Here is a 72,089-nt window from a genome sequence, read left to right as displayed (position 1 = left end):
ACGATAAAGAGGGGACACAGACACATATCATTATGGATGCTGATGTCACTGTAGTCATAAAGGGCATTACAGAAACCCAGCCCCAGATAGAGCAAGCTGTATGCTAGACCAGACCAAGCTGTACCATCTGGTGTTCTGATCTGGAGACACTCTTCTCTGCCTCGTCAGCATCAGGATGTTGTTGAGGCTCCCCAGAGGATCCACAATAGTTATGTCTCTCTCCTGTGTGAATGAGAACATCAAACAGACAGTGAACTTATGACCGTCTATTAAAATCACATAGGGTCTTACAAGAAGCATTAATATCTCTAAACAGGGCCTAAAATGCAAATGTTAAAGGGTTGTTCGAACAAAATGGTTGCCAAATTTAAAAGTCCCCTAAATATATGTACCAATGGCAGATTGACCCTTTAACAATTCCTACAGTACTGAACAACATATTCAAGTGTAGAACTTCAGTAGAATGCTCCTTTAAAACCACACATTAGTTCAACAACTGCAGAGTTTGTGTCCCTGTTTTTAAGACAGTACTCACTGGTGTTAATCGGATATTCTGACTCCTCCTCCTCCCTTTTCACTCCTAAAACGTCTTCCTCTTCTTTAATTGAGATAGCCTCCTCTTCCTCTTTTACTCCAAACAGTTCTTCCACTTCTTTCAATGTTACGGCATCTTCCTCCTTTTTGATTCTGAAAGCTTCTACCTCCTCTTTCACGCTGACAACCTCTTTCCCATCTTCCTCTTTCACTGTAATATCATCCTCTTTCAACGTGATAGCCTCCTCTTCCTCCTTTTTCATTCTGAAAGCTTCTTCTGTCTCCTCTTTCACTCCTAAAACGTCTTCCTCTTCTTTAATTGAGATAGCCTCCTCTTCCTCTTTAACTCCAAACAGTTCTTCCAATGTAATGGCATCTTCCTCCTTTTTCATTCTGAAAGCTTCTTCTGTCTCCTCCTCTTTCACTCCCAAAACGTCTTCCTCCTTCACCTTTATTGAGATAGCATCCTCTTCCTCTCTAAACGGCTCTTTCTCTTCTTCCTCCTTTTTCATTCTGAAAGGTTCTTCCTCTTCTTTCACTGTAATACCCTCCTCTTCTTCTTCCACAACATTGTTCAGCGCCAGAGCTTCTTTCTCCAAACAGCAAACCTCATCTTCTTTAGCAGGGGAGGAGTAGTTTAGCGAGCTCATGGTCAGGGATGTTAGCTAGCTAGTTAGCATTAGCCTAGTACTAGGCTCAGTATCAATATTTAACAAGTTTGCAAATTGAACAAGAAAATTAGGTTAAAGTTAACCAGTTGATACGTCAACTGAACTGTGTTTAAACCACTGAGATTAGCTAATGTACATTAACATGGTCTAAAGCGTCAATCTTCCAGTTTTATGTCGGCTAGCAAGCTACCGAGGTGGTTGAAAGAGTAGCCGTGTTGTTGTTCCTGAAGAAGCTCCCCGTCCAGTAAATTATACGTCACGCAAGAAGCATCACATGAAAGACGCACTCCGCCATCTGCTGACTGGAGTGAGTAACCCAGTTTGGAAATAGTCACTACACTTTTTGTATTGGAAAGAACGTCATAATAATTTAACAATAAGCTGATATATTTTCTCTTACGTCTTCCAAATAATACGTTCCTGTACACAGACGTAGAAGCTCAATATGAATATGTAGATGATGAATAAATACGTCTATGAATAGGTAGTGTGTTAATACACATTTTCTCTGTTTATTTTTCACATTCGTTTTAATCTAGATGTGACCATACTATTCCCTTAAAGCCACGCTCTATAAGATACAAATCATCCTGTAAACAACAGAGCAAATGCATCACATGCAAATAGCACTTGATTATCTGTAGAGCTATACACTGGGTAGACAAAACATTAAGAACACCTGCTCCTTCCATGACTTAGACTGACCAGGTGAATCCAGGCTAAAGCTATGATCCCTTACTGATGTCACTAGTTAAATCCACTTCAATCAGTGTAGATGAAGGGGGGGAGACAGGTTAAATTAGGATTTTTAAACCTTGAGACAATTGAGGCATGGATTGTGTGTGTGCACTATTCAGAGGGTTAATGTGGAAGACAAAATATTTAAGTGTCTTTGAACTGGGTATGGTAGTAGGTGCCAGGCGCACCGGTTTGTGTCAAGAACTGCAACGCTGCTGGGTTTTTCAGCTCAACAGTTTCCCATGTGTACCAAGAATGGTCCACCACCCAAACAGTGGCGGTCAATGCTGTTTAAGATGAGGCAGGACCATTTATTTTAGCATAGCATCCCTCTGTTTGAGCCAGGTGTTTGAGTAGGCTAAACTTGCTAGCTGCATTTGCTAGCTAAGTAAGTGAAAGTGAAAGTTGAAAATAAATGACAAAAACTCTCTTTCTCTCTCAACTACTACCACATGTTATGCACTGCAGTGCTAGCTAGCTGTAGCTTGTGCTTTCAGTACTAGATTCATTCTCTGATCCTTTCATTGGGTGGACAACATGTCAGTTCCTGCTGCAAGAGCTCTGATAGGTTGGAGGACGTCCTCCGGAAGTTGTCATAATTACTGTGTAAATCTATGGAAGGGCTTGAGAACCATGAGCCTCCTAGGTTTTGTATTGAAGTCAATGCACCCAGAGTAGGACGCAAAATAGTATGTTTTAATCAATTATTTGGTGACGTGATTACATTTAGTATAGTTTTATCTAAAAAGGATAACTTTCTAAATGTTTTACCATTTTTATTTTTTCTGAAAATCACTCAGGAGGATGGGGCTCCCCTTCCTCCTCTGAGGAGCCTCCACTGCACCCAAAGGACATCCATCCAACTTGACACAATTGTGGAAAGCACTGAAGTCAACATGGGCCAGCGTCCCTGTGGATAGCTTTCAATACCTTGTAGAGTCCATTCCCCGACGAATTGAGGCTGTTCTGAGGGGAAAAGGGGAAGGTCCAACTCCATATTAGGAAGGTGTTCCAAATGTTGGTATAACCAGTGGATATATCTGCCATTTAGCAGAGACTTTTATCCAAAGGGTTTTGCAGTCCTGTGTGAAAATGAGATGGAAACCCATTTAACTTGTATTTTTCATTCGGTACATGGGAATGCACTACGTCATCACACAAAGCCTTTTATCCGCAATAAGTCTGTTTGATGGAAACATTTCTGGTGGGAAAAGGCATATATTGTTTAATGCAGATTTGAGAATATTCACATGAAAATATGTCGCAAATTAATCCAAATCAGATCCTTCAATAACCTGAGGTCAGTTTTCAAACATTTCATCATTTAAAACAATCTTGGTGTGATTTTAACACAAATGTTGTAGAGCTTCCTGGTAATATGTTAACATTAACTCTTCATTCTGTTTCATAAGTCAGAACACAAAACACTAGACAGTTCTAGGACACTCAAGACACAGACATCGCTGGATTCCTATCAGCAGGTGGTTGTAAATATATAACCTTCATAGCTGTATGATACAGAATGTGACCTACACACTTCCTTAAACATAAAATAAGTAAAGAAGTAATTTAGTGTGGAAGTTTCTTTTTTACATTGGAGACAGACACAAAGCACTTCAATAACATCTCCCCGTTGTCTCAAGGGTTCAACAGAATGTTAATGTAGTGGTTAAAGTAAAAAAAAAAAAAAGTTTTTAAAAAAGTGACATTTTGGGGCAGACTTTTTAAAAATGATTATTATATTTATATTTTTCACCCCCCCTTTTCTCCCCAATTTTTGTCAATTGGTAGTTAGTCTTGTCTCACTGCGTTTGGAACCAAAAATCTCAAATTTGGATTCATCAGACCAAAGGACAGATTTCCACCGGTCTAATGTCCATTGTTCGTGTTTCTTGGCCCAAGCAAGTCTCTTCTTCTTATTGGTGTCCTTTTAGTAGTGGTGTCCTTTTAGTAGTGGTTTCTTTGCAGCAATTCGACCATGAAGGCCCGATGAAGGCCTGATAAGAGATACTCTTAATGATCGGCAATGAAAAGCCAACTGACATTTACTCCTGAGGTGCTGACTTGCTGCACCCTCGACAACTACTGTGATTATTATTATTTGACCATGCTGGTCATTTATGAATATTTGAACATCTTGGCCATGTTCTGTTATAATCTCCACCCGGCACAGCCAGAAGAGGACTGGCCACCCCTCATAGCCTAGGGAGTTTTTCCTAGCCACCGTGCTTCTACACCTGCATTGCTTGCTGTTTGGGGTTTTAGGCTGAGTTTCTGTACAGCACTTTGAGATATCAGCTGATGTAAGAAGGGCTATATAAATACATTTGATTTGATTTGATTCACGCAGTCTCCTCTGAACAGATGATCTTGAGATGTGTCTGTTAATTGAACTCTGTGAAGCATTAATTTAGGTTGCAATTTCTGAGGCTGGTAACTCTAATGAACTTATCCTCTGCAGCAGAGGTAACTCTGGGTCTTCCTGTCCTGTGCAGGTCCTCATGAGAGCCAGTTTCATCATAGCGCTTGAGGGTTTTTGCGACTGCACTTGAAGAAACTTTCAAAGTTCTTGAAATTTTCCGGATTGACTGACCTTCGTGTCTTAAAGTAATGATGGACAATTGTTACTCTTTGCTTATTTAAGCTGTTCTGGCCATAATATGGACTTGGTCTTTTACCAAATAGGGCTATCTTCTGTATACCCCCCCCTACCTTGTCACAACACAGCTGCTTGGCTCAAACGCATTAAAGAAAGAAATTCCACAAATTAACTTTAATAAGGCACACCTGTTAATTGAAATGGATTCCAGGAGACAGCCTCATGAAGCTGGTTGAGAGAATGCCAAGAGTCTGCAAAGCTGTCATCAGGGCAAAGGGTGGCTACTTTGAAGAATCTAAAATATTTTGATTTAACACTTTTTTGGTTACTACATGATTCCATATGTGTTATTTCATAGTTTATGTCTTCACTATTATTCTACAATGTAGAACATAGTAAAAACTAAGAAAAACCCTCGAATGAGTATGTGTATCCAAACTTTTGACTGGTACTGTAAATTCCTCTACACAACGTCGTTTTAGAGAATTTGGCAGTACGTCGAACCGACCTCACAAATGCAGACCATGCGTAACCACACCCACCCAGGACCTCCACATCCGGCTTCTTCGCCAGCGGGAGACTGAGACCAGCCACCTGGACAGCTGATGGAACCGAGTAGAACGTCTCTATGTAATAAAGCCATTTTGTGGGGGAAAACTCATTCTGATTGGCTGGACCTGGCTCGTCAGTGGGTGGGCCTATGCCCTCCTAGACCCACCCATGGCTGTACCCCTGCCCAGTCATGTGATCAGGGCCTAATGAAGTCCATAGATCAGAGCCTAATGAATTTGACATTGACTGATTTCCATATATGTACTGTGAATCGTTGAAATTGTTGCATTTATATTTTTGTTCAGTACATATATAGCCATATTATAAAGTATATAAAGTAAATATGAATTCTCTATGACATATTTGTATACGTTTTATTAGACTTTTATGACGTAATAGATCACATGGGTTGAATAGTGTTATATTATGTAATAGATCATATGGGTTGAAAAGTGTTTTATGATGTAATAGATCACATGGGTTGAGTAGTGTTTTATGATGTAATAGATCATATGGGTTGAGTAGTGTTTTATGATGTAATAGATCACATGGGTTGAGTAGTGTTTTATGATGTAATAGATCATATGGGTTGAGTAGTGTTTTATGATGTAATAGATCATATGGGTTGAGTAGTGTTTTATGATGTAATAGATCATATGGGTTGAGTAGTGTTTTATGATGTAATAGATCATATGGGTTGAGTAGTGTTTTATGATGTAATAGATCACATGGGTTGAGTAGTGTTTTATGATGTAATAGATCACATGGGTTGAGTAGTGTTTTATGATGTAATAGATCACATGGGTTGAGTAGTGTTTTATGATGTAATAGATCATATAGGTTGAAAAGTGTTTTATGATGTAATAGATCATATGGGTTGAGTAGTGTTTTATGATGTAATAGATCATATGGGTTGAGTAGTGTTTTATGATGTAATAGATCATATGGGTTGAGTAGTGTTTTATGATGTAATAGATCATATGGGTTGAGTAGTGTTTTATGATGTAATAGATCATATGGGTTGAGTAGTGTTTTATGATCTTATAGATCATATGGGTTGAGTAGTGTTTTATGATGTAATAGATGATGTGAAGAACGGCTCTGAAGGAGATGGCTGACGATCCCGTAACCAACTAAGGTGGATATTGATCCAACACCTGCCACTTATTCAAACCAGCCCACTGGGCACAGACGTCAGTTCAACATCTAGTTTCTATTTACATTTCTTTGAGTCGTCAACTAAAGTGATTTCAACATGAAATCAACACAAAATGTCACCTGTCATTGGATTTAGGTTGCAAGTTAGATGAAACACAAAATGTCAACTGTCATTGGATTTAGGTTGCCAGTTGGGTGAAGTCCAAGTCAAACCAAGATTCTTTATTTCTGAGCTCAGAGAGAATAACAGAGTTACACAGCGCAGTGTAGACAGTCTGAATTCTGAAGCATTGGGTGATGAGTACATATCTTTATAGTTTCCTGTTCCTGGGAGGGACTTTATTCATACAAGGGCACAGGTGCAGCTGGTTTGCAACACAGGATGATACTCCCAAGAACAGGAGATTATAATAGGACAGTTTCACAAGGTTAATCACATACTCAGTTATGTGGACACATACAATTAACATTTTCCATTACAGAGTCTGAACATTTTAATTTCATTAAATCATCAGTGGGCCAACAATGCAACTGTAAACAATGGAGCAAATGCATCACATCCAAATATCACTTGATTATCTGTAGTGCTGGAGGAATGACACACCCAGATAAACACATAGTCAGAGTTTAAAAAAGGACCATTTAAACACATGGAATCTGATCTAGTCTATGTTCAAACTGATAGACTCCATATTAAATTCAGGTTTTCTAATAAAAACATACACATATATGTTTGAGTATACTTTGTACCATTTAATTTCATTTGGTATAAACAAGTAAACACATTCTCAGTCAACAATATAAGACAATGGGAGCACTGTGTATGTTCTCTGATTAATTTTAAGTCAATGTGATGTGAAACATGAGTTTACACACTAGGAGAAGTCATTAATCTCTCCTGTGTGGATTCTCACATGACGTTTAAGTGACTGTGATGAGTAATATGTCTTCCCACAGTCTGAACATTTTTAAGGCTTCTCCTCAGTGTGCTGTCTCATGTGTTCCTTCAGGCTTCCTAAATGGGTAAAACACTTTGAACACTGGGAGCATTGGTATGGCTTCTCCCCTGTGTGTATTCTCTCATGAACTTTCAGGCTTCCTGACTGGCAAAAACTATTTCCACACTGGGTGCAATGGTATGGTGTCTCCCCTGTGTGTATTCGCTCATGAGCTTTCAGGTATCCTAACTGGCTAAAACTCTTTGCACACTGGGAGCAGTCGTAAGGCTTCTCCCCTGTGTGGGTTCTTACATGAACTTTAAGTGACCATGAAGAGTAATATGTCTTCCCACAGTCTGAGCATTTGTAAGGCTTCTCCCCTGTGTGTATTCGCTCATGAGCTTTCAGGCTTCTTAACTGGTTAAAACTATGTCCACACTGGGCGCAATGGTGTGGCTTATCTCCAGTGTGTGTCCCCTCATGTCTTTTCAGGCTTCCTAACTTGGTAAAACGCTTTCCAATCTGGGAGCAGAGGTGCCGGCTTGCTGGTTTGGATGTCTCTGGTTCCTCCGAATTTTGTTTTTCTCCTGCCAAAAACAGTGTTTATTTAAAGCAAGACCAGAATGAAATCTCCCCATGATAAAACTGCCTTGCTATGAGGTTTAATCCAAATCAGAGCCCTCAACCTGAGGCCAGTTTTCAAATATTTAATCACTTAAAACAAATTATGTTGTAGAGCTTCCTGGTAATTACTGATATGTTTACTTACTTATTTTATTCATTCTGTTTTAGAAGTCAGAATACAAACAACTAGACAGTTCTAGGACACTCAAGACACAGACGTCGATGGATTCCTATCCAGCAGGTGGTTCTAAATATATAACCTTCATATTTGTAAGATACATAATTGGACTTTTTCCATACGCACAAATTTTGTGCACAAATTTGTTAACAGCCTTTTGCCAAGATAATCCATCCACCTGACAGGTGTGGCATATCATGAAGCTGATTAAAAAGCATGATCATTACACAGGTCCACCTTGTGCTGGGGACAATAAACGGCCACTCTAAAATGTGCAGTTTTGTCACACGACACAATGCCACAGATTTCTCAAGTTTTGAGGGAGCGTGACATTGGCATGCTGACTGCAGGAATATCCACTAAAGCTGTTACCTGAGAATGTAATGTTAATTTCTCTACCATAAGCCACCTCAAACGTTGCTTTAGAGAATTTGGCAGTACATCCAACTGGCCTCACAACCGCAGATCACATTTAACAAAGCCAGCCCAGGACCTCCACATTGTCTTAGACCAGCCACCCGGCCAGCTTCATTGGCTGGGCCTGGCTCCCCAGTGGGTGGATGGCTGCGCTCCTGCCCAGTCATGTGAAGTCCATAGATTAGGGCCTATTGAATTTATTTACATTGACTGATTTCCTTATATGAACTGTAAATCATTGAACTTGTTGCAGGATGCTCTCGATGGTGCAGCTGTAGAACTTTTTGATGATCTGGGGACCCATGACAAATCTTTTCAGTCTCCTGAGGGGGAATAGGTTTTGTTGTGCCCTCTTCACGACTGTCTTGGTGTGCTTGGACCATGTTAGTTTGTTGGTGATGTGGACGCCAAGGAACTTGCAGCTCTCAACCTGCTGCACTACAGCCCCGTCAATGAGAATGGGGGAGCGCTCGGTCCTCCTTTTCCTGTAGTCCACAAACATCTCCTTTGTTTTGATCACGTTGAGGGAGAGGTTGTTGTCCTGGCACCACACGGCCAGGTCTCCGACCTCCTCCCTATAGGCGGTGTCATGACGTTGGCCTGTGGGTAAGGTTTATGACCCCCCATAAATACCTTTCTCCCTTTCCTCTCTTTACTCTACTGAAGAACTCTTGAAAAGCCTTTGTTAAACAAAGAGAGTCGGGTTATCAGATTCACATGGAATTGTTGTGCAATTTAAATGTTTAAATATGAAACTATTTGTGAAAAGATTCAATGGAATTTTAGCTTCCAAATGAGAGAATTGGGTTTTCATAAGGTTAGAGCTCTGCTCACTCAGTGTCCCGCCCCTGTGAAGAGACATTGGTTATAAACTATGAAACACACCCTTCTCTCCCTCCACTATATAAGCCCTTTACGAAAATATAACTTTCTGTTCCGAGTACGAGAGGCCTGCAGCCTTTGCGTTAAAAGGGCGAATAACTTGCTGTTCCGGGTACATTAGGGTGACGGTCCGATGTCAGAAGGATTCAGATAATAAGCTGTTCCGGGTACATTAGGGCGACGGTCCGATGTCAGAAGGATTCAGATAATAACCTAACGAAATTAGCATCGTGATTCAATGTGAAGGTGATGATCGACACGCCGAACAGATGAATTTCAACCATACCAGCCAGAATATAGCATGAGCTTAAAGTATGGCAACTTGGTATGAACTTTGAACTCTTATTCACTAAAGAAGTGATACCTACTAGCCGTTGCGTTAGCAACCGCAGCTGTAAACGTGGGCTAGGAAAGGACGGACAAAGGATCTCTTCTAATAAACAACACTGCCAGGTATCCAGTTTACGACCAGAGACATTCTTCCGAGGACAGGAAGATCTCTGTTGGGCAACACGGCCTTCCATCTACAACCAACCTATTGAGGCGCAGCTCAGAGTAAATATTTATTGCATTTTCTTTTTCCAAATGGGCGGTTATTTAGAATGCATAAGATTCCGTATTTATGATAGCATAGCTTCTCCCTTTGTTCTTCAGTTCTCCCGCGCTTTCATTCAAACCCAACCCCCTCTCTATGTGTAACCAGCCGTCATACAGGTTCCGTCCCCAGGGACGTTTTCTTGTAGGACATAATTAGTAATCATTGTATGATCCATTCTGTGTATATGTGATAAGGGAATTATGTGCTTAATGGCAATGATTAAAATATTCCACCCTGAAACCATATAAATGTATGAAATTTATAAGAATCATAAATCTATAATCTGATGGTGTGTGTAGTTTTAGTGAGAATTAGAACAAGGACCTTTTGTTCCTTTTTAGTATGTAAGCAGGGTGCAAGTGGGAAACAAATGATAAGAGGAGCTATCGACAGACAAGTTGTACTACTGTGTTCCTTACAGGACATTCTGTCTCCACCCAGGGAGGGGAGAAACTGTTAGGCTGGCAGAAGATTATGAAACATGTTGCAGATTAAACAATGTATCTGTGTAGTGGAAAAACCCCGACTGTCTGAGCAAGGCGGAGCTTAAGATTTGAACTTGTTTGTGTGTGTGTTATAAAGACTGTGTTTGCATTTTTGATTTCAGAGCGCTCTCGTGAATGAACTGTACTAACCTTTTGCATAAGCTGAGTCTTTGCCTCATTATTATTAAACCCAGGGTCTTACGAACCTCGGGGATTGGTCAAAGTTTATTGATTGTGATTGAAAATTCTCGTGACAATATGTAATTCTGTGTGATTAGTTAGATATTTAGTAAATAAATAATTAAACCAAAGTTTGTATTGCTGATTCAACTTGTTAGCCAGGGTTCGTGAAGATAACAAAGATTTCAATGATGTTCAGATGAGACTGAAATAAGGTGACGATTAATGATTGACTGCTATTGAGGTAAAAGATAACCAGGTCTTTAACTTCTTATGGCTGCAAGGGGCAGTATTGAGTAGCCAGTTAAATCGTGCCCGTTTCAAACGGCCTCGTACTCAATTCTTGCTCGTACAATATGCATATTATTATTACTATTGGATAGAAAACACTCTCTAGTTTCTAAAACCGTTTGAATTATTTCTCTGAGTGAAACAGAACTCCTTCTGCAGCACATTTCCTGACCAGGAAGTGGAATGTCAGAAATCGATGCTCTATTCAACTTCATGCCTATACATGGGCAATGAACGTAAGAGTCTACGTACACTTCATACACCTTCCCCTGGTTGTCAAGAGGCGGTGAGAGAAGAAATTTCGTGTCTATCTTGGTCTGAGGTGGAATTAGAGCTCTTTGTATGACGTGACCGTCCATTTCCTGTTTCTGGAGCGCGCGAAAAAGGACATGGATTTGCCTTCTGTTTAGCTGTCGTTATGGACGACTAACATCTCCGGTTTAGATTTTATTTGATACATGTGACCATATCATCGTAAAGTATGTTTTTTCAATATAGTTTAATCAGATTATTGAAATTTTTTCGGGAGTTTTGCCGTGTTCCGTTCTCTGACTTTGTTGACGTTGGAGAGATCCGTGCCACTTGGCAAGTGCCCATGCTAAATCAAGAGGGAAATTTGCCGTTCCAGATCCAAACAACGACTGTTCTGGACAAAGGACACCTTGTCCAACATTCTGACGGAAGATCACCAAAAGTAAGAAACATTTTATGATGCTATTTCTAATATCTGTAGTGCATGTGAACTGGTCGTCGGCGCCCAAGTGTTTCTGGCTATTGTGGCTACGCTAATATAACGCTATATTGTGTTTTCGCTGTAAAACACTTGATAAATCGGAAATATTGTCTGGAATCACAAGATGCCTGTCTTTCAATTGCTGTACACTATGTATTTTTCAGAAATGTTTTATGATGAGTATTTAGTTATTTGGCGTTGGTGTCTGTAATTTTTCTGTCTGCTTTCGGTGCAATTTCTGACTGTAGCTGCAATGTAAACTATGATTTATACCTGAAATATGCACATTTTTCGAAAAAAACATATGCTATACAATAAATATGTTATCAGACTGTCATCTGATGAGGTTGTTTCTTGGTTAGTGGCTATTTATATCTTTATTTGGCCGAATTTGTGATAGCTACTGATGGAGTCAAAAACTGATGGAGTAATAAAAGTGGAGTCTTTTGCTAACGTGGTTAGCTAATAGATTTACATATTTTGTCTTCCCTGTAAAACATTTTAAAAATCGGACATGTTGGCTGGATTCACGAGATGTGTACCTTTCATATGCTGTATTGGACTTGTTAATGTGTGAAAGTTAAATATTTAAAAAAAATATCTTTTGAATTTCTCGCCCTGCACTTGAAGTGGCTGTTGTCATAAATGTACCGACGTCGGGCTTGCACGCCAAACAGGTTAAGAGTTTATTCGGAAGATAACAGCTCTATTAACACTCTTTCGTGGTGCCCCGACTTTCCAGTTAATTACATATACATGATTAGCTTAATCAGGTAATATTAATTACAGACAAAGGATTTTATAGAATAGCATGTCATATCACTTAATCCGGCATAGCCAAAGACACGACAGCGGTCTCGTCGTTGTCAGTGATCAGGCCTACCACTGTTGTGTCATCGGCAAACTTAATGATGGTGTTGGAGTCATGCCTGGTCGTGCAATCATGAGTGAACAGTGAGTACAGGAGGGGACTGAGTACGCAGCTCTGAGGGGCTTCTGTGTTGAGGATCAGCGAAGTGGTGTTGTTTCCTACCTTCACTACCTGGGGGCGGCCCATCAGGAAGCCCAGGACCCAGTTGCACAGGGCGGGGTTCAGACCCAGGGCCTTGAGCTTAATAATGAGTTGAGGGTACTAAGGTGGTAAATGCTGAGCTATAGTCAAAGAACAGCATTCTTACATAGGTATAGGTATTCCTCTTGTCCAGATTCTTTATGCGTTTGAGCCAATAAGTTGTGTTGTGACAAGTTATGGGGGAAGATAGCCCTATTTGGTAAAAGACCACGTCCATATTATGTCAAGAACAGCTCAAATAAGCAAAGAGAAAAAACAGTCCATCATTACTTTAAGATATGAAGGTCAGTCAATACCGAAAATTTCAAGAACTTTTAAAGTTTCTTCAAGTGCAGTCACACAAAACTTCAAGCGCTATGATGAAACTGGCTCTCATGAGGACCGCCACAGGAATGGAAGACCCAGAGTTACCTCTGCTGCAGAGGATAGGTTCATTAGAGTTAACTGCACCTCAGATTGCAGCCCAAATAAATTATTCAGAGTTCAAGTAACAGACACATCTCAACATCAACTGTTCAGAGGAGACTGTGTGAATCAGGCCTTCATGGTCAAATTTCTGCAAAAGAAACAACGACTAAAGGACACCAATAAGAACAAGGGGCCAAGAAACACGAACAATGGACATTAGACCGGCGGAAATCTGTCCTTTGGTCTGATGAGTCCAAATGTGAGATTTTTGGTTCCAACCGTCGTGTCTTTGTGAGACGCAGAGTAGGTGAACGGATGATCTCTGCATGTGTGGATCCCACCGTGAAGCATGGAGGAGGAGGTGTGATGGTGCTTTGCTGGTGAAACTGTCTGTGATTTATTTAGAACTCAAGGCACACTTAACCAGCATGGCTACCACAGCATTCTGCAGCGATACACGATCCCATCTGGTTTGCGCTTAGTGGAGCTGTCATCTGTTTTTCAATGGACAATGACCAAACACACCTCCAGGCTGTGTAAGGGCTATTTGACCAAGGAGAGTTATGGAGTGCTGCATCCTATGACCTGCCCTCCACAATCCCCAGACCTCAACCCAATTGAGATGGTTTGGGATGAGGTGGACCGCAGAGTGAAGGAAAAGCAGCCAACAAGTGCTCAGCATATGTGGGACCTCCTTCAAGACTGTGGGAAAAGCATTCCAGGTGAAGCTGGTTGAGAAAATGCCAAGAGTGTGCAAAGCTGTATTTGTATTAGTCAGGGACAACCCTATTGGAAACAGATACCAGTGGACAGATATATTTCATTTGTTCAAACTAAATTACAGCACTTACTTTGATGTGTCAAATCTGATCCTTTCTTCTCTTCTCCTCCTCTCACAGTTCCACTCAGCCCCGTTATTTTCCTGCAGTCCACCAGCAGCACAGACAACCTCTTCATACCCAGCAGTAAAGTGCTACCGGGACAGGCACGACACGGGGACTCCAGGAGGGCGGAAGGGGGCGGGCTAGCGTTGTCCTGGTAACCATAAAGAGGGGACACAGACACATCATTATGGATGCTGATGACACTGTAGTCATAAAGGGCATTACAGAAACCCAGCCCCAGATAGAGCAAGCTGTAAGCTAGACCAGACCAAGTTGTACCATCTGGTGTTCTGATCTGGAGAGACTCTTCTCTCTCTCGTCAGCATCAGGATGTTGTTGAGGCTCCCCAGAGGATCCACAATAGTTATGGCTCTCTCCTGTGTGAACGAGAACATCAAACAGATGGTAAACTTATGACCGTCTATTAAAATCACATAGGGTCTTACAAGAAGCATTAATATCTCTAAACAGGGCCTAAAATGCAAATGTTAAAGGGTTGTTCGAACAAAATGGTTGCCAAATTTAAAAGTCCCCTAAATATATGTACCAATGGCAGATTGACCCTTTAACAATTCCTACAGTACTGAACAACATTTTCAAGTGTATAACTTCAGTAGAATGCTCCTTTAAAACCACACATTAGTTCAACAACTGCAGAGTTTGTGTCCCTGTTTTTAAGACAGTACTCACTGGTGTTAATCGGATATTCTGGCTCCTCCTCCTCCTTTTTCACTCCTAAAACGTCTTCCTCTTCTTTAATCGAGATAGCCTCCTCTTCCTCTTTTACTCCAAACAGTTCTTCCACTTCTTTCAATGTTATGGCATCTTCCTCCTTTTTAATTCTGAAAGCTTCTACCTCCTCTTTCACGCTGACAACCTCTTTCCCATCTTCCTCTTTCACTGTAATATCATCCTCTTTCAACGTGATAGCCTCCTCTTCCTCCTTTTTCATTCTGAAAGCTTCTTCTGTCTCCTCCTCTTTCACTCCTAAAACGTCTTCCTCTTCTTTAATTGAGATAGCCTCCTCTTCCTCTTTAACTCCAAACAGTTCTTCCAATGTAATGGCATCTTCCTCCTTTTTCATTCTGAAAGCTTCTTCTGTCTCCTCCTCTTTCACTCCCAAAACGTCTTCCTCCTTCACCTTTATTGAGATAGCCTCTTCTTCCTCTCTAAAAGGCTCTTTCTCTTCTTTTCCTATAACAGCCTCTTCTTCCTCCTTTTTCATTCTGAAAGGTTCTTCCTCTTCTTTCACTGTAATACCCTCCTCTTCTTCTTCCACAACATTGTTCAGCGCCAGAGCTTATTTCTCCAAACAGCAAACCTCATCTTCTTTAGCAGGGGAGGAGTAGTTTAGTGAACTCATGGTCAGGGATGTTAGCTAGCTAGTTAGCATTAGCGTAGTACTAGGCTCAGTATCAATATTTAACAAGTTTGCAAATTGAACAAGCAAATTAGGTTAAAGTTAACCAGTTGATACGTCAACTGAACTGCGTTTACAACACTGAGATTAGCTAATGTACATTAACATGGTCTAAAGAGTCAATCTTTCAGTTTTATGTTGGCTTGCAAGCTACCGAGGTGGTTGAAAGAGTAGCCGTGTTGTTGTTCCTGAAGAAGCGACCCGTCCAGTAAATTATACGTCACGCAAGAAGCATCACATGAAAGACGCACTCCGCCATCTGCTGACTGGAGTGGGTAACGCAGTTTGGAAACAGTCACTACACTTTTTGTATTGGAAAGAACGTCATAATAATTTAACAATAAGCTGATATATTTTCTCTTACGTCTTACAAATAATACGTTCCTGTACACAGACGTAGAAGCTTAATATGAATATGTAGATGATGAATAAATACTTATATGAACAGGTAGGTATAGGTAGTGTGTTAATACACATTTTCTCTGTTTATTTTTCACATTCGTTTTAATCTAGATGTGACCATACTATTCCCTTAAAGCCACGCTCTATAAGATACAAATCATCCTGTAAACAACAGAGCAAATGCATCACATGCAAATAGCACTTGATTATCTGTAGTGCTATACATTGAGTCTACAAAACATTAAGAACACCTGCTCCTTCCATGACTTAGACTGACCAGGTGAATCCAGGCTAAAGCTATGATCCCTTACTGATGTCACTAGTTAAATCTACTTCAATCAGTGTAGATGAAGGGGGGGGGGACAGGTTAAATTAGGACTTTTAAACCTTGAGACAATTGAGGCATGGATTGTGTGTGTGCACTATTCAGAGGGTTAATGGGGAAGACAAAATATTTAAGTGTCTTTGAACTGGGTATGGTAGTAGGTGCCAGGCGCACCTGTTTGTGTCAAGAACTGCAACGCTGCTGGGTTTTCCAGCTCAACAGTTTCCCATGTGTACCAAGAATGGTCCACCACCCAAACAGTGGCGGTCAATGCCGTTTAAGACGAGGGAGGACCATTTATTTTAGCATAGCATCCCTCTGTTTGAGCCAGGTGTTTGAGTAGGCTAAACCTGCTAGCTGCATTTGTTAGCTAAGTAAGTGAAACTGAAAGTGGAAAATAAATGACAAAAACTCTCTTTCTCTCTCAACTACTACCACATGTTATGCACTGCAGTGCTAGCTAGCTGTAGCTTGTGCTTTCAGTACTAGATTCATTCTCTGATCCTTTCATTGGGTGGACAACATGTCAGTTCCTGCTGCAAGAGCTCTGATAGGTTGGAGGACGTCCTCCAGAAGTTGTCATAATTACTGTGTAAATCTATGGAAGGGCTTGAGAACCATGAGCCTCCTAGGTTTTGTATTGAAGTCAATGCACCCAGAGGAGGATGCAAAATAGTATGTTTTAATCAATTATTTGGTGACGTGATTACATTTAGTATAGTTTTATCTAAAAAGGAGAACTTTCTAAATGTTTTACCATTTTTATTTTTTCTGAAAATCACTCAGGAGGATGGGGCTCCCCTTCCTCCTCTGAGGAGCCTCCACTGCACCCAAAGGACATCCATCCAACTTGACACAATTGTGGAAAGCACTGGAGTCAACATGGGCCAGCGTCCCTGTGGAAAGCTTTCAATACCTTGTAGAGTCCATGCCCCAACAAATTGAGGCTGTTCTGAGGGGAAAAGGGGAGGGTTCAACTCCATATTAGGAAGGTGTTCCAAATGTTTGGTATAACCAGTGGATATATCTGCCATTTAGCAGAGACTTTTATCCAAAGGGTTTTGCAGTCCTGTGTGAAAATGAGATGGAAACCCATTTAACTTGTATTTTTCATTCGGTACATGGGAATGCACTACGTCATCACACAAAGCCTTTTATCCGCAATAAGTCTGTTTGATGGAAACATTTCTGGTGGGAAAAGGCATATATTGTTTTATGCAGATTTGAGAATATTCACATGAAAATATGTCGCAAATGAATCCAAATCAGATCCTTCAATAACCTGAGGTCAGTTTTCAAACATTTCATCATTTAAAACAATCTTGGTGTGATTTTAACACAAATGTTGTAGAGCTTCCTGGTAATATGTTAACATTAACTCTTCATTCTGTTTCATAAGTCAGAGCACAAAACACTAGACAGTTCTAGTACACTCAAGACACAGACATCGCTGGATTCCTATCAGCAGGTGGTTGTAAATATATAACCTTCATAGCTGTATGATACAGAATGTGACCTACACACTTCCTTAAACATAAAATAAGTAAAGAAGTAATTTAGTGTGGAAGTTTCTTTTTTACATTGGAGACAGACACAAAGCACTTCAATAACATCTCCCCGTTGTCTCAAGGGTTCAACAGAATGTTAATGTAGTGGTTAAAGTTTAAAAAAAAAAAAAGTTTTTAAAAAAGTGACATTTTGGGGCAGACTTTTTAAAAATGATTATTATTATATTTTTCACCCCCCTTTTCTCCCCAATTTTTGTCAATTGGTAGTTAGTCTTGTCTCACTGCGTTTGGAACCAAAAATCTCAAATTTGGATTCATTAGACCAAAGGACAGATTTCCACCGGTCTAATGTCCATTGTTCGTGTTTCTTGGCCCAAGCAAGTCTCTTCTTCTTATTGGTGTCCTTTTAGTGTGGTGTCCTTTTAGTAGTGGTTTCTTTGCAGCAATTCGACCATGAAGGCCCGATGAAGGCCTGATAAGAGATACTCTTAATGATCGGCAATGAAAAGCCAACTGACATTTACTCCTGAGGTGCTGACTTGCTGCACCCTCGACAACTACTGTGATTATTATTATTTGACCATGCTGGTCATTTATGAACATTTGAACATCTTGGCCATGTTCTGTTATAATCTCCACCCGGCACAGCCAGAAGAGGACTGGCCACCCCTCATAGCCCAGGGAGTTTTTCCTAGCCACCGTGCTTCTACACCTGCATTGCTTGCTGTTTGGAGTTTTAGGCTGAGTTTCTGTACAGCACTTTGAGATATCAGCTGATGTAAGAAGGGCTATATAAATACATTTGATTTGATTTGATTCACGCAGTCTCCTCTGAACAGATGATCTTGAGATGTGTCTGTTAATTGAACTCTGTGAAGCATTAATTTGGGTTGCAATTTCTGAGGCTGGTAACTCTAATGAACTTATCCTCTGCAGCAGAGGTAACTACACTTTTTTGGTTACTACATGATTCCATATGTGTTATTTCATAGTTTATGTCTTCACTATTATTCTACAATGTAGAACATAGTAAAAACTAAGAAAAACCCTCGAATGAGTAGGTGTATCCAAACTTTTGACTGGTACTGTAAATTCCTCTACACAACGTCGTTTTAGAGAATTTGGCAGTACGTCTAACCGACCTCACAAATGCAGACCATGCGTAACCACACCCACCCAGGACCTCCACATCCGGCTTCTTCACCTGCGGGAGACTGAGACCAGCCACCTGGACAGCTGATGGAACCGAGTAGAACGTCTCTCTGTAATAAAGCCATTTTGTGGGGAAAAACTAATTCTGATTGGCTGGATCTGGGCCTGGCTCGTCAGTGGGTGGGCCTATGCCCTCCTAGACCCACCCATGGCTGCACCCCTGCCCAGTCATGTGAAGTCCATAGATCAGGGCCTAATGAATTTGACTTTGACTGATTTCCATATATGTACTGTGAATCGTTGAAATTGTTGCATGTTGGGTTTATATTTTCGTTCAGTACATATATAGCCATATTATAAAGTATATAAAGTAAATATGAATTATCTATGATGTAATAGATCATGTGGGTTTATGATGTAATAGATGATGTGAAGAACGGCGCTGAAGGAGATGGCTGACGATCCCGTAACCAACTAAGGTGGATATTGATCCAACACCTGCTACTTATTCAAACCAGCCCACTGGGCACAGACGTCAGTTCAACATCTAGTTTCTATTTACATTTCTTTGAGTCGTCAACTAAAGTGAATTCAACATAAAATCAACACAAAATGTCACCTGTCATTGGATTTAGGTTGCCAGTTGGATGAAGTCCAAGTCAAACCAAGATTCTTTATTTCTGAGCTCAGAGAGAATAACAGAGTTACACAGCGCAGTGTAGACAGTCTGAATTCCTGAAGCATTGGGTGATGAGTACATATCTTTACAGTTTCCTGTTCCTGGGACTTCATAAAAGGACTTTATTCATACAAGGACACAGATGCAAACAGCTGGTCTGCAACACAGGATGATACTCCCAAGAACAGGAGATTATAATAGGACAGTTTCACAAGGTTAGTCACATACTCAGTTATGTGGACACATACAATTAACATTTTCCGTTACAGTCTGAATATTTGAATTTCATTAAATCATCAGTGGGCCAACAATGCAAATGTAAACAATGGAACAAATGCATCACATCCAAATATCACTGTATTATCTGTAGTGCTGGAGGAATGACACACCCAGATAAACACACACAAAGAGTTTAAAAAAGGACCATTTAAACACATGGAAACTGATCTACTCTATATGCAAACTGACAGACTCCATATTCAAATCATGTTTTCTAATAAAAACATACAAATATATGTTTGAGTATACTTGGTACAATTCAATTTCATATGGACAAAACAGGTAAACACATTATCAGTCAACAATATAAGACAATGGGAGCACTGTGTATTACATTTAACATTTACATTTAAGTCATTTAGCAGACGCTCTTATCCAGAGAGACTTACAAATTGGATGTGTTCTCTGATGAATTTTAAGTCAATGTGATGTGAAACATGAGTTTACACACTAGGAGAAGTCATTAATCTCTCCTGTGTGGATTCTCACATGACGTTTAAGTGACTGTGATGAGTAATATGTCTTCCCACAGTCTGAACATTTTTAAGGCTTCTCCTCTGTGTGCTGTCTCATGTGTTCCTTCAGGCTTCCTAAATGGGTAAAACACTTTGAAAACTGGGAGCATTGGTATGGCTTCTCCCCTGTGTGTATTCTCTCATGAACTTTCAGGCTTCCTGACTGGCAAAAACTATTTCCACACTGGGTGCAATGGTATGGTGTCTCCCCTGTGTGTATTCGTTCATGAGCTTTGAGGGTGTCTAACCGCATAAAACTTTTGCCACACTGGGAGCAAGGGTGTGGCTTCGCTCCTGTGTGTATCCTCTCATGTCTTTTCATGCTAACTAAATGGTTAAAACGCTTTCCACAATGTGAGCAGTAGTAAGGCTTCTCCCCTGTGTGCAGTCTCATGTGTTCCTTCAGGCTTCCTGACTGGATAAAACTCTTTCCACACTGGGCGCAAAGGTATGACTTCTCCCCTGTATGTATTCGCTCATGAACTTTCAGGCTTCCTGACTGGCTAAAACTCTTTCCACACTGGACGCAATGGTATGGCTTCTCCCCTGTGTGTATTTGCTCGTGAGTTTTAAGGGTGTCTAACCGCTTAAAACTCTTTCCACACTGGGAGCAATGGAAAGGCCTCTCCCGTGTGTGTGTTCGCTCATGAGCTTTCAGATTTCCTAAGTGGCTAAAACTCTTTCCACACTGGCCGCAATTTTGTGGCTTCGGTTCTGTGTGTGTCCTCTCATGTCTTTTCAGGCTTCCTAACTTGGTAAAACTTTTTCCAATCTGGGAGCAAAGGTGTCGTCTTGCTGGTTTGGATGTCTCTGGTTCCTCCATGTTTGGTTTTCCTCCTGCCAAAGACAGTGCTTATTTTAAGAGAGACCAGCATGAAATCTCCACATGATAAAACTGCCTTGCTATGAGGTTTAATCCAAATCAGATCCCTCAATAGCCCGAGGCCAGTTTTCAATTATTTCCTAATTTTAAACAAATGATGTTGTAGAGCTTCCTGGTAATTACTGATAATATGTTTACATTACTTATTTTTATTTCTGTTTAACAAGTCAGAACACAAAACACTAGACAGTTCTATGACACTCAAGACACAGACGTTGCTGGATTCCAATCGAGCAGGTGGTTCTAAATATATAACTTTCATAGCTGTATGATACAGAATGTGACCTACACACTTCCTTAAACATAAAATAAGTAAAGAAGTAATTTTGTGTGGAAATCCAAAACTTGGAGACAGACACAAAGCACATCAGTAACATCTCCCCGTTGGGTTCCACACAACGGCTTTTTGATGTATTTAGATGTTCACACATTTACATTTTTTGGACTATCATTAACGTCATGATATTTTGTGTAAAGTAAAAAAATTGCGTGACATATTTTGGATAGATGTTCCTAAAAATATAAACACAACATGTAAAGTGTTGGTCCCATGTTTCATGAGCTGAAATAACATATATCTTCCATACACACAAAAGCTTATTTCTCTCAAATTCTGTGCGCAAATTTGTTTACATCCCTGTTACATTTCTCCTTTGCCAAAACAATCCATCCAATTGACAGTTGTGGCATATCAAGAAGCTGATTAAACAGCACGGTCATTACACAGGTGCACCTTGTGCGGGGGACAATAAAATGCCACTCTAAAATGTGCAGTTTTGCAACACAACACAATGCCACAGATGTCTCAAGTTTTGAGGGAGCGTGCAATTGGCATGCTGACTGCAGGAATATCCACTGGAGCAGTTATCAGATAATTGAATGTTAATTTCTCTACTAGACGCTGCCTCCAACGTCATTTTAGAAAATTTGGCAGTACATCGAACTGGCCTCACAACCGCAGACCACGTTTAACAACGCCAGCCCAGGACCTCCACATCGTCTGAGACCAGCCACCCGGACAGATGATGAAACTGAAGAGTACTTCTCTCTGCAATAAAGCCCTTTTGTGGGGAAAAACTAATTGTGATTGGCGGTTCTGGGTTATGCTCTCCCAGGGCCACCAATGGCTGCCCCCCCTAGCCAGTCATGTGAAGTCCAAGGGCCTCATTCATTTATTTACATTGACTGATTTTCTAATTTGAACTTGAAATCGTTGAAATTGTTGCATTTATATTTGTGTTCAGTATTTATACAGTGCCTTCGAAAAGTATTCAGACTCCTTGACTTTTTACACATTTTGCTGAGGTACAGCCTTATTCTAAAATGTATTCAATAATTATTTTCCCCCTCACCAATCGACACACAATATCCCATAATGACAAAGTAAAAACGTTTTTCGAAATTTTTCCTAATTTATAAAAAATAACAAACTTAAATATCACATATAAGTAAGTATTCAGACCCTTTACGCAGTACTTTGCTGAAGCACCTTTAGCAGCGATTACAGCCTCGAGTCTTCTTGGGTATGATGCTATAAGCATGACACACCTGTATTTTGGGAGTTTCTCCCATTCTTCTCTGCAGATCCCCTCAAGCTCTGTCAGGTTGGATGGGGAGCGTCGCTACACAGGATAATCAATGGAAACATGATGAACAGCTCAGTTTCGAGGCTCATAGCAAAGGGTCTGAATACTTATGTAATAAGGTATTTCTGTTTTTTAATAGATTTGCAAAAATTTCTAAAATCCTGTTTTTGGGTATTGTGTAAATATTGATGAGGAATATATAAAAATATATATATTTTAGAATCAGACTGTAATGTAAAAAAACACGGAAAAAGTCAAGGGTTCTGACTTTCCGAAGGCACCATATATAGTGTATATAATAATGTAGGCACTGTATATATAGTGTATATAATAATGTAGACACTGTATATAGTGTATATAATAATGTAGGCACTCTATATAGTGTATATAATAATGTAGGCACTGTATATAGTGTATATAATAATGTAGGCACTGTATACAGTGTATATAATAATGTAGGCACTCTATATAGTGTATATAATAATGTAGGCACTCTATATAGTGTATATAATAATATAAAGTGTATATAGTGTATATAATAATGTAGGCACCGTTTATAGTGTATATAATAATGTAGACACTGTATATAGTGTATATAATAATGTAGGCACTCTATATAGTGTATATAATAATATAAAGTGTATATAGTGTATATAATAATGTAGACACCGTTTATAGTGTAGATAATAATGTAGGCACTGTATATAGTGTATATAATAATGTAGGCACTGTATATAGTGTATATAATAATGTAGATACCGTATAGTGTATATAATAATGTAGACACTGTATATAGTGTATATAATAATGTAGGCACTCTATATAGTGTATATAATAATATAAAGTGTATATAGTGTATATAATAATGTAGGCACCGTTTATAGTGTATATAATAATGTAGGCACTGTATATAGTGTATATAATAATGTAGGCACTGTATATAGTGTATATAATAATGTAGATACCGTATATAGTGTATATAATAATGTAGGCACCGTATATAGTGTATATAATAATGTAGGCACTGTATATAGTGTATATAATAATGTATATAGTGTATATAATAATGTAGGCACTGTATATAGTGTATATAATAATGTAGGCACTGTATATAGTGTATATAATAATGTAGGCACTGTATATAGTGTATATAATAATGTAGATACCGTATAGTGTATATAATAATGTAGACACTGTATATAGTGTATATAATAATGTAGGCACTCTATATAGTGTATATAATAATATAAAGTGTATATAGTGTATATAATAATGTAGGCACCGTTTATAGTGTATATAATAATGTAGGCACTGTATATAGTGTATATAATAATGTAGGCACTGTATATAGTGTATATAATAATGTAGATACCGTATATAGTGTATATAATAATGTAGGCACCGTATATAGTGTATATAATAATGTAGGCACTGTATATAGTGTATATAATAATGTATATAGTGTATATAATAATGTAGGCACTGTATATAGTGTATATAATAATGTAGACACTGTATATAGTGTATATAATAATGTAGGCACCGTGTATAGTGTATATAATAATGTAGGCACCGTGTATAGTGTATATAATAATGTAGGCACTGTATATAGTGTATATAATAATGTAGGCACCGTGTATAGTGTATATAATAATGTAGGCACCGTATATAGTGTATATAATAATGTAGGCACTGTATAAAGCCATGTTATGAAGTATGAAAAGGCTTGTTCATTCACGTGTCATGAATTCATTATGACATCATCATATTTGTATATGTTTTACGTTAATTGTTTATGGTTCATTGAACAAACATGGGAAACGGTGTTTAAACCCTTTACAATGAAGATCTGTGAAGTTATTTGGATTTTTACGAATTATCTTTGAAAGACAGGGTCCTGAAAAAAATATGTTCATTTTTTTGCTGAGTTTATTTGTATATGTTTTACGGGTTGAAAAGTGTTTTTTTCTCAGACATACATTTAAAAAGCTGAAAGACAAAGGTCATAACTTTAATAAAATAACAAATTAACTGGCAAAGTATCAGAGCGAGGTCCGCATCCAGCAACGTCACGAGTCACGTTCCTGCAGCTGTTTCAGTACAACACTACAGGGAGAGAGGGGGAGGGTGGGAAATCTGAGGTTTATAGTTTTTCAAGTCATTGCCTTTCGAATATACAGTGTAAATGGGGTCATATTGCACTTCCTAAGGTTTCCACTAGATGTCAACAGTCTTTAGAACCTTGTTTGAGGCTTCTACTGTGAAGGGGGAGCGAATAAGAGCTGTTTGACTAAGGGGTCTGGCAGAATGCCTTGAGCTAAGTCACGCGAGCTGCGTTCTCTTTCATTTCTAAAGACAAAGGAATTGTCCGGTTGGAACATTATGGAAGATTTATGATAAAAACATCCTAAAGATTCATTCTATACATCGTTTGACATGTTTCTACGAAATGTAATAGAACTTTTTTGACTTTTCGTCTGGACTTTCGTCTGGACTTGCCCACGCCTTGTGAATTTCGATTGGTGAACTAAACGCGCTAACAAAAAGGAGGTATTTGGACATAAAGATGAACTTCATCGAACAAAACAAACATTTATTGTGGAACTGGGATTCCTGGGAGTGCATTCTGATGAAGATCATCAAAGGTAAGTGAATATTTATAACGCTATTTCTGACTTTTACTGACTCCGGGTATCTGTATGGCTTGTTTTTGTGGCTTAGAGCTGTACTTAGATTATTGCATGGTGTGCTTTTTCCATAAAGCTTTTTTGAATTCTGACACAGCGGTTGCATTAAGGAGAAGTATATCTATAATTCTGTGCATAATACTTGTATCTTTTATCAACTTTTACATGTTTATTATGAGTATTTCTGTAAATTGATGTGGCTCTCTGCAAATTCGCCGGATGTTTTCGAGGCACAACATTACTGAACATAACTCGCCAATGTAAACTGAGATATTTGGATATAAATATTAACTTTATCGAACAAAATATACATGTATTGTGTAACATGAGTGCTGTATTGTGTAACATTGTGTAACTATGAGTGCCATCTGATGAAGATCAGAAATAGAGATAATAGTAATCCCTAACCTTTGATGCTTTTTGTGACTGCTCTCTTTGGCTGGAAAATGGCTGTATGTTTTTCTGTGACTAGGCGCTGACCTAACATAATCATATGGTGTGCTTTCGCTGTATAGCCTTTTTGAAAACGGACACGGTGGCTAGATTAACAAGAAGTTGAGCTTTAATTTGGTGTATTGCACTTGTGAATGTATGACAGTTAAATATTTCCCCAAAATATATTTTTATTTTGCGCTCTGCCATTTCAGCGGATGTTGTCGATTGGTTCCGCTAGCCTTAAGAAGTTTTAAACACTTCACAACTAAGCACGCTGAGTTCTGCAGAGTTGCACACACTGTCAAACTTCCGCGCCAACCGAGAGCTCTCCACCGAGAGCCGGAAGAGCCGTCTTTATTTCCTCCTTCCTGACTGCTGATGCGCTCTTAAAGTGACAGCGCACGGTGAAGGCTCCATAAAGGATTTCCTCCTTCCTGACTGCTGATGCGCTCTTAAAGTGACAGCGCACGGTGAAGGCTCCATAAAAGATTTCCTCCTTCCTGACTGCTGATGCGCTCTTAAAGTGACAGCGCACGGTGAAGGCTCCATAAAAGGATTTCGCCACAATTTCTCTATATAAAATGGCCCATAACTTTAACACTAGCAGAGATCATATCCTGGAACTGATATACCCTTACAGTATATTATGTTCAACAATATATATATAAATATCTAAATATGTTTATATTTTTCAATATTCATGTAAGAAATGTTTGAATGAAATCCGAATATTACTCAAATTACAGAGCAAGTGGTAAAGATTCATATGACACCCATTGTTGATTTGTAGTAGAGGTCGACCGATTAATCGGAATGGCCGATTAATTAGGGCCGATTTCAAGTTTTCATAACAATCGGAAATCGGTAATTTTGGACGCCGATTCTGCAGATTTAAAAAATGTTTTACACCTTTATTTAACCCTTTATTTAACTAGGCAAGTCAGTTAAGAACACATTCTTATATTACAATGACTGTGGGTTAACCACCTGCCTCACGAGGAGCCCGCCTGTTACGCGAATGCAGTAAGCAAAGGTAAGTTGCTAGCTAGCATTAAACTTATCTTATAAAAAACAATCAATCAATCATAATCACTAGTTATAACTACACATGGTTGGTGATATTGCTAGTTTATCTAGCGTGTCCTGCGTTGCATATAATCGATGCAGTGCGCATTCGCGAAAAAGGACTGTCGTTGCTCCAACGTGTACCTAACCATAAACATCAATGCCTTTCTTAAAATCAATACACAGAAGTATATATTTTTAAACCTGCATATTTAGCTAAAAGAAATCCAGGTTAGCAGGCAATATTAACCAGGTGAAATTGTGTCACTTCTCTTGCGTTCATTGTACGCAGAGTCAGGGTATATGCAACAGTTTGGGCCACCTGGCTCATTGCGAACTAATTTGCCAGAATTTTACATAATTATGACATAACATTGAAGGTTGTGCAATGTAACAGGAATATTTAGACTGATGGATGCTACCCGTTAGATAAAATACGGAACGGTTCCGTATTTCACTGAAAGAATAAATGTTTTGTTTTGGAGATGATAGTTTCCGGATTCGACCATATTAATGACCTAAGGCTCGTATTTCTGTGTGTTATTATGTTATAATTAAGTCTATGATTTGATACAGCAGTCTGACTGAGCGATGGTGGGCACCAGCACGCTCGTAAGCATTCATTCAAACAGCACTTTCGTGCGTTTTGCCAGCAGCTCTGCTGTTTATGAATTCAAGCCTATCAACTCCCGAGATTAGGCTGGTGTAACCGATGTGAAATGGCTAGCTAGTTAGCGGGGTGCGCGCTAATAGCGTTTCAAACGTCAATCGCTCTGAGACTTGGAGTAGTTGTTCCCCTTGCTCTGCATGGGTAAAGCTGCTTCGAGGGTGGCTGTTACGATGTGTTCCTGGTTCGAGCCCAGGTAGCGGCGAGGAGAGGGATGGAAGCTATACTGTTACACTGGCAATACTAAAGTGCCTATAAGAACATCCAATAGTCAAAGGTATATGAAACACAAATCGTATAGAGAGAAATAGTCCTATAATTCCTATAGTAACTACAACCTAAAACTTCTTACCTGGGAATACTGAAGACTCATGTTAAAAGGAACCACCAGCTTTCATATGTTCTCATGTTCTGAGCAAGGAACATAAACGTTAGCTTTCTTACATGGTACATATTGCACTTTTACTTTCTTCTCCAACACTTTGTTGTTGCATTATTTAAACCAAATTGAACATGTTTCATTATTTATTTGAGGCTAAATTGATTTTATTGATGTATTATATTAAGTTAAAATAAGTGTTCATTCAGTATTGTTGTAATTGTCATTATTACAAATAAAAAATAATAATAAAATCGTCCGATTAATCGGTATTAGCCTATAGCATCTAATGATGAAACAGTATGGAGTCTTACAGGAGGACTGGAGCATCTAATGATGAAACATTATGGAGTCTTACAGGAGGACTGGAGCATCTAATGATGAAACATTATGGAGTCTTAAAGGAGGACTGTAGCATCTAATAATGAAACATTATGGAGTCTTAAAGGAGGACTGTAGCATCTAATGATGAAACATTATGGAGTCTTAAAGGAGGACTGTAGCATCTAATGATGAAACATTATGGAGTCTTAAGTCGATCGCCGGTGTTACCGCTCTAGGTCGTGGTTGTAGTCTGTTTGGGACCGCTCCTGTCATTGTGTGAATGGTGGAGTAGCAACATTGTTGTGAAGCTTTGAAAAACAAACCAACAAACCATCAGGTGTTTCAGACGGACAGACTGAAGTCAACAGCTCAGACCCTCCTCTCTCATTTTCCCTCTAATGCTTTTCACTGCTGCAGACTTTATTTTTATCCTTTCCATGTTTGTTGTTGTTTTGAATTGTATTGATTTTGTGTGAAACTGTTTACATTTTGCCGAGAAGATTTGGGACATTTTAAGGCCTTTGTTGTCTATGAACACACCCACCGACACACCCATGCAAACCCCCCTGCACTCCACCACTGGGAGGTAATACAGATTATTACCCCCCCTGCACTCCACCACTGGGAGGTAATATAGATTATTACCCCCCTGCACTCCACCACTGGGAGGTAATACAGATTATTACCCCCCTGCACTCCACCACTGGGAGGTAATACAGATTATTACCCCCCCCCCCCCCCCCCTGCACTCCACCACTGGGAGGTAATACAGATTATTACCCCCCCTGCACTCCACCACTGGGAGGTAATACAGATTATTACCCCCCCCGCACTCCACCACTGGGAGGTAATACAGATTATTACCCCCCTGCACTCCACCACTGGGAGGTAATACAGATTATTACCCCCCTGCACTCCACCACTGGGAGGTAATACAGATTATTACCCCCCTGCACTCCACCACTGGGAGGTAATAAAGATTATTACCCCCCTGCACTCCACCACTGGGAGGTAATACAGATTATTACCCCCCCCCCCCCTGCACTCCACCACTGGGAGGTAATACAGATTATTACCCCCCTGCACTCCACCACTGGGAGGTAATACAGATTATTACCCCCCCCCCCTGCACTCCACCACTGGGAGGTAATACAGATTAATACCCCCCCTGCACTCCACCACTGGGAGGTAATACAGATTATTACCCCCCTGCACTCCACCACTGGGAGGTAATACAGATTATTACCCCCCTGCACTCCACCACTGGGAGGTAATACAGATTATTACCCCCCCTGCACTCCACCACTGGGAGGTAATATAGATTATTACCCCCCCCCCCCTGCACTCCACCACTGGGAGGTAATATAGATTATTACCCCCCCCCTGCACTCCACCACTGGGAGGTAATACAGATTATTACCCCCCCTGCACTCCACCACTGGGAGGTAATATAGATTATTACCCCCCTGCACTCCACCACTGGGAGGTAATACAGATTATTACACCCCCCCCCCCCCCCCCCTGCACTCCACCACTGGGAGGTAATACAGATTATTACCCCCCTGCACTCCACCACTGGGAGGTAATACAGATTATTACCCCCCTGCACTCCACCACTGGGAGGTAATACAGATTATTACCCCCCTGCACTCCACCACTGGGAGGTAATACAGATTATTACCCCCCTGCACTCCACCACTGGGAGGTAATACAGATTATTACCCCCCTGCACTCCACCACTGGGAGGTAATACAGATTATTACCCCCCTGCACTCCACCACTGGGAGGTAATAAAGATTATTACCCCCCTGCACTCCACCACTGGGAGGTAATACAGATTATTACCCCCCCTGCACTCCACCACTGGGAGGTAATACAGATTATTACCCCCCTGCACTCCACCACTGGGAGGTAATACAGATTATTACCCCCCTGCACTCCACCACTGGGAGGTAATACAGATTATTACCCCCCTGCACTCCACCACTGGGAGGTAATACAGATTATTACCCCCCCTGCACCCCACCACTGGGAGGTAATACAGATTATTACCCCCCTGCACTCCACCACTGGGAGGTAATACAGATTATTACCCCCCCTGCACTCCACCACTGGGAGGTAATACAGATTATTACCCCCCTGCACTCCACCACTGGGAGGTAATACAGATTATTACCCCCCCCCCCCCCCCCTGCACTCCACCACTGGGAAGTAATACAGATTATTACCCCCCTGCACTCCACCACTGGGAGGTAATAGATTAATACCCCCCTGCACTCCACCACTGGGAGGTAATACAGATTATTACCCCCCCCCCCCCCCTGCACTCCACCACTGGGAGGTAATACAGATTATTACCCCCCTGCACTCCACCACTGGGAGGTAATACAGATTATTACCCCCCCCCCCTGCACTCCACCACTGGGAGGTAATACAGATTAATACCCCCCCTGCACTCCACCACTGGGAGGTAATACAGATTATTACCCCCCTGCACTCCACCACTGGGAGGTAATACAGATTATTACCCCCCTGCACTCCACCACTGGGAGGTAATACAGATTATTACCCCCCCTGCACTCCACCACTGGGAGGTAATACAGATTATTACCCCCCTGCACTCCACCACTGGGAGGTAATACAGATTATTACACCCCCCCCCCCCCCCCTGCACTCCACCACTGGGAGGTAATACAGATTATTACCCCCCTGCACTCCACCACTGGGAGGTAATACAGATTATTACCCCCCTGCACTCCACCACTGGGAGGTAATACAGATTATTACCCCCCTGCACTCCACCACTGGGAGGTAATATAGATTATTACCCCCCCCTGCACTCCACCACTGGGAGGTAATACAGATTATTACCCCCCCCCTGCACTCCACCACTGGGAGGTAATATAGATTATTACCCCCCCCCTGCACTCCACCACTGGGAGGTAATACAGATTATTACCCCCCCCCTGCACTCCACCACTGGGAGGTAATACAGATTATTACCCCCCCCCTGCACTCCACCACTGGGAGGTAATACAGATTATTACCCCCCTGCACTCCACCACTGGGAGGTAATACAGATTATTACCCCCCCCCCCCCCTGCACTCCACCACTGGGAGGTAATACAGATTATTACCCCCCTGCACTCCACCACTGGGAGGTAATAGATTAATACCCCCCTGCACTCCACCACTGGGAGGTAATACAGATTATTACCCCCCCCCCCCCTGCACTCCACCACTGGGAGGTAATACAGATTATTACCCCCCTGCACTCCACCACTGGGAGGTAATACAGATTATTACCCCCCCCCCCTGCACTCCACCACTGGGAGGTAATACAGATTAATACCCCCCCTGCACTCCACCACTGGGAGGTAATACAGATTATTACCCCCCTGCACTCCACCACTGGGAGGTAATACAGATTATTACCCCCCTGCACTCCACCACTGGGAGGTAATACAGATTATTACCCCCCCTGCACTCCACCACTGGGAGGTAATACAGATTATTACCCCCCTGCACTCCACCACTGGGAGGTAATACAGATTATTACACCCCCCCACCCCCCCCTGCACTCCACCACTGGGAGGTAATACAGATTATTACCCCCCTGCACTCCACCACTGGGAGGTAATACAGATTATTACCCCCCTGCACTCCACCACTGGGAGGTAATACAGATTATTACCCCCCTGCACTCCACCACTGGGAGGTAATATAGATTATTACCCCCCCCTGCACTCCACCACTGGGAGGTAATACAGATTATTACCCCCCCCCTGCACTCCACCACTGGGAGGTAATATAGATTATTACCCCCCCCCTGCACTCCACCACTGGGAGGTAATACAGATTATTACCCCCCCCCTGCACTCCACCACTGGGAGGTAATACAGATTATTACCCCCCCCCTGCACTCCACCACTGGGAGGTAATACAGATTATTACCCCCCCTGCACTCCACCACTGGGAGGTAATATAGATTATTACCCCCCCCCCTGCACTCCACCACTGGGAGGTAATATAGATTATTACCCCCCCCCTGCACTCCACCACTGGGAGGTAATACAGATTATTACCCCCCCTGCACTCCACCACTGGGAGGTAATATAGATTATTACCCCCCTGCACTCCACCACTGGGAGGTAATACAGATTATTACACCCCCCCCCCCCCCCTGCACTCCACCACTGGGAGGTAATACAGATTATTACCCCCCTGCACTCCACCACTGGGAGGTAATACAGATTATTACCCCCCTGCACTCCACCACTGGGAGGTAATACAGATTATTACCCCCCTGCACTCCACCACTGGGAGGTAATATAGATTATTACCCCCCCCTGCACTCCACCACTGGGAGGTAATACAGATTATTACCCCCCCCCTGCACTCCACCACTGGGAGGTAATATAGATTATTACCCCCCCCCTGCACTCCACCACTGGGAGGTAATACAGATTATTACCCCCCCCCTGCACTCCACCACTGGGAGGTAATACAGATTATTACCCCCCCCCCCTGCACTCCACCACTGGGAGGTAATATAGATTATTACCCCCCCCCCCTGCACTCCACCACTGGGAGGTAATATAGATTATTACCCCCCCCCCCTGCACTCCACCACTGGGAGGTAATATAGATTATTACCCCCCCCCTGCACTCCACCACTGGGAGGTAATACAGATTATTACCCCCCCTGCACTCCACCACTGGGAGGTAATATAGATTATTACCCCCCTGCACTCCACCACTGGGAGGTAATACAGATTATTACCCCCCTGCACTCCACCACTGGGAGGTAATACAGATTATTACCCCCCTGCACTCCACCACTGGGAGGTAATACAGATTATTACCCCCCTGCACTCCACCACTGGGAGGTAATACAGATTATTACCCCCCTGCACTCCACCACTGGGAGGTAATATAGATTATTACCCCCCCCTGCACTCCACCACTGGGAGGTAATACAGATTATTACCCCCCCCCTGCACTCCACCACTGGGAGGTAATATAGATTATTACCCCCCCCCTGCACTCCACCACTGGGAGGTAATAAAGATTATTACCCCCCCCCCTGCACTCCACCACTGGGAGGTAATACAGATTATTACCCCCCCCCTGCACTCCACCACTGGGAGGTAATACAGATTATTACCCCCCCTGCACTCCACCACTGGGAGGTAATATAGATTATTACCCCCCCCCCTGCACTCCACCACTGGGAGGTAATATAGATTATTACCCCCCCCCCTGCACTCCACCACTGGGAGGTAATACAGATTATTACCCCCCCTGCACTCCACCACTGGGAGGTAATATAGATTATTACCCCCCCCCTGCACTCCACCACTGGGAGGTAATACAGATTATTACCCCCCCCCTGCACTCCACCACTGGGAGGTAATACAGATTATTACCCCCCTGCACTCCACCACTGGGAGGTAATACAGATTATTACCCCCCTGCACTCCACCACTGGGAGGTAATACAGATTATTACCCCCCCCCTGCACTCCACCACTGGGAGGTAATATAGATTATTACCCCCCTGCACTCCACCACTGGGAGGTAATACAGATTATTACCCCCCCTGCACTCCACCACTGGGAGGTAATACAGATTATTACCCCCCCTGCACTCCACCACTGGGAGGTAATACAGATTATTACCCCCCTGCACTCCACCACTGGGAGGTAATACAGATTATTACCCCCCCTGCACTCCACCACTGGGAGGTAATATAGATTATTACCCCCCCCCCCTGCACTCCACCACTGAGAGGCAATACAGATTATTACCCCCCCTGCACTCCATCACTGGGAGTCTCATTTCACTGCCAAAAATAAAATTAAACCATCTAGCGTTCAGCGAAATAACAAAGTCAAATACAGGTAGCCTAGTTAAATAATTAACATCCAATCACATTAACCGTTACTCTCTCGCGGGAATTCCACTAACAGTCCATATGTAGCCAAACGTAGCTGCTGCTGATGTTGGTACACAGCAGCATCCACCGAGAGGCTCTTGCTGCCAAGGAAATACCTGACTGCTTGAAAGACGTTTTGGACACTACAGTGAAAATGGTTAACTTAGTTAAAGCAAGGCCCCTGAACTCTCGTGTATTTTCTGCACTATGCAATGATATGGGCAGTGACCATGTCACACTTTTACAACATACAGAAGTGCGCTGGTTATCAAGGGGCAAAGTATAGACATGTTTTAAATACAGACACAGACTGTGTGGGAAACTATTTAAGACTGAGACTCTCTCCAATACAACATTGCAGAGTTATGTGCATTCTTTCAAGCACACCCTTCTCATTAACCTGTGGTGAGTTATTTACAAATTTCAATGAACAAATAAGGTTTTATATGTAAGATGGTTAAATAAAGAGCTAAATTATTGATTATTATTTGTGCCCTGGTCCTATAAGAGCTCTTTGTCATTTCCCACGAGCCGGGTTGTGACAAATTCACACTCATTCTTATGTTTAATAAATGTATCGTATAGTGTGTGTGTGTGTGACCGGCTTACAATGATGACAAAAAACAACATTTGAGAGTGCGCTGACTCTGGTGCAAGAGGGGGTACGTAGCTGGAGGTTGAATGTTTGAAGGGGTACGGAACTATAAAACGTTTGGGAACCACTGCTCTTCATCATACCATTTTTCTATTCCTCATCAATCCACATGGATTTAACAGTTTTTACAGTCATTTTCTTATCGGGTGCATGCTTATTAGTAACTGGGATAAGCAATTTCATAAATGTGTCAAGGACAGCGTCTGGTTGCTCATCATTACACACCACGGACCAACAAATATTATTTACATCAACAACATAGGAATCACTACAAAACTTATTGTATGACCTCTTTTACACAATATTAGGCCCAGCCTTTGGAACTGTGGTTTTCCTAGACATGGCTACTATATTGTGATCACTACATCTGATGGATCTGGATACTGCTTTCAAACACATTCCTGCAGCATTAGTAAAGATATGACCAAAACATGTTGATGATTTCATTCCTCTACTGTTTGTAACTACCCTGGTAGGTTGATTGATAACCTGAACCAGGTTGACGGCACTGGTTACAGTTTGAAGCTTTCTCTTGAGTGGGCAGCCTGATCACAGCTTTCCTCCAGTATTAGTTAATTAATTAACACAGGACAAATTGTAGTGTCTGGAGTTTTGTTTGCCTGTTGTACAGTCTGGTAAAGATAGGGGGTTGACTGGGACAGACAATGTAACATCCATAATGTTTTAAGGGAAAGTTTTTGTAAAACATGCACCTCATATCGGATAATCTTTAAACTTTTTCTCCAAAGATAACTTTCAAGGTTTTATATGGTCTATTGGTTTCTCTCTTTTCATTGGCAGAATCCTTTTTCAGTGTTATGATATTCATAACATCCATATCCACCAGTCCATCTTCCTGTCAACTAACAGAACTCTGCTGGTTGTCCTGGTAACAGATACCAGTCTATCTTCCTGTCAACTAACAGAACTCTGCTGGTTGTCCTGGTAACAGATACCAGATCTATTGTATTTGTTCAAACTAAACTACTTACTTTGATGAGTCAAATCTGATCCTTTCTTCTCTTCTCCTCCTCTCACAGTTCCACTCAGCCCCGTTGTTTTCCTGCAGTCCACCAGCAGCACAGACAACCTCTTCATACCCAGCAGTAAGGTGCTACCGGGAGATGCACGACACGTGGACTCCGGGAGGACGGAAGGGCTAGCGTTGTCCTGGTAACCATAAAGAGGGGACACAGACACATATCATTATGGATGCTGATGTCACTGTTGTCATAAAGTGCTTTACAGAAACCCAGCCCAGACCCAGATAGAGCAAGCTGTATGTTAGACCAGACCATGCTGTACCATCTGGTGTTCTGATCTGGAGAGACTCTTCTCTGACTCGTCAGCATCAGGATGTTGTTGAGGCTCCCCAGAGGATCCACGATAGTCGTGTCTCTCTCCTGTGTTAATGAGAACATCAAATAGATAGTGAACTTACGACCGTCTATTATAATCATAGGGTCTTACAAGAGGCATTAATCTCTCTAAACAGGGCCTAAAATGCAAATGTTAAAGGGTTGTTCCACGAAATGGGTGCCTGTTGCATCCCTTTGATATTTTAAATAAAGATTATGCACCAATATTGAAAAAAGTATGTAAAAAGTAAAGTATGAATATTAAAAGTATGTAATATTAGATGAGGTGCACTTTAATACAGACAACATGGAGAATTCAATAAATCTAATTTAAAAGACCCCCTAAATATATGTACCAATGGCAGATGGCCCCTTTAACAATTCCTACAGTACTGAACAACATTTTCAAGAGTAGAACTTCAGTAGAATGCCCCACATTAGTTCAACAACTACATAGTGTGTGCCCCTGTTTAAGACAGTACTCACTGGTGTTTATCAGATATTCTGTCTCCTCCTCTTTCACTCCCAAAAAGTCTTCCTTCTTCACCTTTATTGAGATAGCCTCTTCTTCCTCTCTAAAATGTTCTTTCTCTTCTTTTCCTATAACAACCTCCTCTTCCTCCTTTTTCATTCTGAAAGGTTCTTCCTCTTCTTTCACTGTAATACCCTCCTCTTCTTCTTCCACAACATTGTTCAGCGCCAGAGCTTCTTTCTCCAAACAGCAAACCTCATCTTCTTTAGCAGGGGATGAGTAGTTTAATGAGCTCATGGTCAGCGATGTTAGCTAGCTAGTTAGGTAGCATTAGCGACTAGCCTAGTGCTAGGCTCAGTATCAATCTTTAACAAGTTTGCAAATTAGGTTCAAGTTAACCAGTTGATACGTCAACAGAAATGTGTTCAAAACACTGAGATTAGCTAATGTACATTAACATGGTCTAAAGCGTCAATCTTCCAGTTTTATGTTGGCTAGCAAGCTACCGAGGTGGTTGAAAGAGTAGCCGTGTTGTTGTTCCTGAAGAAGCGTCCCGTCCAGTAAATTATACGTCACGCAAGAAGCATCACCTGAAAAACGCACATCCGCCATCTGCTGGCTGGAGTGAGTAACGCAGTTTGGAAACAAGTTACTACACTTTTTGTATAGGAAATAACGTCATAATAATTTAACAATAAGCTGATATATTTTCTCTTACGTCTTACAAATAATACGTTCTTGTACACAGACGTAGAAGCTTAATATGAATATGCAGATGATGAATAAATACTTCTATGAATAGGTAGTGTTTTAATACAGATTTGCTCTGTTTATTTTCACATTCGTTTTTATCTAGATGTGACCATACTACTCCCTTAAGACCACGCTCTATAAGATACAAATCATCCTGTAAACAACAGAGCAAATGCATCACATGCAAATAGCACTTGATTATCTGTAGTGCTTTACACTGAGTCTACAAAACATTAAGAACACCTGCTCTTTCCATGACACAGACTGACCAGGTGAATCCAGGCTAAAGCTATGATCCCTTACTGATGTCACTAGTTAAATCCACTTCAATCAGTGTAGATGAAGGGGGAGACAGGTTAAAGCAGGATTTTTAAGCCTTGAGACAATTGAGGCATGGATTGTGTATGTGTATCATTCATATGGTGAGTTGGGAAGACAAAATAGTTAAGTGTCTTTGAAAGGGGTATGGTAGTAGGTGCCAGGCGCACCGGTTTGTGTCAAGAACTGCAACACTACAGTTTCCCATGTGTACCAAGAATGGTCCACCACCCAAACAGTGGCAGCCAATGCGGTTTAAGATGAGGGAGGACGATTTTTTAGCATAGCATCCCTCTGTTTGAGCCAGGTGTTTGAGTAGGCTAAACTTCCTAGCTGCATTTGCTAGCTAAGTAAGTGAAACTGAAAGTGGAAAATAAATGACAAACTCTCTTTCTCTCTCAACTACTCACCACATGTTATGCACTGCAGTGCTAGCTAGCTGTAGCGTATGCTTTCAATACTAGATTCATTCTCTGATCCTTTCATTGGGTGGACAACATGTCAGTTCATGCTGCAAGAGCTCTGATAGGTTGGAGGACGTCCTCCGGAAGTTGTCATAATTACTGTTTAAGTCTATGGAAGGGCTTATTAAGAACCATGAGCCTGCTAGGTTTTGTATTGAAGTCAATGCACCCAGAGGAGGACGCAAAATAGTATGTTTTAATCAATTATTTGGTGACGTGATTATATTTAGTATAGTTTTATCTAAAAAGGATAACTTTCTAAATGTTTTACCATTTTTATTTTTCTGAAAATCACTCAGGAGGATGGGTCTCCCCTTCCTCCTCTGAGGAGCCTCCACTGCACCCAAAGGACATCCATCCAACTTGACACAATTGTGGAAAGCACTGGAGTCAACATGGGCCAGTGTCCCTGTGGAAAGCTTTCAATACCTTGTAGAGTCCATGCCCCAACAAATTGAGGCTGTTCTGAGGGGAAAAGGGGAGGGTCCAACTCCATATTAGGAAGGTGTTCCAAATGTTTGGTATAACCAGTGGATATATCTGCCATTTAGCAGAGACTTTTATCCAAAGGGTTTTGCAGTCCTGTGTGAAAATGAGATGGAAACCCATTTAACTTGTATTTTTCATTCGGTACATGGGAATGCACTACGTAATCACGCAAAGCCTTTTATCTGCGATAAGTCTGTTTGATAGAAACATTTCTGGTGGGAAAAGGCATATATTGTTTTATGCCGATTTGAGAATATTCACATGAAAATATGTCGCAAATTAATCCAAATCAGATCCTTCAATAACCTGAGGTCAGTTTTCAAATATTTCATAATTTAAAACAATCTTGGTGTGATTTTAAAACAAATGTTGTAGAGCTTCCTGGTAATATGTTAACATTAACTCTTCATTCTGTTTTATAAGTCAGAACCCCAAATCACTAGTCAGTTCTAGGACACTCAAGACACAGACATCGCTGGATTCCTATCAGCAGGTGGTTCTAAATATATAACCTTCATAGCTGTATGATACAGAATGTGACCTACACACTTCCTTAAAACCTAAAATAAGCAAAGAAGTAATTTAGTGTGGAAGTTTCTTTTTTACATTGGAGACAGACACAAAGCACATCAGTAACACCTCCCCGTTGTCTCAAGGGTTCAACACAATGTTGATTTAAATGTTCACATTTTTTACATTTTGACTAATCACTAATGTCATGATATTTTGGGTAAAGCAAAAAAAAAGTGAAATTTTGGGGCAGACTTTTTAAAAATTATTATTATTATATTTATATTTTTCACCCCCTTTTTCTCCCCAATTTTCGTCAATTGGTAGTTAGTCTTGTCTCATCGCTACGACGCTGGGACAATTGGCTCTCCTGGTCGTGGACGGCTGCGACAGAGCTGGGTATCAAACCAGAATCTGTATTAATGCACAATGCAGTGCCTTAGACGCTGTGCCACTCGGAAGGATGCATTTACATTTCTGTTCAATATACACTGCTCAAAAAAATAAAGGGAACACTTAAACAACACAATGTAACTCCAAGTCAATCACACTTCTGTGAAATCAAACTGTCCACTTAGGAAGCAACACTGATTGACAATAAATTTCACATGCTGTTGTGCAAATGGAATAGACAAAAGGTGGAAATTATAGGCAATTAGCAAGACACCCCCAAAAAAGGAGTGATTCTGCAGGTGGTGACCACAGACCACTTCTCAGTTCCTATGCTTCCTGGCTGATGTTTTGGTCACTTTTGAATGCTGGCAGTGCTCTCTCTCTAGTGGTAGCATGAGACGGAGTCTACAACCCACACAAGTGGCTCATGTAGTGCAGTTCATCCAGGATGGCACATCAATGCGAGCTGTGGCAAAAAGGTTTGCTGTGTCTGTCAGCGTAGTGTCCAGAGCATGGAGGCGCTACCAGGAGACAGGCCAGTACATCAGGAGACGTGGAGGAGGCCGTAGGAGGGCAACAACCCAGCAGCAGGACCGCTACCTCCGCCTTTGTGCAAGGAGGTGCACTGCCAGAGCCCTGCAAAATGACCTCCAGCAGGCCACAAATGTGCACGTTCATACATATTCATCCTGGTCCCCCCGTGGGGAATGAACCCACAACCCTGGCGTTGCAATAACCATGCTCTACCAACTGAGCCACACGGGACCGTGTAGAACATAGTAAAAACAAAGAAAAACCCTCGAATGAGTATGTGTATCCAAACTTCTGACTGGTACTGTAAATTCCTCTACACAACGTCGTTTTAGAGAATTTGGCAGTACGTCCAACCGACCTCACAAATGCAGACCATGCGTAACCACACCCCCCCATGACCTCCACATCCGGCTTCTTCACCTGTGGGAGACTGAGACCAGCCAACTGGACAGCTGATGGAACCGAGTAGAACGTCTCTCTGTAATAAAGCCATTTTGTGGGGAAAAACGAATTCTGATTGGCTGGGCCTGGCTCGTCAGTGGGTGGGCCTATGCCCTCCTAGACCCACCCATGGCTGCACCCCTGCCCAGTCATGTGAAGTCCATAGATCAGGGCCTAATGAATTTGACATTGACTGATTTCCTTATATGAACTGTGAATCGTTGAAATTGTTGCATGTTGCGTTTATATTTTTGTTCAGTACATATATAGCCATATTATAAAGTATATAAAGTAAATATGAAATCTCTATGACATATTTGTATATGTTTTATTAGACTTTTATGATGTAATAGATCATATGGGTTGAGTAGTGTTTTATGATGTAATAGATCATATGGGTTGAGTAGTGTTTTATGATGTAATAGATCATATGGGTTGAGTAGTGTTTTATGATGTAATAGATCATATGGGTTGAGTAGCGTTTTATGATGTAATAGATCATATGGGTTGAGTAGTGTTTATGATGTAATAGATCATATAGGTTAAGTAGTGTTTTATGATGTAATAGATCATATGGGTTGAGTAGTGTTTTATGATGTAATAGATCATATGGGTTGAGTAGTGTTTTATGATGTAATAGATCATATGGGTTGAGTAGTGTTTTATGATGTAATAGATCATATGGGTTGAGTGGTGTTTTATGATGTAATAGATCATATGGGTTGAGTAGTGTTTTATGATGTAATAGATCATATGGGTTGAAAAGTGTTTTATGATGTAATAGATCATATGGGTTGAGTAGTGTTTTATGATGTAATAGATCATATGGGTTGAGTAGTGTTTTATGATGTAATAGACCATATGGGTTAAGTAGTGTTTTATGATGTAATAGATCATATGGGTTGAGTAGTGTTTTATGATGTAATAGATCATATGGGTTGAGTAGTGTTTTATAATGTAATAGATCATATGGGTTGAGTAGTGTTTTATTATGTAATAGACCATATGGGTTGAGTAGTGTTTTATGATGTAATAGATGATGTGAAGAACGGCACTGAAGGAGATGGCTGACGATCCCGTAACCAACTAAGGTGGATACTGATCCAACACCTGCCGCTTATTCAAACCAGCCCACTGGGCACAGACGTCAGTTCAACATCTAGTTTCTATTTACATTTCTTTGAGTCGTCAACTAAAGTGAATTCAACATGAAATCAACACAAAATGTTACATGTCATTGAATTTAGGTTGCCAGTTGGGTGGAGTCCAAGTCAAACCAAGATTCTTTATTTCTGAGCCCAGAGAGAATAACAGAGTTACACAGTGCAGTGTAGACAGTCTGAACTCCTGAAGCATTAGGTGATGAGCACATATCTTTATAGTTTCCTGTTCCTGGGCGGGACTTTATTCATACAAGGACACAGGTGCAGCTGGTTTGCAACACAAGATGATACTCCCAGGAACAGGAGATTATAATAGGTCAGTTTCACAAGGTTAGTCACATACGCAGATATGTGGACACATACAATTAACATTTTCCATCACAGTCTGTGAACATTTTCATAATTTCATTAAATCATCAGTGGGCCAACAATGCAAATGTCAACAATGGAGCAAATGCATCACATGCAAATATCACTGTATTATCTGTAGTGCTGGAGGAATGACACACCCAGATAAACACACACAGCCAGAGATTAAAAAAGGACAATTTAAACACATGGAAACTGATCTACTCTATATGCAAACTGACAGACTCCATATTCAAATCATGTTTTCTAATAAAAACATACAAATATATGTTTGAGTATACTTTGTACCATTTCATTTCATATGGTATAAACAAGTAAACACATTATCAGTCAACAATATAAGACAATGGGAGCACTGTGTATGTTCTCTGATGAATTTTGAGTCAATGTGATGTGAAATGCAAGTTTACACACTAGGAGAAGTCATTATTCTCTCCTGTGTGGATTCCCACATGATGTTTAAGTGACTGTGATGAGCAATATGTCTTCCCACAGTCTGAGCACTTGTAAGGCTTCTCCCCTGTGTGCAGTCTCATGTGTTCCTTCAGGCTTCCTGATCGGCTAAAACTGTTTCCACACAGGACGCAATGGTATGGCTTCTCCCCTGTGTGTATTTGCTCATGAGCTTTAAGTGTGTCTAATCTCTTAAAACTCTTTCCACACTGGGAGCAATGGAAAGGTTTCTCCCCTGTGTGTGTAAGCTCATGAGCTTTCAGGTTTCCTACCTGGCTAAAACACTTTCCACACTGGGGGCAATGGAAAGGTTTCTCTCCTGTGTGTATTCGCTCATGAGCTTTCAGGTTTCCTACCTGGCTAAAACTCTTTCCACACAGGGCGCAATGGTATGGCTTCTCCCCTGTGTGTATTCGCACATGAGCTTTGAGGGTGTCTAACCGCTTAAAACTCTTTCCACACTGGGAGCAATGGAAAGGCTTCTCCCCTGTGTGTGTTCGCTCATGAGCTTTAAGCTTTCCTAACCTGATGAAACTCTTTTCAATCTGGGAGCAGAGGTGTTGTATTGATGGTTTAGACGTCATTGGTTCCTCCAAGTTTGGTTTTCCTCCTGCCAAAGACAGTGTTTATTTAAAGAGAGAACAGAATTAAATCTCCACATGATAAAACTGCCTTGATATGAGGTTTAATCCAAATCAGATCCCTCAATAACCACAGGCAAGTTTTTTAACATTTAAACATTTAAAACAATCTTGGTGTGATTTTAAAACAAATGTTATACAGCTTCCTGGTAATTACTGAAAATATCTTTACATTAATATTTTATTCATTCTGTTTTAGAAGTCAGAATACAAACAACTAGACAGTTCTAGAACACTCAAGACAAAGACATCGCTGGATTCCTTTCGAGCAGGTGGTTCTAAATATATAACCTTCATATTTGTATGATACAGAATGTGACTTCTTCGATAAGCATGAAAGCTTATTTCTCTCCAAATTTGTGCACAAATTTGTTTACATCCCTTTGCCAAGATAATCCACCCACCTGACAGGTGTGCCATATCAAGGCTGATTAAACAGCATAGTCATTACACAGGTGCCCCTTGTGCCGGGAACAATAAATCAGCATGGCTACCACAGCATTCTGCAGCGATACGCCATCCCATCTGGTTTGGGCTTAGTGGGACTATCATTTGTTTTTCAACATTACAATGACCCAACACACCTCCAGACTGTGTAAGGGCTATTTGACCAAGAAGGAGAGTGATGGAGTGCTGCATCAGATGACCTGGCCTCCACAATCACCCGACCTCAAACCAATTGAGATGGTTTGGGATGAGTTGGACCGCAGAGTGAAGGAAAAGCAGTCAACAAGTGCTCAGCATATGTGGGACCTCCTTCAAGACTGTTGGAAAAGCATTCCAGATGAAGCTGGTTGAGAGAATGCCAAGAGTGTGCAAACCTGTATTTGTATTAGTCGGGTACAGCCCTAATAGGAACAAATACCAGTGGGTAGATCTATTTAATTTGTTACAACTAAACTTCAGCACTTACTTTGATGAGTCAAATCTGGTCCTTTCTCCTCTTCTCCTCCTCTCACAGTTCCACTCAGCCCCGTTGTTTTCCTGCAGTCCACCAGCAGCACAGACAACCTCTTCATACCCAGCAGTAAGGCGCTACCGGGAGAGGCACGACACGGGGACTCCGGGAGGGAGGAAGGGCTAGCGTTGTCCTGGTAACCATAAAGAGGGGACACAGACACATATCATTATGGATGCTGAAGCCACTGTTGTCATGAAGTGCTTTACAGAAACCCAGCCCAGACCCTGATAGAGCAAGCTGTATGCTAGACCAGACCAAGCTGTACCATCTGGTGTTCTGATCTGGAGAGACTCTTCTCTGACTCGTCAGCATCAGGATGTTGTTGAGGCTCCCCAGAATATCCATAATAGTCATGTCTCTCTCCTGTGTGAATGAGAACATCAAACAAATGGCAAACTTATGATATTCTACTACAATCACAGAGTCTTACAAGAGGCATGAATATGTCTAAAAAGGGCCTAAAATAGCCACATTCATCTTGATTTTTAAATATATTGTTTGTGACTTTCACTTTAACGAGTCATTTTCTATTAGGTATATTTACTTATGTTCAAATGGGTACTTTTTCCACCACTGTGATGCAAATGTTAAAGGGTTGTTCCACAAAATTGTTGCCTTTTGCGTCCCTTTGATATTTTAAGTAGAAATTATGCACCGATATTGAATTTTAAAGGCCTGTTATATTTGATAAAGTGCACTTTAATATACACCACATGGAGAATTCAATACATCTAATTACAAGTTCCCAGAATATATGTACCAATGGCAGATTGCCCCTTAAACAATTCCTACAGTACTGAAAAACATATTCAAGTGTAAAACTTCAGTAGAATACCCCTTTAAAACCACATATTTGTTCAACAACTGCGTAGTTTGTGCCCCTGTTTTTAAGACAGTACTCACTGGTGGTAATCGGTACTTCAGTCTCCTCTTCCTCCCTTTTCACTCCCAAAACGTCTCCCTTCTCCTCTTTTATTGAGATAGCCTCCTCTTCCTCTTTTACTCCAAAAGGTTCTTCCTCTTCTTTCAATGTTACGGCATCTTCCTCCTTTTTGATTCTGAAAGCTTCTTCCTCTCCTTTCACCAGAGCTTCTTTCTCCGTCGAGATTAGTGAGCTCATGTTTCGGGCGATTAGCCTAGTGCTGTATCAAGTTAACACATTCGCTAATTTCACAAGCAAATTACGTTGAAATTAGCTAGTAGATAGGTAAACAGAAGTATTGTAACGACCCTGGGTACAGTATGTTCAAAACACGAAGAGTAATATACACAAGATTGGTCTCAAACGCTTCAATGATTCTCTTTTATGTTTGCTAGCAAACCACTGCGTTGGTTAAATCAGTAGCCTTTTGTCGCTGTTGAAGAAGCCTCATGTCCTGTCCACTAGATTATACGTTACGCAAGAAGCATCACCTGAAAAACTCACTTCGCCCTCTGCTGACTGGAGTGGGTAACGCAGATTGGAATCTCCTTTACTTCGTTTATTCTGGCAAACAATGTCATAAGAAGTAATTTAAAAACAACCAGATGTTATGTTTTCTCTTACTTCTTACAGCCAATACTTTCCTCCAGGGCTGACCTGCCCATTAGGCAGGATTAGGTGACAGATTGAAGAGGGTGGCATATTCCGAGCTAAATTGACCAAGGCTCATCGCTAACAACACATAATAACACCTCATATAAGGCTGCCCAAAAACAATGAAAACTTTGCAAAAGGCAACATGGACAGATAGGACTCTACCTGTGTAGACCACATGCCCCTTTGCCCTTCCAGTCTCTAAAGTGCCCTTTTGGGTGGTGGTATAATTTGTATTCATTTTTCTCATAGTTATTCTGAACCTGCTGCCTGCAAGTCGTCGTTAAATTTGCCTAAGTGATTTGTATTTTCCTTCAAGTTTCTGAAGAGGGAACAGCCCGGAAATGCCCCTGTCTTAGTGAGTGTTTGTCTACCACTATGTGTAGCTGTTAGCGATTATGCTAATGACAACCATCTTCTCTGGTTGATGGAAAAGCTTTCCCAAAAAACCTTGTCAATTAAATGTTAACTACAAAGTAGTCTATGTTTACCTGGCAGAATGATATCATGATTATTTGCATCAATCCAGTTGTGAATCAGAAACCTAGAAAAACTAAACAGAGAAAAAAACAAAAAACGGAATTTGGATTAAAATAAATGGATTTGATGGAGATGTTATATATAGATTGAGATGTTATAGGGACCTAAATATTCTACACATCTTCTCTCATTACTGTATTATTTAGGGTAGTTTGAAGTAACAGCTGTATCCTGAAGTGATCTTTAACCTCCCTGCTCCTCAATACTTATTCCACTGGATCAAAGCTTCAGCCAAGTAGGATACATGATAGTGGCAACACATGGAGTTGGGTTGGATATAGTCATGGTAGGATACATGATAGTGGAAACACATGGAGCTGGGTTTGATATAGTCATGGTAGGATACATGATAGTGGCAACACATGGAGTAGGGTTTGATATAGTCATGGTAGGATACATGATAGTGGCAACACATGGAGTTGGATTGGATATAGTCATGGTAGGATACATGATAATGGAAACACATGGAGAAGGGTTGGATATAGTCATGGTAGGATACATGATAGTGGCAACACATGGAGTAGGGTTGGATATAGTCATGGTAGGATACATGATAGTGGCAACACATGGAGTAGGGTTGGATATAGTCATGGTAGGATACATGATAGTGGCAACACATGGAGTTGGGTTGGATATAGTCATGGTAGGATACATGATAGTGGCAACACATGGAGTTGGGTTGGATATAGTCATGGTACAACAAATATTGTGGTTAAACTCAAATATACTAATTGATTAAAAAAACGTATTTAAAAAAAAGAAAAAAGAAAGTATAATTTTAATGAATGATATCATAAATAGGACTGGTGGAGTTATATCACACATACAGCTAACACAGACATATGGAAATGTCTGCTTTCAACTAATTGCAGCATTACCACAAAAATGGAAGAGGCAAGTAGAAGGGGAAAAAAGTAAGGAGCTGTATGTCGGCCTCTGTATTAAAGAACATAAATGGTTAAAGAAAAGTGTGATAAATAGAAGCATATACCAATTTCATTTCAGGACCAAAAAACTGACAGCTGTGCCATATAAATTGCAAAATAGTTGGGAAGAGATTTTCGATATACCCAATTCCATGGCACGTGGTTTATGAATTGATATGCAAAACAACGCCGGATTCAAAACTTCACATTTTTCAATTTAAAATACTATACAAAATTCTTGCAACCAACAGAATGTTATATATATATATATCATACAATCATACATACATACATACATACATACAATCTTCCCAGCTCTGTAGATTTTGCTGTGAGGAGGCAGAGTCATTAGATCATTTATTTTGGTATTGTCCATATGTAGCTCGTTTTTGGTCGCAGGTCCAGGAATGGCTGAAGAATTGCAACATTTGCCTAGAACTAACGCTACAGATAGCAATACTGGGTGATTTGAAAAGACATAGTCAATCAATCAATAATATAATCATTATTTTAGCAAAAATGTTGTTTTTAATTTACAATCTGTAGAAGCTATGAGAATAGAAAGGTTCAGTACTTTTGTCAAGCATCACAGCATAGTTGAAAAATATATGGCAAATAGAAATCCAAAATGGTTGGTGTTGATAGATAGATGGGAGGGGTTGAATGGAGCTGAAGGGTGGGACTAATAACAAGATAACCAATGTAAAACATACGAGGTCTGTAAAATGTATATAGGTTCAGAACCTTTGTGAAATAGCACAGTTTCAAATAGAAATCAAACTGGATGGACATCAGAAATAGAGGAAGGACTAAAAACAAACAAAATATATAACTATTGTAAAATAGATTGTGTCTGTAAAATGTGTATAAGATATATAAACTGAAGGTAGAAGTGTTTATTAGTTTACTCCTTTTGGGGGAAGGGTGGTAGGGTTTGCGGGGAATAATAAAGGTATATTCTAAAAAAAGTATGTATATCTATATAGGTATCTGTATGTATATATGTGTATATGTATATCTATATAGGTATCTGTATATATATATGTGTATATGTATATATATATAGGTATCTGTATGTATATATGTGTATATGTATATCTATATAGATATCTGTATGTCTATATGTGTATATGTATATATAGGTATGTGTATGTATATATGTGTATATGTATATCTATATAGGTATCTGTATATATATATGTGTATATGTATATCTATATAGGTATCTGTATATATATATGTGTATATGTATATATAGGTATGTGTATGCATATATGTGTATATGTATATCTATATAGGTATGTGTATGTATATATGTGTATATGTATATCTATATAGGTATCTGTATGTATATATGTGTATATGTATATCTATATAGGTATGTGTATGTATATATGTGTATATGTATATCTATATAGGTATGTGTATGTATATATGTGTATATGTATGCATATGTGTATGCATATGGATATATATATTTACAAAAAATATATGGGGGATTGGAAATGATGCAGACAATTACAATGATGGAAGCAACAATCTTTCTGCAATATTAATCTGATTCACCCCTTAAAAATGAAAAAAAAAACAACTTGAGTCAACCAGTTTTGCCCAGTGGGGTTTTGTTTGTGAGAGAGAATATGGTAGACGGTTGCTGTCTAAAAGTTATTGATGTGTTTTTCTGTGTCCTTTGGTTGTCCTCTCGTTGACCTGTTAATGACATCATCTCCGGATGTTCTCACCATATTTAGTGTGTTATTATGTAACTTTGTAGTGCAGCTGTTTCTTTGAAGTAAAACACACGTTTGAAGTAAAAAAGTAATGTCCTGGTGATTGATGTGGCGTGTAGCAACCTTGTTGAGCTTAAAGAAATGTGCTTGATGTAAAATATGTGGGATGCCTTGTGGGATGTCTCAGTCAACCCCCCAAAAAATCCCCAGAGGCCTCACACCATCCTCTTTGAAAGGGTCATTGTACTCTTTAACTATACTTCCTTTACTGACAACTTAAACAGATCACTTTTTTACCCTTTTAAAAATAGTTGTCAGCTGTCCAGATTTAATGGTCAAGAGGTTGTGAACCTAGAGGGGCCCTTGCAGACATGTTGTATTTAGGTACACGTATGTTTTCTGTTTAGGAAGGAATAAATTATTGGCAGGATATATACAACAAAATAAAAAGATAATTCTTTAACGATGTGCCCTTTACTAATGACTATACCAGATCATTTTACCCCATGAATAACCTTGTACTGCAGGGGGCTAAATCAGGGGCACACAGAGTGTTTTGTTGGTAGTCTTAAACAAATCTACTGTGAAACAAAAGTATCCACATCACACACATGGTTATGGGTTTTAAAAAAGAAGACACCAGTACCACCAGTACCACCAGTGTCAGATACAGTTTAAATGTATTCATATTTGAGTTTACATCCCAATATTAAACTTTACATACATCACAGAAGACTGAAATGTAACAAAATGCCTATTGTGTTTATTGAGCTGTACACTGAGATGCTCCAGTGATTCCCCAACATCTTGTCAACATGTTCAATAAACATGGAGCAATCAGGCCTTTATGGTAGAGTTGCCTGACGGATGCAACTCCTCAGTAAAAGGCACATGACAGCCCACTTGGAAGTTTGCCAAAAGGCACCTAAAGGACTCTGAGAGAAACAAGGTTCTCTGGTCTGATGAAACCAAGATTGAACTCTTTGCCTGAATGCCAAGCGTCACGTCTGGAGGAAACCTGGCACCATGCCTACAGTGAAGCATGGTAGTGGCAGCATCATGCTGTGGGGATGTTTTTTAGCGGCAGGGACTGGGAGACTAGTCAGAATCGAGGGAAAGAAGAACGGAGCAAAGTACAGAGATCCTTGATGAAAACATGCTCCAGAGCGCTCAGGACCTCAGACTGAGGACGAAGGTTCACCTTCCAACAGGTCAACGACCCTAAGCACACAGCCCAGACAACGCAGTAGCGGCTGCGTTGTCTGGGCTGCGTTGTCTGGGCTGTGTGCTTAGGGTCGTTGACAAGTCTCCGGGACAAGTCTCCGGTCTCTGAATGTCCTTAAGTGGCCAAGCCAGAGCCCGGACTTGAACCCAATCTAACATCTCTGGAGAGACCTGAAAATAGCTGTGTAGCGACGCTCCCCATCCAACCTGACAGAGCTTGAGAGAATCTGCAGAGAAGAATGGGAGAAACTCCCCAAATACAGGTGTGCCGAGCTTGTAGCGTCATTCCCAAGAAGACTCAATGCTGTAATCGCTGCCAAAGGTGCTTCAACAAAGTACTGAGTAAAGGGTCTGAATACTTATGTAAATGTTATATTTCTGTTTTTTTTAAATAAATTAGCAACAATTTCTAAAAACTTGTTTTTGTTTTGTTATTATGGGGTATTGTTTGTACAGTTGAAGTCGGAAGTTTACATACACCTTAACCAATTTAATTTAAACTCAGTTTTTCACAATTTCTGAAGTTTAATCCTAGTAAAAATTCCCTGTCTTAGGTCAGATAAGATCACCACTTTATTTTAATAATGTGAAATGTCAGAATAATAGTAGAGAGAATGATTCATTTCAGCTTTTATTTCTTTCATCACATTCCCAGTGGGTCAGAAGTTTACATACACTCAATTAGTATTTGGTAGCATTTCCTTTAAATTGTTTAACTTGGGTCAAACATTTTGGGTAGTCTTCCACAAGCTTCCCATAATAAGTTGGGTGAATGTTGGCCCATTCCTCCTGACAGAGCTGGTGTAACTGAGTCAGGTTTGTAGGCCTCCTTGCTCGCACACGCTTTTTCAGGTCTGCCCACCAATTTTCTGTAGGATTGAGGTCAGGGCTTTGTGATGGCCACTCCAATACCTTGACTTTGTTGTCCTTAAGCCAATTTTGGAAGTATGCTTGGGGTCATTGTCCATTTGGAAGACCTATTTGCGACCAAGCTTTAACTTCCTGTCTGATGTCTTGAGATGTTGCTTCAATATATCCACATAATTTTCCTCCCTCAAGATGCCATCTATTTTGTGAAGTGCACCAGTCCCTCCTGCAGAAAGCACCCCCACAACATGATGCTGCCACCCCCGTGCTTCACGGTTGGGATGGTGTTCTTCGGCTTGCAAGCTTCCCCCTTTTCCCTCCAAACATAACAATGGTCATTATGGCCAAATATTTCTATTTGTGTTTCATCAGACCAGAGGACATTTCTCCAAAAAGTACGATCTTTGTCCCCATGTGCAGTTGCAAACCGTAGTCTGGCTTTTTTGGGGCAGGACTCGTTTTACTGTGGATATAGATACTTTTGTACCTGTTTCCTCCAGCATCTTCACAAGGTCCTTTGCTGTTGTTCTGGGATTGATTTGCACTTTTCGCACCAAAGTACGTTCATCTCTAGGAGACAGAATGCGTCTCCTTCCTGAGCGGTATGACGGATGCGTGGTCCTATGGTGTTTATACTTGCGTACTATTGTTTGTACAGATGAACGTGGTACCTTCAGGTGTTTGGAAATTGCTCCCAAGGATGAACCAGACTTGTGGAGGTCTACAATTTTTTTTCTAAGGTCTTGGCTGATTTCTTTTGATTTTCCTATGATGTCAAGCAAAGAGGCACAGAGTTTGAAGGTAGGCCATGAAATACATCCACAAGTACACCTCCAATTGACTCAAATGATGTCAATTAGCCTATCAGAAGCTTCTAAATTCATGACATAATTTTCTGGAATTTTCCAAGCTGTTTAAAGGCACAGTCAACTTAGTGCATGTAAACTTCTGACCCACTGGAATTGTGATACAGTGAAATAATCTGTCTGTAAACAATTGTTGGAAAAATTACTTGTGTCATGCACAAAGTAGATGTCCTAACCGACTTGCCAAAACTATAGTTTGTTAACAAGAAACGTGTGGAGTGGTTGAAAAACGAGTTTTAATGACTCCAACCTGTGTATGTAAACTTCCGACTTCAACTGTAGATTGATGAGGGGAATTAAAAAAAAAATTGTTGAATAAAGCTGTAATGTAACAAAATGTGGAAAAAGTCAAGGGGTCAGAATACTTTCTGAAGGCCCTGTATATATCCTAAATAATAAACTTAGGACAGAAGCATAGTTATTTAAGCTGGTAACTCAACTGAGAACAGTCTCATTTACAGAAAATACCTGGGGAATAGTTACAGGGGAGAGGGGTTGAATGAGCCAATTGTAAGCTGGGGATGATTAGGTGACAGTGATGTTCAGATTGGGAACTAAGCCAGGACACCAGGGCTAACACCCCTACTCTTACAATAAGCACAATGGGATCTTTAGTGACCACAGAGAGTCATGACACATGTTTATTAACATCCAAAAGACAGCAAACTTCACAGGGCAATGTCAACCAATCACTGCCCGGGATATTTCTTTAGACCAGAGGAAAGGGTGCCTCCTACTGGCCCTCAAACGCCACAGCAGAATCTGCTCTCCCATCCAGGGATCAACCAGGACCAACCTGCTTAGTTGGAGAAGCCAGCCAGCAGTGGGATGCAGGGTGGTATGCTGCTGTCTCTAAACTCCAGCCTAATTATTATCCCTCAGGAAGCTCCGGTAAACAGTGGTTGTAGTGCTGCTGTCACCACCAGGCCTGGAGGGCATTTTGACTTTGTTGTCAGCGAGAGCGAGCTGTGTTAGCGAGCTGTGTTGCTAAAGACATAGCAGCTAGCTAACTGGCTACTGCTCAACCTATTGTGTGTATTGAACATTCATATTGGACTGTAGCAGCTAGCTAACTGGCTACCGATCAACCTATTGTGTGTATTGAACATTCATATTGGACTGTAGCAGCTAGCTAACTGGCTACCGATCAACCTATTGTGTGTATTGAACATTCATATTGGACTGTAGCAGCTAGCTAACAGGCTACCGATCAACCTATTGTGTGTATTGAACATTCATATTGGACTGTAGCAGCTAGCTAACAGGCTACCGATCAACCTATTGTGTGTATTGAACATTCATATTGGACTGTAGCAGCTAGCTAACTGGCTACTGATCAACCTATTGTGTGTATTGAACATTCATATTGGACTGTAGAAGCTAGCTAACTGGTTACCGATCAACCTATTGTGTGTATTGAACATTCATATTGGACTGTAGCAGCTAGCTAACTGGCTACTGATCAACCTATTGTGTGTATTGAGCATTCATATTGAACAGCCTTACCTATAGAGTAGCACCACCACCCATCAGCCCATTCTCTTCTTGATGTCAAAGCTGCAGTGTATTGTATCTGTAGGAGTTTATGATTAATAATCCTATTTATTTCAAGCCACACTAAGATGTCACCATAATATTCCTTTAAAGCCCCTCTGTCAGATATAAATCATCAGAGTGGGAAACCAACTGACATGGAAACAATGGAGCAAATGGATCACTATCAGAGGGGTGAATTATGACATCAGATAGAACTACTCAGACATTCTAAATATCACTTGATTATCAGAGGGGTGTATTATGACATCATATAGAGCTACTCAGACATTCCAAATATCACTTGATTATCAGAGGGGTGTATTATGACATCATATAGAACTACTCAGACATTCCAAATATCACTTGATTATCAGAGGGGTGTATTATGACATCAGATAGAACTACTCAGACATTCCAAATCAGGCTTCATCCATATCATGAAGGTGGATATTGATCCAACCACTTCAAAAGTAATGACCGGGCTGATGGAAACAGGATATGCCTGTACACTTTTATAAATGCACAGACGATTTGTTAGTTCGTTTGACATGGTGGGGTCTTTTTGTGTCAGTAAAAACATTTTAGTGAGAAATGGCTGTGGAAACTCCTTTATGTACAAACATTTATATAATAACCATCACATCTTAGTTAACTTGGAGTCACGTGATGATATGTTGTGTGGTCCTCCCTCTACGACTTGGGAACCCATCCAGTTTATTAGGCTACAGATTAAATAAGTTCTGAAATTCACAGGGTGGTGAAACTGCATGTGATGAGCTTGATGCTCCTTTCCAATACATTTTGAGGGTCTTATTCTGGTGACATGATGATCAATGATTGGCTGCCATTTGACAAATAAAATAATATCTCTCTTATCCATATTAATGTCATCATGTAGGTAGCTATTGGCAACAGTGCCATGTTCACGTTGTCTATAAAACCCAACAGCTTTTTTAAACCACCAGTAGAGTTGAAAATGCGATGGAAACCCATTTAACTTGTATTTTTCATTCAGTACATGGGAATGTAACAACAAAAGTATTTTATCATGCAAAGCCTTTTATCTGCAATAAGTCTGTTTGATGGAAACATTTCTGGTGGGAAAATGCGTATATTGTTTAATGCAAATTTTTGAATATTCACATGAAAATCTGTCTCAAACTACATGGAAACTAAGCTACTAAGGTGGATATTGATCCAACACCTGCTACTTATTCAAACCAGCCCACTGGGCACAGACGTCAGTTCAACATCTAGTTTACATTTCTTTGACAAAATGTCATAGGATTTAGGTTGCCAGTTGGGTGAAAAACAAAATGTCATCTGTCATTGGATTTAGGTTGCCAGTTGGATGAAAAACAAAATGTCATCTGTCATTGGATTTAGGTTGCCAGTTGGATGAAAAACAAAATGTCATCTGTCATTGGATTTAGGTTGCCAGTTGGGTGAAAAACAAAATGTCACCTGTCATTGGATTTAGGTTGCCAGTTGGGTGAAAAACAAAATGTCATCTGTCATTGGATTTAGGTTGCCAGTATGAAAAATAAACAAAGATTCCTGATGTTGATGGCTTTTTACAAATCCAGTCAGTTTTCAACATCGATCATCATCACATGGATTTGTTTTGTTGAAATGACGTGGAAACAAAGTTTATTCAACCAGTGGGAGGCTTGTAAATTCCCCCAGGAAAGTGCAACGAGGATCTCTTCATTGAGACAATAATAAACAGCAATCCGTGGCAGAGTTGTGGTGGATATTATAAAATAAGGATCTGCTGGAGTCCAAGTCAAACCAAGATTCTTTATTTCTGAGCTCAGAGAGAATAACAGTTACACAGCGCAGTGTAGACAGTTTGAATTCCTGAAGCATTGGGTGATGAGCACATATCTTTATAGTTTCCTGTTCCTGGGAGGGACTTTATTCATACAAGGACACAGGTGCAGCTGGTTTGCAACACAGGATGATACTCCCAGGAACAGGAGATTATAATAGGTCAGTTTCACAAGGTTAGTCACATACGATTAACATTTCCCATCACAGAGTCTGTGAACATTTTCATGTCATTAAATCATCAGTGGGCCAACAATGCAAATGTAAACAATGGAACAAATGCATCACATCCAAATATCACTGTACTATCTGTAGTGCTGGAGGAATGACACACACAGATAAACACACACACAGTCAGAGTTTAAAAAATGACCATTTAAACACATGGAATCTGATCTACTCTATATTCAAACTGACATACTCCATATTCAAATCATGTTTTCTAATTAAAACGTATAATATATGTGTAAGTATTCTTTGTATAATTACATTTCATACGGTATAAACAAGTAAACACATTATCAGTCAACAATAAGACAATGGGAGCACTGTGTATGTTCTCTGACTTTAAGTCAATGTGAAGTGAAATATCAATATACACACTAGAAGTAATTATTCTCTGCTGTGTGGATTCTCACATGATGATTAAATGACCACAGTCTGAGCATTGGTAGGGCTTCACCCCTGTGGCAGTCTCATGTGTTTTTTCAGGCTTCATAATTTGGTAAAATTCTTTGCACAGTGGAAGCAGGCTTCTCCCCTGTGTGTATTCGCTCATGGGCTTTCAGGTGTCCTAACTGGATAAAACTCTTTGCACACTGGGAGCAGTGGTAAGGCTTCTCCCCTGTGTGGGTTCTCACATGAATTTTAAGTGACTGTGATGAGCAATATGTCTTCCCACAGTCTGAGCATTGGTAAGGCTTCACCCCTGTGTGCAGTATCATGTGTTCTTTTAGATGTCCTAAATGGATAAAACTCTTTGCACAGTGGGAGCAGTGGTAAGGTTTCTCCCCTGTGTGTATTCGCTCATGAGTTTTCAGGCTTCCTGACTGGCTAAAACTCTTTCCACAATGGGAGCAGGGGTAAAGCTTCTCCCCTGTGTGTATTCGCTCATGAACTTTCAGGTTTCCTAACTGGCTAAAACTACTTCCACATTGGGAACAATGGTAAGGCTTCTCCCCTGTGTGTATTCGCTCATGAGCTTTCAGGTATCCTAACTGGCTAAAACTCTTTGCACACTGGGAGCAGTCGTAAGGCTTCTCCCCTGTGTGGGTTCTTACATGAACTTTAAGTGACCATGAAGAGTAATATGTCTTCCCACAGTCTGAGCATTTGTAAGGCTTCTCCCCTGTGTGTATTCGCTCATGAGCTTTCAGGCTTCTTAACTGGTTAAAACTATGTCCACACTGGGCGCAATGGTGTGGCTTATCTCCAGTGTGTGTCCCCTCATGTCTTTTCAGGCTTCCTAACTTGGTAAAACGCTTTCCAATCTGGGAGCAGAGGTGCCGGCTTGCTGGTTTGGATGTCTCTGGTTCCTCCGAATTTTGTTTTTCTCCTGCCAAAAACAGTGTTTATTTAAAGCAAGACCAGAATGAAATCTCCCCATGATAAAACTGCCTTGCTATGAGGTTTAATCCAAATCAGAGCCCTCAACCTGAGGCCAGTTTTCAAACATTTAATCACTTAAAACAAATTATGTTGTAGAGCTTCCTGGTAATTACTGATATGTTTACTTACTTATTTTATTCATTCTGTTTTAGAAGTCAGAATACAAACAACTAGACAGTTCTAGGACACTCAAGACACAGACGTCGATGGATTCCTATCCAGCAGGTGGTTCTAAATATATAACCTTCATATTTGTAAGATACATAATTGGACTTTTTCCATACGCACAAATTTTGTGCACAAATTTGTTAACAGCCTTTTGCCAAGATAATCCATCCACCTGACAGGTGTGGCATATCATGAAGCTGATTAAAAAGCATGATCATTACACAGGTCCACCTTGTGCTGGGGACAATAAACGGCCACTCTAAAATGTGCAGTTTTGTCACACGACACAATGCCACAGATTTCTCAAGTTTTGAGGGAGCGTGACATTGGCATGCTGACTGCAGGAATATCCACTAAAGCTGTTACCTGAGAATGTAATGTTAATTTCTCTACCATAAGCCACCTCAAACGTTGCTTTAGAGAATTTGGCAGTACATCCAACTGGCCTCACAACCGCAGATCACATTTAACAAAGCCAGCCCAGGACCTCCACATTGTCTTAGACCAGCCACCCGGCCAGCTTCATTGGCTGGGCCTGGCTCCCCAGTGGGTGGATGGCTGCGCTCCTGCCCAGTCATGTGAAGTCCATAGATTAGGGCCTATTGAATTTATTTACATTGACTGATTTCCTTATATGAACTGTAAATCATTGAACTTGTTGCAGGATGCTCTCGATGGTGCAGCTGTAGAACTTTTTGATGATCTGGGGACCCATGACAAATCTTTTCAGTCTCCTGAGGGGGAATAGGTTTTGTTGTGCCCTCTTCACGACTGTCTTGGTGTGCTTGGACCATGTTAGTTTGTTGGTGATGTGGACGCCAAGGAACTTGCAGCTCTCAACCTGCTGCACTACAGCCCCGTCAATGAGAATGGGGGAGCGCTCGGTCCTCCTTTTCCTGTAGTCCACAAACATCTCCTTTGTTTTGATCACGGTGAGGGAGAGGTTGTTGTCCTGGCACCACACGGCCAGGTCTCCGACCTCCTCCCTATAGGCGGTGTCATGACGTTGGCCTGTGGGTAAGGTTTATGACCCCCCATAAATACCTTTCTCCCTTTCCTCTCTTTACTCTACTGAAGAACTCTTGAAAAGCCTTTGTTAAACAAAGAGAGTCGGGTTATCAGATTCACATGGAATTGTTGTGCAATTTAAATGTTTAAATATGAAACTATTTGTGAAAAGATTCAATGGAATTTTAGCTTCCAAATGAGAGAATTGGGTTTTCATAAGGTTAGAGCTCTGCTCACTCAGTGTCCCGCCCCTGTGAAGAGACATTGGTTATAAACTATGAAACACACCCTTCTCTCCCTCCACTATATAAGCCCTTTACGAAAATATAACTTTCTGTTCCGAGTACGAGAGGCCTGCAGCCTTTGCGTTAAAAGGGCGAATAACTTGCTGTTCCGGGTACATTAGGGTGACGGTCCGATGTCAGAAGGATTCAGATAATAAGCTGTTCCGGGTACATTAGGGCGACGGTCCGATGTCAGAAGGATTCAGATAATAACCTAACGAAATTAGCATTGTGATTCAATGTGAAGGTGATGATCGACACGCCGAACAGATGAATTTCAACCATACCAGCCAGAATATAGCATGAGCTTAAAGTATGGCAACTTGGTATGAACTTTGAACTCTTATTCACTAAAGAAGTGATACCTACTAGCCGTTGCGTTAGCAACCGCAGCTGTAAACGTGGGCTAGGAAAGGACGGACAAAGGATCTCTTCTAATAAACAACACTGCCAGGTATCCAGTTTACGACCAGAGACATTCTTCCGAGGACAGGAAGATCTCTGTTGGGCAACACGGCCTTCCATCTACAACCAACCTATTGAGGCGCAGCTCAGAGTAAATATTTATTGCATTTTCTTTTTCCAAATGGGCGGTTATTTAGAATGCATAAGATTCCGTATTTATGATAGCATAGCTTCTCCCTTTGTTCTTCAGTTCTCCCGCGCTTTCATTCAAACCCAACCCCCTCTCTATGTGTAACCAGCCGTCATACAGGTTCCGTCCCCAGGGACGTTTTCTTGTAGGACATAATTAGTAATCATTGTATGATCCATTCTGTGTATATGTGATAAGGGAATTATGTGCTTAATGGCAATGATTAAAATATTCCACCCTGAAACCATATAAATGTATGAAATTTATAAGAATCATAAATCTATAATCTGATGGTGTGTGTAGTTTTAGTGAGAATTAGAACAAGGACCTTTTGTTCCTTTTTAGTATGTAAGCAGGGTGCAAGTGGGAAACAAATGATAAGAGGAGCTATCGACAGACAAGTTGTACTACTGTGTTCCTTACAGGACATTCTGTCTCCACCCAGGGAGGGGAGAAACTGTTAGGCTGGCAGAAGATTATGAAACATGTTGCAGATTAAACAATGTATCTGTGTAGTGGAAAAACCCCGACTGTCTGAGCAAGGCGGAGCTTAAGATTTGAACTTGTTTGTGTGTGTGTTATAAAGACTGTGTTTGCATTTTTGATTTCAGAGCGCTCTCGTGAATGAACTGTACTAACCTTTTGCATAAGCTGAGTCTTTGCCTCATTATTATTAAACCCAGGGTCTTACGAACCTCGGGGATTGGTCAAAGTTTATTGATTGTGATTGAAAATTCTCGTGACAATATGTAATTCTGTATGATTAGTTAGATATTTAGTAAATAAATAATTAAACCAAAGTTTGTATTGCTGATTCAACTTGTTAGCCAGGGTTCGTGAAGATAACAAAGATTTCAATGATGTTCAGATGAGACTGAAATAAGGTGACGATTAATGATTGACTGCTATTGAGGTAAAAGATAACCAGGTCTTTAACTTCTTATGGCTGCAAGGGGCAGTATTGAGTAGCCAGTTAAATCGTGCCCGTTTCAAACGGCCTCGTACTCAATTCTTGCTCGTACAATATGCATATTATTATTACTATTGGATAGAAAACACTCTCTAGTTTCTAAAACCGTTTGAATTATTTCTCTGAGTGAAACAGAACTCCTTCTGCAGCACATTTCCTGACCAGGAAGTGGAATGTCAGAAATCGATGCTCTATTCAACTTCATGCCTATACATGGGCAATGAACGTAAGAGTCTACGTACACTTCATACACCTTCCCCTGGTTGTCAAGAGGCGGTGAGAGAAGAAATTTCGTGTCTATCTTGGTCTGAGGTGGAATTAGAGCTCTTTGTATGACGTGACCGTCCATTTCCTGTTTCTGGAGCGCGCGAAAAAGGACATGGATTTGCCTTCTGTTTAGCTGTCGTTATGGACGACTAACATCTCCGGTTTAGATTTTATTTGATACATGTGACCATATCATCGTAAAGTATGTTTTTTCAATATAGTTTAATCAGATTATTGAAATTTTTTCGGGAGTTTTGCCGTGTTCCGTTCTCTGACTTTGTTGACGTTGGAGAGATCCGTGCCACTTGGCAAGTGCCCATGCTAAATCAAGAGGGAAATTTGCCGTTCCAGATCCAAACAACGACTGTTCTGGACAAAGGACACCTTGTCCAACATTCTGACGGAAGATCACCAAAAGTAAGAAACATTTTATGATGCTATTTCTAATATCTGTAGTGCATGTGAACTGGTCGTCGGCGCCCAAGTGTTTCTGGCTATTGTGGCTACGCTAATATAACGCTATATTGTGTTTTCGCTGTAAAACACTTGATAAATCGGAAATATTGTCTGGAATCACAAGATGCCTGTCTTTCAATTGCTGTACACTATGTATTTTTCAGAAATGTTTTATGATGAGTATTTAGTTATTTGGCGTTGGTGTCTGTAATTTTTCTGTCTGCTTTCGGTGCAATTTCTGACTGTAGCTGCAATGTAAACTATGATTTATACCTGAAATATGCACATTTTTCGAACAAAACATATGCTATACAATAAATATGTTATCAGACTGTCATCTGATGAGGTTGTTTCTTGGTTAGTGGCTATTTATATCTTTATTTGGCCGAATTTGTGATAGCTACTGATGGAGTCAAAAACTGATGGAGTAATAAAAGTGGAGTCTTTTGCTAACGTGGTTAGCTAATAGATTTACATATTTTGTCTTCCCTGTAAAACATTTTAAAAATCGGACATGTTGGCTGGATTCACGAGATGTGTACCTTTCATATGCTGTATTGGACTTGTTAATGTGTGAAAGTTAAATATTTAAAAAAAATATCTTTTGAATTTCGCGCCCTGCACTTTGAGCTGGCTGTTGTCATAAATGTACCGACGTCGGGCTTGCACGCCAAACAGGTTAAGAGTTTATTCGGAAGATAACAGCTCTATTAACACTCTTTCGTGGTGCCCCGACTTTCCAGTTAATTACATATACATGATTAGCTTAATCAGGTAATATTAATTACAGACAAAGGATTTTATAGAATAGCATGTCATATCACTTAATCCGGCATAGCCAAAGACACGACAGCGGTCTCGTCGTTGTCGGTGATCAGGCCTACCACTGTTGTGTCATCGGCAAACTTAATGATGGTGTTGGAGTCATGCCTGGTCGTGCAATCATGAGTGAACAGTGAGTACAGGAGGGGACTGAGTACGCAGCTCTGAGGGGCTTCTGTGTTGAGGATCAGCGAAGTGGTGTTGTTTCCTACCTTCACTACCTGGGGGCGGCCCATCAGGAAGCCCAGGACCCAGTTGCACAGGGCGGGGTTCAGACCCAGGGCCTTGAGCTTAATAATGAGTTGAGGGTACTAAGGTGGTAAATGCTGAGCTATAGTCAAAGAACAGCATTCTTACATAGGTATAGGTATTCCTCTTGTCCAGATTCTTTATGCGTTTGAGCCAATAAGTTGTGTTGTGACAAGTTATGGGGGAAGATAGCCCTATTTGGTAAAAGACCACGTCCATATTATGTCAAGAACAGCTCAAATAAGCAAAGAGAAAAAACAGTCCATCATTACTTTAAGATATGAAGGTCAGTCAATACCGAAAATTTCAAGAACTTTTAAAGTTTCTTCAAGTGCAGTCACACAAAACTTCAAGCGCTATGATGAAACTGGCTCTCATGAGGACCGCCACAGGAATGGAAGACCCAGAGTTACCTCTGCTGCAGAGGATAGGTTCATTAGAGTTAACTGCACCTCAGATTGCAGCCCAAATAAATTATTCAGAGTTCAAGTAACAGACACATCTCAACATCAACTGTTCAGAGGAGACTGTGTGAATCAGGCCTTCATGGTCAAATTTCTGCAAAAGAAACAACGACTAAAGGACACCAATAAGAACAAGGGGCCAAGAAACACGAACAATGGACATTAGACCGGCGGAAATCTGTCCTTTGGTCTGATGAGTCCAAATGTGAGATTTTTGGTTCCAACCGTCGTGTCTTTGTGAGACGCAGAGTAGGTGAACGGATGATCTCTGCATGTGTGGATCCCACCGTGAAGCATGGAGGAGGAGGTGTGATGGTGCTTTGCTGGTGAAACTGTCTGTGATTTATTTAGAACTCAAGGCACACTTAACCAGCATGGCTACCACAGCATTCTGCAGCGATACACGATCCCATCTGGTTTGCGCTTAGTGGAGCTGTCATCTGTTTTTCAATGGACAATGACCAAACACACCTCCAGGCTGTGTAAGGGCTATTTGACCAAGGAGAGTTATGGAGTGCTGCATCCTATGACCTGCCCTCCACAATCCCCAGACCTCAACCCAATTGAGATGGTTTGGGATGAGGTGGACCGCAGAGTGAAGGAAAAGCAGCCAACAAGTGCTCAGCATATGTGGGACCTCCTTCAAGACTGTGGGAAAAGCATTCCAGGTGAAGCTGGTTGAGAAAATGCCAAGAGTGTGCAAAGCTGTATTTGTATTAGTCAGGGACAACCCTATTGGAAACAGATACCAGTGGACAGATATATTTCATTTGTTCAAACTAAATTACAGCACTTACTTTGATGTGTCAAATCTGATCCTTTCTTCTCTTCTCCTCCTCTCACAGTTCCACTCAGCCCCGTTATTTTCCTGCAGTCCACCAGCAGCACAGACAACCTCTTCATACCCAGCAGTAAAGTGCTACCGGGACAGGCACGACACGGGGACTCCAGGAGGGCGGAAGGGGGCGGGCTAGCGTTGTCCTGGTAACCATAAAGAGGGGACACAGACACATCATTATGGATGCTGATGACACTGTAGTCATAAAGGGCATTACAGAAACCCAGCCCCAGATAGAGCAAGCTGTAAGCTAGACCAGACCAAGTTGTACCATCTGGTGTTCTGATCTGGAGAGACTCTTCTCTCTCTCGTCAGCATCAGGATGTTGTTGAGGCTCCCCAGAGGATCCACAATAGTTATGGCTCTCTCCTGTGTGAACGAGAACATCAAACAGATGGTAAACTTATGACCGTCTATTAAAATCACATAGGGTCTTACAAGAAGCATTAATATCTCTAAACAGGGCCTAAAATGCAAATGTTAAAGGGTTGTTCGAACAAAATGGTTGCCAAATTTAAAAGTCCCCTAAATATATGTACCAATGGCAGATTGACCCTTTAACAATTCCTACAGTACTGAACAACATTTTCAAGTGTAGAACTTCAGTAGAATGCTCCTTTAAAACCACACATTAGTTCAACAACTGCAGAGTTTGTGTCCCTGTTTTTAAGACAGTACTCACTGGTGTTAATCGGATATTCTGGCTCCTCCTCCTCCTTTTTCACTCCTAAAACGTCTTCCTCTTCTTTAATCGAGATAGCCTCCTCTTCCTCTTTTACTCCAAACAGTTCTTCCACTTCTTTCAATGTTATGGCATCTTCCTCCTTTTTAATTCTGAAAGCTTCTACCTCCTCTTTCACGCTGACAACCTCTTTCCCATCTTCCTCTTTCACTGTAATATCATCCTCTTTCAACGTGATAGCCTCCTCTTCCTCCTTTTTCATTCTGAAAGCTTCTTCTGTCTCCTCCTCTTTCACTCCTAAAACGTCTTCCTCTTCTTTAATTGAGATAGCCTCCTCTTCCTCTTTAACTCCAAACAGTTCTTCCAATGTAATGGCATCTTCCTCCTTTTTCATTCTGAAAGCTTCTTCTGTCTCCTCCTCTTTCACTCCCAAAACGTCTTCCTCCTTCACCTTTATTGAGATAGCCTCTTCTTCCTCTCTAAAAGGCTCTTTCTCTTCTTTTCCTATAACAGCCTCTTCTTCCTCCTTTTTCATTCTGAAAGGTTCTTCCTCTTCTTTCACTGTAATACCCTCCTCTTCTTCTTCCACAACATTGTTCAGCGCCAGAGCTTATTTCTCCAAACAGCAAACCTCATCTTCTTTAGCAGGGGAGGAGTAGTTTAGTGAACTCATGGTCAGGGATGTTAGCTAGCTAGTTAGCATTAGCGTAGTACTAGGCTCAGTATCAATATTTAACAAGTTTGCAAATTGAACAAGCAAATTAGGTTAAAGTTAACCAGTTGATACGTCAACTGAACTGCGTTTACAACACTGAGATTAGCTAATGTACATTAACATGGTCTAAAGAGTCAATCTTTCAGTTTTATGTTGGCTTGCAAGCTACCGAGGTGGTTGAAAGAGTAGCCGTGTTGTTGTTCCTGAAGAAGCGACCCGTCCAGTAAATTATACGTCACGCAAGAAGCATCACATGAAAGACGCACATCCGCCATCTGCTGACTGGAGTGGGTAACGCAGTTTGGAAACAGTCACTACACTTTTTGTATTGGAAAGAACGTCATAATAATTTAACAATAAGCTGATATATTTTCTCTTACGTCTTACAAATAATACGTTCCTGTACACAGACGTAGAAGCTTAATATGAATATGTAGATGATGAATAAATACTTATATGAACAGGTAGGTATAGGTAGTGTGTTAATACACATTTTCTCTGTTTATTTTTCATATTCGTTTTAATCTAGATGTGACCATACTATTCCCTTAAAGCCACGCTCTATAAGATACAAATCATCCTGTAAACAACAGAGCAAATGCATCACATGCAAATAGCACTTGATTATCTGTAGTGCTATACATTGAGTCTACAAAACATTAAGAACACCTGCTCCTTCCATGACTTAGACTGACCAGGTGAATCCAGGCTAAAGCTATGATCCCTTACTGATGTCACTAGTTAAATCTACTTCAATCAGTGTAGATGAAGGGGGGGGGGACAGGTTAAATTAGGACTTTTAAACCTTGAGACAATTGAGGCATGGATTGTGTGTGTGCACTATTCAGAGGGTTAATGGGGAAGACAAAATATTTAAGTGTCTTTGAACTGGGTATGGTAGTAGGTGCCAGGCGCACCTGTTTGTGTCAAGAACTGCAACGCTGCTGGGTTTTCCAGCTCAACAGTTTCCCATGTGTACCAAGAATGGTCCACCACCCAAACAGTGGCGGTCAATGCCGTTTAAGACGAGGGAGGACCATTTATTTTAGCATAGCATCCCTCTGTTTGAGCCAGGTGTTTGAGTAGGCTAAACCTGCTAGCTGCATTTGTTAGCTAAGTAAGTGAAACTGAAAGTGGAAAATAAATGACAAAAACTCTCTTTCTCTCTCAACTACTACCACATGTTATGCACTGCAGTGCTAGCTAGCTGTAGCTTGTGCTTTCAGTACTAGATTCATTCTCTGATCCTTTCATTGGGTGGACAACATGTCAGTTCCTGCTGCAAGAGCTCTGATAGGTTGGAGGACGTCCTCCAGAAGTTGTCATAATTACTGTGTAAATCTATGGAAGGGCTTGAGAACCATGAGCCTCCTAGGTTTTGTATTGAAGTCAATGCACCCAGAGGAGGATGCAAAATAGTATGTTTTAATCAATTATTTGGTGACGTGATTACATTTAGTATAGTTTTATCTAAAAAGGAGAACTTTCTAAATGTTTTACCATTTTTATTTTTTCTGAAAATCACTCAGGAGGATGGGGCTCCCCTTCCTCCTCTGAGGAGCCTCCACTGCACCCAAAGGACATCCATCCAACTTGACACAATTGTGGAAAGCACTGGAGTCAACATGGGCCAGCGTCCCTGTGGAAAGCTTTCAATACCTTGTAGAGTCCATGCCCCAACAAATTGAGGCTGTTCTGAGGGGAAAAGGGGAGGGTTCAACTCCATATTAGGAAGGTGTTCCAAATGTTTGGTATAACCAGTGGATATATCTGCCATTTAGCAGAGACTTTTATCCAAAGGGTTTTGCAGTCCTGTGTGAAAATGAGATGGAAACCCATTTAACTTGTATTTTTCATTCGGTACATGGGAATGCACTACGTCATCACACAAAGCCTTTTATCCGCAATAAGTCTGTTTGATGGAAACATTTCTGGTGGGAAAAGGCATATATTGTTTTATGCAGATTTGAGAATATTCACATGAAAATATGTCGCAAATTAATCCAAATCAGATCCTTCAATAACCTGAGGTCAGTTTTCAAACATTTCATCATTTAAAACAATCTTGGTGTGATTTTAACACAAATGTTGTAGAGCTTCCTGGTAATATGTTAACATTAACTCTTCATTCTGTTTCATAAGTCAGAGCACAAAACACTAGACAGTTCTAGTACACTCAAGACACAGACATCGCTGGATTCCTATCAGCAGGTGGTTGTAAATATATAACCTTCATAGCTGTATGATACAGAATGTGACCTACACACTTCCTTAAACATAAAATAAGTAAAGAAGTAATTTAGTGTGGAAGTTTCTTTTTTACATTGGAGACAGACACAAAGCACTTCAATAACATCTCCCCGTTGTCTCAAGGGTTCAACAGAATGTTAATGTAGTGGTTAAAGTTTAAAAAAAAAAAAAAGTTTTTAAAAAAGTGACATTTTGGGGCAGACTTTTTAAAAATGATTATTATTATATTTTTCACCCCCCTTTTCTCCCCAATTTTTGTCAATTGGTAGTTAGTCTTGTCTCACTGCGTTTGGAACCAAAAATCTCAAATTTGGATTCATTAGACCAAAGGACAGATTTCCACCGGTCTAATGTCCATTGTTCGTGTTTCTTGGCCCAAGCAAGTCTCTTCTTCTTATTGGTGTCCTTTTAGTGTGGTGTCCTTTTAGTAGTGGTTTCTTTGCAGCAATTCGACCATGAAGGCCCGATGAAGGCCTGATAAGAGATACTCTTAATGATCGGCAATGAAAAGCCAACTGACATTTACTCCTGAGGTGCTGACTTGCTGCACCCTCGACAACTACTGTGATTATTATTATTTGACCATGCTGGTCATTTATGAACATTTGAACATCTTGGCCATGTTCTGTTATAATCTCCACCCGGCACAGCCAGAAGAGGACTGGCCACCCCTCATAGCCCAGGGAGTTTTTCCTAGCCACCGTGCTTCTACACCTGCATTGCTTGCTGTTTGGAGTTTTAGGCTGAGTTTCTGTACAGCACTTTGAGATATCAGCTGATGTAAGAAGGGCTATATAAATACATTTGATTTGATTTGATTCACGCAGTCTCCTCTGAACAGATGATCTTGAGATGTGTCTGTTAATTGAACTCTGTGAAGCATTAATTTGGGTTGCAATTTCTGAGGCTGGTAACTCTAATGAACTTATCCTCTGCAGCAGAGGTAACTACACTTTTTTGGTTACTACATGATTCCATATGTGTTATTTCATAGTTTATGTCTTCACTATTATTCTACAATGTAGAACATAGTAAAAACTAAGAAAAACCCTCGAATGAGTAGGTGTATCCAAACTTTTGACTGGTACTGTAAATTCCTCTACACAACGTCGTTTTAGAGAATTTGGCAGTACGTCTAACCGACCTCACAAATGCAGACCATGCGTAACCACACCCACCCAGGACCTCCACATCCGGCTTCTTCACCTGCGGGAGACTGAGACCAGCCACCTGGACAGCTGATGGAACCGAGTAGAACGTCTCTCTGTAATAAAGCCACTTTGTGGGGAAAAACTAATTCTGATTGGCTGGATCTGGGCCTGGCTCGTCAGTGGGTGGGCCTATGCCCTCCTAGACCCACCCATGGCTGCACCCCTGCCCAGTCATGTGAAGTCCATAGATCAGGGCCTAATGAATTTGACTTTGACTGATTTCCATATATGTACTGTGAATCGTTGAAATTGTTGCATGTTGGGTTTATATTTTCGTTCAGTACATATATAGCCATATTATAAAGTATATAAAGTAAATATGAATTATCTATGATGTAATAGATCATGTGGGTTTATGATGTAATAGATGATGTGAAGAACGGCGCTGAAGGAGATGGCTGACGATCCCGTAACCAACTAAGGTGGATATTGATCCAACACCTGCTACTTATTCAAACCAGCCCACTGGGCACAGACGTCAGTTCAACATCTAGTTTCTATTTACATTTCTTTGAGTCGTCAACTAAAGTGAATTCAACATAAAATCAACACAAAATGTCACCTGTCATTGGATTTAGGTTGCCAGTTGGATGAAGTCCAAGTCAAACCAAGATTCTTTATTTCTGAGCTCAGAGAGAATAACAGAGTTACACAGCGCAGTGTAGACAGTCTGAATTCCTGAAGCATTGGGTGATGAGTACATATCTTTACAGTTTCCTGTTCCTGGGACTTCATAAAAGGACTTTATTCATACAAGGACACAGATGCAAACAGCTGGTCTGCAACACAGGATGATACTCCCAAGAACAGGAGATTATAATAGGACAGTTTCACAAGGTTAGTCACATACTCAGTTATGTGGACACATACAATTAACATTTTCCGTTACAGTCTGAATATTTGAATTTCATTAAATCATCAGTGGGCCAACAATGCAAATGTAAACAATGGAACAAATGCATCACATCCAAATATCACTGTATTATCTGTAGTGCTGGAGGAATGACACACCCAGATAAACACACACAAAGAGTTTAAAAAAGGACCATTTAAACACATGGAAACTGATCTACTCTATATGCAAACTGACAGACTCCATATTCAAATCATGTTTTCTAATAAAAACATACAAATATATGTTTGAGTATACTTGGTACAATTCAATTTCATATGGACAAAACAGGTAAACACATTATCAGTCAACAATATAAGACAATGGGAGCACTGTGTATTACATTTAACATTTACATTTAAGTCATTTAGCAGACGCTCTTATCCAGAGAGACTTACAAATTGGATGTGTTCTCTGATGAATTTTAAGTCAATGTGATGTGAAACATGAGTTTACACACTAGGAGAAGTCATTAATCTCTCCTGTGTGGATTCTCACATGACGTTTAAGTGACTGTGATGAGTAATATGTCTTCCCACAGTCTGAACATTTTTAAGGCTTCTCCTCTGTGTGCTGTCTCATGTGTTCCTTCAGGCTTCCTAAATGGGTAAAACACTTTGAAAACTGGGAGCATTGGTATGGCTTCTCCCCTGTGTGTATTCTCTCATGAACTTTCAGGCTTCCTGACTGGCAAAAACTATTTCCGCACTGGGTGCAATGGTATGGTGTCTCCCCTGTGTGTATTCGTTCATGAGCTTTGAGGGTGTCTAACCGCATAAAACTTTTGCCACACTGGGAGCAAGGGTGTGGCTTCGCTCCTGTGTGTATCCTCTCATGTCTTTTCATGCTAACTAAATGGTTAAAACGCTTTCCACAATGTGAGCAGTAGTAAGGCTTCTCCCCTGTGTGCAGTCTCATGTGTTCCTTCAGGCTTCCTGACTGGATAAAACTCTTTCCACACTGGGCGCAAAGGTATGACTTCTCCCCTGTATGTATTCGCTCATGAACTTTCAGGCTTCCTGACTGGCTAAAACTCTTTCCACACTGGACGCAATGGTATGGCTTCTCCCCTGTGTGTATTTGCTCGTGAGTTTTAAGGGTGTCTAACCGCTTAAAACTCTTTCCACACTGGGAGCAATGGAAAGGCCTCTCCCGTGTGTGTGTTCGCTCATGAGCTTTCAGATTTCCTAAGTGGCTAAAACTCTTTCCACACTGGCCGCAATTTTGTGGCTTCGGTTCTGTGTGTGTCCTCTCATGTCTTTTCAGGCTTCCTAACTTGGTAAAACTTTTTCCAATCTGGGAGCAAAGGTGTCGTCTTGCTGGTTTGGATGTCTCTGGTTCCTCCATGTTTGGTTTTCCTCCTGCCAAAGACAGTGCTTATTTTAAGAGAGACCAGCATGAAATCTCCACATGATAAAACTGCCTTGCTATGAGGTTTAATCCAAATCAGATCCCTCAATAGCCCGAGGCCAGTTTTCAATTATTTCCTAATTTTAAACAAATGATGTTGTAGAGCTTCCTGGTAATTACTGATAATATGTTTACATTACTTATTTTTATTTCTGTTTAACAAGTCAGAACACAAAACACTAGACAGTTCTATGACACTCAAGACACAGACGTTGCTGGATTCCAATCGAGCAGGTGGTTCTAAATATATAACTTTCATAGCTGTATGATACAGAATGTGACCTACACACTTCCTTAAACATAAAATAAGTAAAGAAGTAATTTTGTGTGGAAATCCAAAACTTGGAGACAGACACAAAGCACATCAGTAACATCTCCCCGTTGGGTTCCACACAACGGCTTTTTGATGTATTTAGATGTTCACACATTTACATTTTTTGGACTATCATTAACGTCATGATATTTTGTGTAAAGTAAAAAAATTGCGTGACATATTTTGGATAGATGTTCCTAAAAATATAAACACAACATGTAAAGTGTTGGTCCCATGTTTCATGAGCTGAAATAACATATATCTTCCATACACACAAAAGCTTATTTCTCTCAAATTCTGTGCGCAAATTTGTTTACATCCCTGTTACATTTCTCCTTTGCCAAAACAATCCATCCAATTGACAGTTGTGGCATATCAAGAAGCTGATTAAACAGCACGGTCATTACACAGGTGCACCTTGTGCGGGGGACAATAAAATGCCACTCTAAAATGTGCAGTTTTGCAACACAACACAATGCCACAGATGTCTCAAGTTTTGAGGGAGCGTGCAATTGGCATGCTGACTGCAGGAATATCCACTGGAGCAGTTATCAGATAATTGAATGTTAATTTCTCTACTAGACGCTGCCTCCAACGTCATTTTAGAAAATTTGGCAGTACATCGAACTGGCCTCACAACCGCAGACCACGTTTAACAACGCCAGCCCAGGACCTCCACATCGTCTGAGACCAGCCACCCGGACAGATGATGAAACTGAAGAGTACTTCTCTCTGCAATAAAGCCCTTTTGTGGGGAAAAACTAATTGTGATTGGCGGTTCTGGGTTATGCTCTCCCAGGGCCACCAATGGCTGCCCCCCCTAGCCAGTCATGTGAAGTCCAAGGGCCTCATTCATTTATTTACATTGACTGATTTTCTAATTTGAACTTGAAATCGTTGAAATTGTTGCATTTATATTTGTGTTCAGTATTTATACAGTGCCTTCGAAAAGTATTCAGACTCCTTGACTTTTTACACATTTTGCTGAGGTACAGCCTTATTCTAAAATGTATTCAATTGTTTTTTGTCCCCCTCATCAATCGACACATAATACCCCATAATGACAAAGCAAAAACGTTTTTCGAAATTCTTCCTAATTTATAAAAAATAACAAACTTAAATATCACATATACGTAAGTATTCAGACCCTTTACGCAGTACTTTGTTGAAGCACCTTTGGCAGCGATTACAGCCTCGAGTCTTCTTGGGTATGATGCTATAAGCATGACACACCTGTATTTGGGGAGTTTCTCCCATTCTTCTCTGCAGATCCCCTCAAGCTCTCTCAGGTTGGATGGGGAGCGTCGCTACACAGGATAATCAATGGAAACGTGATGATCCTCAGCTCAATTTCGAGGCTCATATCAAAGGGTCTGAATACTTATGTAAATAAGGTATTTCTGTTTTTTAATACATTTGCAAAACTTTCTAAAATCCTGTTTTTGGGTATTGTGTATATATTGATGAGGAATATATACAAATATATATATTTTAGAATCAGACTGTAATGTAAAAAAACACGGAAAAAGTCAAGGGTTCTGACTTTCCGAAGGCACCATATATAGTGTATATAATAATGAAGACACCGTATATAGTGTATATAATAATGTAGGCACTGTATATAGTGTATATA

At 40.7% G+C, this 72,089-nt stretch overlaps 2 protein-coding genes across 2 annotated transcripts in view; both read right to left on the bottom strand.

Moving 5' to 3' along the window:
* Positions 1 to 19,482: 19,482 nt before the first annotated feature.
* LOC120042486 (zinc finger protein 239-like) lies at positions 19,483 to 36,526 on the bottom strand. The gene is made up of 3 exons (XM_038987320.1): positions 36,136 to 36,526; positions 35,833 to 36,010; positions 19,483 to 21,059 (listed from the first exon to the last, which is right to left on the bottom strand). Exons 1-3 carry the CDS (start codon positions 36,298 to 36,300, stop codon positions 20,251 to 20,253), a joined length of 1,152 nt encoding a protein of 383 aa, XP_038843248.1. The 5' UTR covers positions 36,301 to 36,526; the 3' UTR covers positions 19,483 to 20,250.
* A 31,991-nt stretch (positions 36,527 to 68,517) lies between these two features.
* Positions 68,518 to 72,089, bottom strand: part of LOC120042488 (gastrula zinc finger protein XlCGF7.1-like) — a 13,245-nt gene continuing 9,673 nt past the window's right edge. Inside the window, exon 2 of the mRNA XM_038987321.1 lies at positions 68,518 to 70,094. Coding sequence (XP_038843249.1) covers positions 69,286 to 70,080 — 795 coding nt within the window. The 5' untranslated portion in view covers positions 70,081 to 70,094 and the 3' untranslated portion in view covers positions 68,518 to 69,285. The remainder of the gene's footprint in view (positions 70,095 to 72,089) is intronic.

This window comes from Salvelinus namaycush, unplaced genomic scaffold (assembly GCF_016432855.1).
Source record: "Salvelinus namaycush isolate Seneca unplaced genomic scaffold, SaNama_1.0 Scaffold7, whole genome shotgun sequence".
In the NCBI taxonomy this organism is placed as follows: Eukaryota; Metazoa; Chordata; class Actinopteri; order Salmoniformes; family Salmonidae; genus Salvelinus; species Salvelinus namaycush.
This window is presented reverse-complemented; position numbering and strand designations above follow the sequence as displayed.

Coding starts and splice junctions, on each gene's coding strand:
- LOC120042486 (XM_038987320.1), bottom strand. CDS start 36,300: ATGATTATAATAGACGGTCGTAAGTTCACTATCTATTTGATGTTCTCA. Junction 36,011..36,135: donor ACACCAGATGGTACAGCATG/GTCTGGTCTAAC, acceptor TATGGTTACCAG/GACAACGCTAGCCCTTCCGT. Junction 21,060..35,832: donor ATCAGATTTGACTCATCAAA/GTAAGTAGTTTA, acceptor TGTCTTTGGCAG/GAGGAAAACCAAACATGGAG.